At 39.6% G+C, this 66,501-nt stretch overlaps 10 protein-coding genes across 15 annotated transcripts; 6 read left to right on the top strand and 4 right to left on the bottom strand.

Annotated features, from left to right (window-relative positions):
• Window positions 1–6,355: 6,355 nt before the first annotated feature.
• LOC148692591 (uncharacterized) lies at window positions 6,356–9,436 on the bottom strand. The gene is made up of 4 exons (XM_088680981.1): window positions 9,093–9,436; window positions 7,864–8,684; window positions 7,113–7,795; window positions 6,356–6,763 (listed from the first exon to the last, which is right to left on the bottom strand). The coding sequence occupies exons 1-3, from the start codon at window positions 9,434–9,436 to the stop codon at window positions 7,404–7,406; spliced, it is 1,557 nt and encodes a 518-aa protein (XP_088537107.1). The 3' UTR covers window positions 6,356–6,763; window positions 7,113–7,403.
• Window positions 9,437–11,417: 1,981 nt separating this feature from the next.
• LOC137745753 (argininosuccinate lyase, chloroplastic) lies at window positions 11,418–15,556 on the bottom strand. Of its 4 annotated transcripts, none has more exons than XM_088681833.1 (8): window positions 15,311–15,440; window positions 14,843–15,115; window positions 14,309–14,684; window positions 13,831–14,211; window positions 13,412–13,560; window positions 12,519–12,810; window positions 12,083–12,247; window positions 11,418–11,924 (listed from the first exon to the last, which is right to left on the bottom strand). In XM_088681833.1, the coding sequence occupies exons 3-8, from the start codon at window positions 14,633–14,635 to the stop codon at window positions 11,667–11,669; spliced, it is 1,572 nt and encodes a 523-aa protein (XP_088537959.1). In that variant the 5' UTR covers window positions 14,636–14,684; window positions 14,843–15,115; window positions 15,311–15,440; the 3' UTR covers window positions 11,418–11,666. The 4 variants fall into 4 exon arrangements, with proteins under 4 accessions (XP_088537959.1, XP_088537961.1, XP_068341857.1 ...); XM_088681835.1 differs by having other exon boundaries at window positions 14,309–14,678; XM_068485756.2 differs by lacking the exon at window positions 14,843–15,115 and having other exon boundaries at window positions 15,311–15,556.
• A 2,631-nt stretch (window positions 15,557–18,187) lies between these two features.
• Window positions 18,188–25,184, top strand: LOC137745604 (protein RRP6-like 2). Of its 2 annotated transcripts, XM_088681153.1 has the most exons (15): window positions 18,235–19,048; window positions 19,211–19,366; window positions 20,065–20,223; window positions 20,299–20,382; window positions 20,581–20,660; window positions 20,783–20,833; window positions 21,271–21,379; window positions 21,914–21,996; window positions 22,608–22,653; window positions 22,989–23,076; window positions 23,182–23,348; window positions 23,616–23,657; window positions 23,718–23,900; window positions 23,995–24,096; window positions 24,431–25,184. In XM_088681153.1, exons 1-15 carry the CDS (start codon window positions 18,350–18,352, stop codon window positions 25,064–25,066), a joined length of 2,685 nt encoding a protein of 894 aa, XP_088537279.1. In that variant the 5' UTR covers window positions 18,235–18,349; the 3' UTR covers window positions 25,067–25,184. The 2 variants fall into 2 exon arrangements, with proteins under 2 accessions (XP_068341681.1, XP_088537279.1); XM_068485580.2 differs by having other exon boundaries at window positions 18,188–19,048; window positions 23,616–23,900.
• A 1,823-nt stretch (window positions 25,185–27,007) lies between these two features.
• Window positions 27,008–29,092, top strand: LOC137744151 (plant cysteine oxidase 2). Its single transcript, XM_068484019.2, has 5 exons — window positions 27,008–27,465; window positions 27,634–27,755; window positions 27,973–28,129; window positions 28,230–28,433; window positions 28,766–29,092. The coding sequence occupies exons 1-5, from the start codon at window positions 27,186–27,188 to the stop codon at window positions 28,894–28,896; spliced, it is 894 nt and encodes a 297-aa protein (XP_068340120.1). The 5' UTR covers window positions 27,008–27,185; the 3' UTR covers window positions 28,897–29,092.
• Window positions 29,093–37,507: 8,415 nt separating this feature from the next.
• LOC137745744 (putative inactive leucine-rich repeat receptor-like protein kinase At3g03770) lies at window positions 37,508–42,404 on the top strand. Of its 2 annotated transcripts, none has more exons than XM_068485747.2 (8): window positions 37,508–38,078; window positions 38,391–39,955; window positions 40,127–40,260; window positions 40,427–40,667; window positions 40,779–40,984; window positions 41,081–41,133; window positions 41,327–41,438; window positions 41,814–42,404. In XM_068485747.2, exons 2-8 carry the CDS (start codon window positions 38,623–38,625, stop codon window positions 42,090–42,092), a joined length of 2,358 nt encoding a protein of 785 aa, XP_068341848.1. In that variant the 5' UTR covers window positions 37,508–38,078; window positions 38,391–38,622; the 3' UTR covers window positions 42,093–42,404. The 2 variants fall into 2 exon arrangements, with proteins under 2 accessions (XP_068341848.1, XP_088537515.1); XM_088681389.1 differs by lacking the exon at window positions 37,508–38,078 and adding an exon at window positions 38,101–38,231.
• A 2,161-nt stretch (window positions 42,405–44,565) lies between these two features.
• Window positions 44,566–45,946, top strand: LBD20 (LOB domain-containing protein 20). Its single transcript, XM_068485748.2, has 2 exons — window positions 44,566–44,988; window positions 45,420–45,946. The coding sequence occupies exons 1-2, from the start codon at window positions 44,566–44,568 to the stop codon at window positions 45,756–45,758; spliced, it is 762 nt and encodes a 253-aa protein (XP_068341849.2). The 3' UTR covers window positions 45,759–45,946.
• Window positions 45,947–46,651: 705 nt separating this feature from the next.
• On the bottom strand, window positions 46,652–49,252 carry SDG20 (SET domain protein 20). Its single transcript, XM_068485757.2, has 2 exons — window positions 48,525–49,252; window positions 46,652–47,368 (listed from the first exon to the last, which is right to left on the bottom strand). Exons 1-2 carry the CDS (start codon window positions 49,168–49,170, stop codon window positions 46,980–46,982), a joined length of 1,035 nt encoding a protein of 344 aa, XP_068341858.2. The 5' UTR covers window positions 49,171–49,252; the 3' UTR covers window positions 46,652–46,979.
• A 1,560-nt stretch (window positions 49,253–50,812) lies between these two features.
• LOC137745670 (putative zinc metalloprotease EGY1, chloroplastic) lies at window positions 50,813–55,510 on the bottom strand. The gene is made up of 10 exons (XM_068485666.2): window positions 54,974–55,510; window positions 53,623–54,087; window positions 53,366–53,506; window positions 52,710–52,811; window positions 52,053–52,264; window positions 51,841–51,891; window positions 51,692–51,761; window positions 51,438–51,506; window positions 51,194–51,244; window positions 50,813–51,086 (listed from the first exon to the last, which is right to left on the bottom strand). Exons 1-10 carry the CDS (start codon window positions 55,334–55,336, stop codon window positions 50,928–50,930), a joined length of 1,683 nt encoding a protein of 560 aa, XP_068341767.2. The 5' UTR covers window positions 55,337–55,510; the 3' UTR covers window positions 50,813–50,927.
• A 743-nt stretch (window positions 55,511–56,253) lies between these two features.
• LOC137744841 (uncharacterized) lies at window positions 56,254–60,589 on the top strand. The gene is made up of 9 exons (XM_068484650.2): window positions 56,254–56,667; window positions 57,274–57,496; window positions 57,711–57,868; window positions 57,956–58,101; window positions 58,299–58,361; window positions 58,465–58,566; window positions 58,728–58,889; window positions 59,407–59,498; window positions 60,105–60,589. The coding sequence occupies exons 1-9, from the start codon at window positions 56,577–56,579 to the stop codon at window positions 60,163–60,165; spliced, it is 1,098 nt and encodes a 365-aa protein (XP_068340751.2). The 5' UTR covers window positions 56,254–56,576; the 3' UTR covers window positions 60,166–60,589.
• A 2,753-nt stretch (window positions 60,590–63,342) lies between these two features.
• LOC137744842 (uncharacterized) lies at window positions 63,343–65,814 on the top strand. Its single transcript, XM_068484651.2, has 3 exons — window positions 63,343–63,885; window positions 63,995–64,124; window positions 65,137–65,814. Exons 1-3 carry the CDS (start codon window positions 63,445–63,447, stop codon window positions 65,370–65,372), a joined length of 807 nt encoding a protein of 268 aa, XP_068340752.2. The 5' UTR covers window positions 63,343–63,444; the 3' UTR covers window positions 65,373–65,814.
• Window positions 65,815–66,501: the final 687 nt, after the last annotated feature.

Here is a 66,501-nt window from a genome sequence, read left to right as displayed (position 1 = left end):
GGCCGGGACATACTATCCCTAAGGCCGATGAATTAAAAGGAAAGATATACTGCAAATATCATAATTCTAATAAGCATGCAACCAATAATTGTGTTGTGTTCCGGGACACAATTCAAAGTTGGATCGAAAAAGGAAAGTTGAAATTTCCGGAAAAGATGGCGGTCGATGTTAATCCTTTCCCTTCCACAACGATTGGTATGGTGGATGCTCACCTTCCCAGAAACAAAGGGAAGGCCGAATATGTCCCGGTGCAGCATATCCGGAAAAGGAATGGTCAAACAAGACTAAAGCTTGATATATTTTCAAATACACCACCAACGGAACAATCGGTGCGACCCGCCGATGAGCCGATGACGAGGTCAAATTCCGACGAAACTTGTGGATCGAAGGTTTTATGTGACCATTGTAAAACAACAGTTGAACCTGGGAAGAAATCTTCAACCCCACCAACGGCCCCTACGGCGTCATCAAAGGGATTAGGTCCACGACGTCAAGTGTTCGACCGACTCGGCCCACAAGTAAAGCCGAAAGAACAGACCTCGGTCAGGCGGCGTCTTGACTTCGCCGCACCCTTCTACAATGAGGATTATTATTCGCGCAATGCCAACAGTTCGGGCTCGCCAGTTGATCGCAAAACTTTCAAACCACCAAGGACATCGGATCAACGCTGGTACAGTTACAATTCTCCGACAGGTTTGTATACGGCGCTGTCCAAATCCCAAAAACGTCGTCGTCAACGGATAGATTGCATGGCTCGGCGACGAGAAGCGCAGGCCAGCCCGGCCAACAAATGGCAACCAAAAAAGGCCGTGGAAGATAGTAGCGAACGGCCAACCCCGACTATCATGACCGAGTTAGCCGAAGGCAAGAAAGTAGCGGATGCTAATTTCGAAACCACCATTGAGGAGGCTGAGAAACGTATTAAGATCCTTCTCCGGCCTGGGGAAACGAGAGCTCGTCTAGAGTACTTTACACAAGAGGCCGAAAGGAAACTGTCTCCGTTACCACCGCGCGAGCCGTTTATCAAAATACGGCGCAACTTACACCCTCCATTCCTCGGTGCATCCATGGAATACATGCGAGAATTTCATAAGAAATACTCCGCAAATGATTTGTACGGACTCCCCAAGGCATGTCAGGAAGCCCTCGACTTAGCGCTGACTTGTCCCGATGCCGAGCAAATTATCCAGAAAACTTCTGATCCAGCCATTAAAGCTCGGTTTCAACATATACGGGAGGCTCGGGTCCTGGGTTTTGAGGTCGATCCTTATACAGATATCGACACCGCCGAATTACCCTTCTCGCTTGAAGACCTCCAGCATTTACGTTATCATTTCGAAGTTTTCTCGGCTGTATCGCTTTTCGGCCTCACGGCCGACGAGGAACAACGGATAGCACGGTTGGATACGTATCTAGACACGAGGAACGCCCGTATTGCCTATGAAGAACGAGCCCGTGTAACCAAGGATCAACATGAATCTTCGGCAGTCAACATTGTCGAAGGAAATCGCCCACCCACATTCGATTTGGTTCCTACTTCTCAGATACCGGCTCTTACCGAGGAACTCAAAAGTTTAATTCAGGATGTTCCGCCAACTACTACTGAGGCTAGTTCTGCAGACGACGATGACCACGAGCCAATGGGTCCCTCGGTCCTCGAACATATGGAGATCAGTATGGTCCACGTCCTACCAGCCGAATTCCAGCCAGGTACCCACCAGTCGAATTTCTTGGACGGGGACGTAGTTACCGAGGAAGCAACGCAAGTAGACTTCGTCGCAAACGACGACGATAGAGAAAACCGAAGCGGGGACAACCTTACGGCAGCTTTGGCCGAGCTATTTCCCCGCTCCCCTTCGGTTAATCTCCAACACCTGAAGCCGTTGTATGTCACGGCTCATATCGAAGGATTCCCCATTTCTAAGGTGTTCGTCGACTGCGGCGCCACAGTCAACATTATGCCAATCTCCGTCATGAAGGCTTTACGCCGTTCTGATAGTGAACTCATTCCGTCAGGGATTACTATGAGCAGCTTCGTCGGTGACAAGTCTCAGACCAAAGGCGTACTTCCGTTGGAAGTTAGCATTGCCGGTCGTCAACATATGACAGCTTTCTTTGTCATTGATTCCAAGACCGATTATAACGCATTACTTGGTCGCGACTGGATCCACCAAACCAGTTGCATTCCGTCATCACTCTACCAAGTCCTCATCTTTTGGGATGGCAAATCGGTCGTGGTCCACCCAGCCGATAACCAGCCATTTGAAACCAACATGATTCAGGCTCGCTATTACGATGATCACGTCGGCTACATCACCCTCCAAGGCCTTAACGAGGATGGGCGGCCGACGAGAATTTCGGTACAGAAAGTAATTGAGGTCGGCGCCGAGACTGTCCAACAGGATTCGGCGAGACTTGGCTCGGCAGATCTAGTCACCAACGCCGATGATTGAGCACACCACGCAAGAAAGGCGTCAGGCCGCGGTTTCATCTACAATGGAACGTCTGCTGGCCCATTGGTACGCCATTACCAAGCAACCGCACTCGGGCGTCAATTTAATCGAATTTCTGGCCGAAGCAGATAACGGCCCCGTTCTTTCTTTCGATAAAGTTCAGGCTGCGCCGGCCGAACTCGAAGACCATCGGCCTCAAGTCAAGGACCCGTTGGAGGAAGTTAACGTAGGCACGGCCGAGGATCCTCGAACATTGTTTATTAGCGCGTTACTCCCACCGTCCATGAAGGTCGAACTACGGAAGTTACTCCACGAATTTAAAGATTGCTTTGCGTGGAGCTATCATGAAATGCCCGGCCTCGACCGAAACCTTGTAGAGCATGAGCTACGCATCAAGGAGGGGTGTAAACCTTTTCGACAGCCTCCTCGACGATTTTCGAACGAAGTACAGCTCGGCATTAAGGAAGAATTAGTTCGGCTTCTGAAAGCCGGATTTATTAGGACCGCACGGTATGTCGAATGGTTGGCCAATATCGTCCCCGTGTTAAAGAAAAGCGGTGCCCTTCGCATTTGCATCGATTTCCGTAATCTAAATCTGGCTACTCCCAAGGACGAGTATACAATGCCGATTTCAGATTTATTAATTGATGCCGCAGCTAATCATGAACTGCTCTCTTTTATGGACGGTCATGCGGGTTATAACCAGATTTTCATCGCCGAAGCTGACGTCCACAAGACGGATTTCCGATGCCCGGGGGCACTTGGTACTTATGAATGGGTCTTCATGCCTTTCGGCCTCAAGAATGCCGGCGCCACATACCAACGAGCCATGAATATGATCTTCCACGACTTAATCGGTACAATCGTCGAAGTTTATATCGATGATGTGGTCGTGAAATCCAAACGTCGTCAAACACATCTGGACGACCTGAGGCAAGCGTTCCTTCGCATGCGCAAGAACAAGCTCAAGATGAACCCGGCCAAGTGTGCTTTCGGTGTTTCGGCCGGTAATTTCCTAGGATTTTTAGTGCACCACCGCGGTATCGAAGTCGACGAAAATAAAGCTCGCGCCATCATTAGCGCCCCACCACCAACGACAAAGAAGCAGCTCCAGTCGTTACTCGGGCAGATAAATTTCCTCCGTCGCTTCATCGCCAATTCGGCGGGTAAGATGAAGGCATTCTCTACGCTCTTGAAACTTAAGGATACCGACAAATTTGAATGGCGCGAAGAACATCAAATGGCATTTACACAAATCAAGGTGGCTCTTTCAACCCCACCCGTGCTCGTTCCACCATGTCGCAACAAACCCTTGAAATTATACATTTCGGCAGCTACTGAATCCATTGGTTGTCTCCTCGCTCAAGACAACAATGGAGGGCGTGAACAAGCGATCTTTTATCTTAGCCGAAATCTGAATTCACCAGAGCTCAATTACTCCCCTGTCGAAAAACTGTGCTTAGCTTTGTTTTTTGCTGCGTCCAAGCTTCGGCATTACATGTTCCCATCAGTAACGCAGGTCATCGCCCAAACAGACGTAATTCGATACATGCTCACTCGGCCTATTGTCAAAGGCCGAATCGGGAAATGGACGCTCGCGTTATCCGAGTTCAGTCTTCAGTATGTACCCCAAAAGGCCGTCAAGGGGCAAGCTCTCGCCGATTTCTTGGCCCAACACCCTTCTCCTTATGGTTCTGAGGGAGACAACGTCGATATCGGTTTCATCACCACGCGCGATAGTCATTGGACTATGCATTTTGATGGTTCCAGCACTTCGACCTCGGCGGGTGTGGGAATTGCAATTCAATCGCCTGACCACTGCCGATGGTATTTTTCCCTCAAGTTGGATTTCAGCTGCACCAATAATCAGGCCGAATATGAAGCCCTCATTATCGGCCTCCACGTTTTACACGATCTACGGGCCTCCCGCGTTCTCGTCCTCGGTGATTCCGAACTGGTGATTAACCAGATAAACGGCCTGTTTCGTTGCATGAGTTGTACTTTAGCGCCCTATCACATGGTCGCCACCTACCTGGCCGAGTCGTTCGAACGGATCACATTTGAACACATTTCACGCATCCACAACACAGACGCCGACGAACTCGCCCAGATCGCCTCCGGAGCACAACTCAAGGGGGGCAAGCTAGGCCGAATTGCAGTCACAAGTCTGCGCTCATACCCAGCCTTGATTAATCGGCAAACTCTCCAGCGCGCACACGTAATACGCACAAGGGTAATGTCTCTCCCATCCTTACTAGAACGAGGAGATCCCGTGGAAATATGTGCTGTCGAAGTAGAACCAGATGATTGGAGAAGGACGATGTTACGATACCTCGATAACCCCAATGGGAAACATGACCGAAGAACGAAGGTCCACGCCACGAATTACGTGTCGTACCAAAATGAGTTATACCGCAAGGGCGAGGACGGGTTACTACTATTGTGCCTCGGCCCACAAGAGGCCACCCAAGTAATGGCCGAGGTACATGAAGGAATTTGTGGGGCACATCAGTCCGGACGAAAGATGCGTTGGTTGCTCCGACGACACGGTTATTTCTGGCCCAATATATTAAAAGATTGTATCGAATATGCACGGAGATGCGTCCCATGCCAAATTCATGGACCTGTACAGAGAGCCCCGGCCGAATTACTACACTCGGTCACTAAACCTTGGCCGTTCAGGGGTTGGGCAATGGACGTAATTGGCAAAATCACGCCATCATCAGGGGCAGCGAAACACGCGTGGATAATGGTAGCAACTGACTATTTCACCAAGTGGGTCGAGGCAAGGTCATACGCCGAATTAACTGCTAAAGAAGTATGCAACTTCGTAGAAGAGAATATTGTGACCAGATTCGGCGTGCCAGAAACGATCATAACTGATAATGGCACTATATTTACGGCCGATAGGTTTAGGGAATACGCGGCAAGTTTGAATATCCGACTGGAGCAATCTACGCCGTATTACCCACAGGCAAACGGGCAGGCCGAGGCAAGCAATAAAGTGTTGATCGGCATCCTTGAAAAAATGGTAAAAGAGAAACCAGGGTTGTGGCATTTGAAGTTAAATGAAGCATTATGGGCATACCGAACTTCACCCCGGTCGGCTACTGGAACCACTCCCTACGCGTTGACTTATGGACACGACGCTATGTTACCAGTCGAATTGAGTATAAGCTCGATGCGAGTAATTGAGCAGAATGATTTGTGCAGTATTGAATATAGTCAAGCGATGCGACAAGAGTTAGAAGACTTGGAAGAAAGTCGAATCGACGCGGGTAACTTGTTGATAGCACAAAAGAAAATTGCCGAGCGAGCATATAATCAGCGTGTAAGACAAAAAACGTTCGGCGAGGGAGAACTGGTTTGGCAAACTGTGTTGCCTGTTGGAATAAAAGACCCCAGATTTGGCAAGTGGTCGCCAAATTGGGAAAGGCCATTCATCGTTCACAAAGTCCTCGGCAAGGGGGCATATCATCTAAGAGATCGGACGGGTTCAGTTCACAAATTACCGATTAATGGAAAGTTTTTAAAGAAGTACTATCCAATTACATGGGAAATGCAAGAGTAAGACCATTGTATTGAGAGCAAGACGACCATTGTATAGCAAAACGACCATTGTATTGATAACAGAAAATCATTACAAGTACAAATACAATGATGAACTCCTAAGGGGTCGAGGGGAGGTAAGTCTCAAGGGCAGCTTTCAGCTCCAGCCACTTCGCCTCGCTCAAAATTATCTCAGCCTGCCGCGTTTTCTTGTTGCACTGCAGTTGCTGGATACGCCGTGCGCCGGCAGCGAAGGCCGTCAGCCGAGACTTGTTAGCCTCGAAATCCTTCTCAAGCTCGGAAGCAGCAGCCGACCTTTGACGTTGAAGGTCAGAAATCTGATGCTGGAGGTCAGAGATCTGGAGATCAAACTCGGTCAGCTTTGCTTTCTTTGCTTTGAAAGCCTCCATCTCTACTCGGCCAGCCTCATGCGCAACCTTGGCCACCTTCAAATCGTCCTCGGCCTGTAGGGCACGCTCAAAGATAAGAAAGTGTTGCCGAGTCCGCTCCAGGAGGTCGGTCAGGAAAGAGATGCCCTCCGGGCTCAGGTGACCACCGCTGGCAAGGTCATTAAGACACTCCCCAACAGAGTCAAGGCCCTTGCTCCGGAGAGCTTGGGAAGCAGTCAGAGATAGGACTTCGTGCAGCTTCACGAAGACTTCGGCGGGCGTGTCTTCTGCCGATTCGGCCGGAGCTGCAGAGGAGCCGACCTCCCCGGTCGTGCTTTGAAGCAGAGCGTCAAGTTCCACTTCCCACGATGGCTGTGCGCATAAAAGGAAAATGTGAGGGAAAGTAAGGCGTGATATGGTGCATAAAGAAAAAGGGGATTGTTTTAGACCTGCTGAGAGGAGACTTCGGCCATGCCCTCTGGGTCATTGCTCGAACCCAGGGAGCTTAATGGCCGAGCCCAGTGCCTTAGACCGCTACGCAATTCACGCGGCCGATGGAGTTTATCTACATTTGATGGCCACGACGGCGGCCAGGAAATATAGACAACGCCCCTCGGCGCGTAAAATTGCCGGTGAAATGAATGTTCAGGCACCTGACATTTAATATCGTTTCAAAAACAATGTCACAAAAAACTCAAAACACAAAAGAAACAATACTTACAAAGGCCGAAGAGACTTCCTGTGGAGGAATGGGAGGGTCTTCGTCCTGCGGGTGGATCGGTGACTCAGCCGTGGCCTCAGGATCGACCATGGGTCTCTTGCCAAGTTCCGCCGCAGTAGGACGTGGTCGAGCGGTCACCTCGACTACAGGAGGAGGATGGACGGGAGGAGAGTTGACTGGTCGACGGCGGCGTTGCAGCGGGACTTCGTCACTCTCGCTCTCGACATCCTGAACAAAAAGAGAACAGTTAGCATTACGATCAGAAACCTAAGGAAGCAAGTGAAAACAGAATTATACCTCCAAAACGACCGGTGGAGACAAGGGTGCCTCAGGTGCCGCGACCGACTCCGAAGCTAGAGCGGGTGTGGCGTTTGGATCTGCCGGGGAAACGGCTGGAGGATTCGAGGTTGGGGAGGCCGCGGCTGCCGGCACAGATGGAGAGCCGGCGGGAGCAGGCGTCCCAGTAGTATCACTGGGAACGACATGAATTTCCCGGTCGCCCTTCTTCGCCAATTTCTTGACACGTTTAGAAGGGCGAGGGGTCTCCTCCGCAGGCTCGGCCTCTCGGTGGGGGCGCTTGGAAGGCACCGATCGCTCGGTGACAAGGATTGCCTTCTTGGGCACTAGCTTCTTCGCCTTTGGCACCGCAGCGACTACTTCGACCGCCTTCGACCCACGACCCCCTGGAGCAAAGTAATTAATAACAGGGACGAGAAATAAAACAAAAGGAGGAAAGAAACGGAAATACTACCTTGGGCCGACTCCTTAGGGTGAGTCGAGGATGCTGATCTGGGCCGATCGCCGAAGATTTTCTTTACCAGATCTTCGGCCGGGGCGCCGAAGAAGTCTCCGGTATATTCCTCCCACCAATCCCCGAAGGTGTCAGTTCCCAAAGACTCAGGAACCGTCGGCCGAAGCCGAAATTTCTTGCACTTCTCCTGGAACTCCTGGTCTGACGTCTTGCATTCCCTTTCAGAGGAACCAGTAAGACGTCCCCGACTTAGGAGCGACCGAGAGGCGAGCAGGGGGACTGGACAGCCTTGAAGATAGCCGAGCTGCCGGGCGAGAAAATGAGGGTGATAAACCTCCCAGCTGGCTCGGCGAGCATCGCAACCAAGAGGAAGGTCGCGAGCCAAGACAAACGACCCCCAGCGCTGGCGGATGCCCGCATCCTCAGATTCGGCCCATGCTGCCGTAGGGAGTCTAAGCGAGGATGGGTACTCCTGGCGCCGACACACCAAGAACTCATCATCCGAGAGGACGTCGAGGCTGAGGAAGTGTTTGAAAACCTCGGCTGCCCGGTGAGGTGGCACTGGTCGAGAGGCCAGTTGAAGGCCGAGGGCGGCCGTTCGCTGGAAGGCAGGAACCTCCGGTCGAAGGGTGGAGAAGTAGACCTGCAACCAGAGTTGGAACACCCAGAGGGGTCCGTTCTGGTGCGGGTCGATCTTGCCAATGGTCGCCTCGGCCAGGCAGCGGTAGAGGTTGGCAAGGATGGCTGGACTGAGCGCCAGCAAGCGACCATTAGCCAGTGCCTGGGCCACCGGCATATTCTTCACCAGACATTTATTTGACCTGGTACAACAGATGAATTTGTTGTACCAGTAGAAGAGGAAGGCCTCGTGCTCTCCCTTCCTAAGACCTTCTTCGCCTCGGCCGGCGAAGTGAAGAATGAGCGTGTTATAGTTGAAGAAATTCTTGTGCAGCTTCTGAACTTCTTCCCTTGAGGGCTCCCGGTCGTCCCGGCTTAGCGTCTCGACGGCCCTTTCGTCGAATAGTGCCTTCAGGTCGAGAGGAGAAGGGTATCCGGAAAGGGCAGCGTCAATAGGAAGGCCGGTCGGGGAAGTCCCAAGGATGGCCGAGACGTCAAGGATTGTGGGGCCGAGTGGGCCGAAAGGCAGGATCATGGTGTTGGTGGCCGAACACCATAGACTCAGGGCCGCCATAAGCAGCTCCTTATCCATGGCGACCTCCATGGTCGACAGGATGATGGCATCATAAATACCCAAAGCCTTCCATTCCTTGGAGAAGAATGTGCTCATCCGGTCGACCCAGGCAGCCCAAGCCGCAGTAGTCGACGGCCAGGCTCCCTGAGGCCGCGCCAGAGTCCATTTCGACCAGTCGAACCCCTGCAGCAGGGGTGTTAGGCACTGTTCCTTGAGCAGGTTAGTGACAGACGACGGCACTGTGTCTCTGAAAAGGGGACCCAGAATTTGGTGGGTCGTGGCCATGTCTTCTTCAAATCGTAGCGTCTTGACGGCGCTCCGGTCGACGAAATCCTTGCACTTGTTGATCTCATCAGAGAACTTTGAAATGAAGGAGGCCATTTGTGGAGAAGTGATGTTTCTGGAAAAAGAAGGTATTGCAGAAGAACTTGAAGGTTTGATTTGAACGAACAAGGATGAGGAATTTGAGATTTTAGAATTTCTGAAAGCGTAAAAGGCAAATGGCAGAAATATGGGTATTTATAGGCCTTTCAGGATGAATATCAAACGTCTGGGATTCAAAAGGCACTGGTTCAAATTGGGGGGAAATTTAACCGGGAAAGGCTCAATCATTTCGGATATTTTGGGAAACTGCGAAGAGGGGATCGAGGAGTCGAAAATCCAGGACGCACGATTGCGTGCGACGCCAGTTTTAAGGCATTAATAAGGATGAGACGTTTCAGTTAGCGCACGGTTTCGAGGCCCACGATTGAAAGTTTTAAGAGCGGCGGAGAATCGACACGTGGCCACGCTTTGGGGGCAGCAAGAAAAGTGCAATCATGCTTCATAAATGCGCAGGAATAACGGTCATTAAGTTCAAAAAAGCAATAAACGTTTTCGCTTCTTCAAGGTCGAGGCCCGACCAAGAGCTAACAGTCGGCGACCTCAGAAGCGAGGGGGCAATGTTTGGGCCCGAAATATTATTGCTGGGCCGAGCAGCAGGATGTGCTCGGCCCAAGGAGATGATAAATACTATGGGCCGAATAATAAGGCCCGGGCCAGCTGGCAGGGTCGGCCAAATCCCATCAGAGGTAATCCGGATAAATAGAAAGGTCGAGGAAATCCTGATGCAATTAGGATTCTCGACCAGCAAGGAATGAAGTCCCGAAAAGAAGGAAAATTCAGAATCCCAGTAGGAGTAGGATTGTTCGAGGAAGAGGCGAATTGGGAAAAGGACTCCCGATCCAAATCGGAGTCAGATTCAAGGAATGGGGGACTATAAATACAAGAAATCATGCAACAGAAAAGGATCTTCAGAATCAGCATACAATTGCCCTGCGCAAAACCTCTCAAACACCTTTAGTTTTTTTTTTCCTTTTCTTTTCCTGCCGACACACCTTCAGTTTGGATAAACAGCACTGTGGAAGCGCCCGGCGAGCACCTTCAGTTTGGATAAACAGCACTGCTGCCGCAGAATCAGCCGACCGAGAAGCACCTTCAGTTTGGATAAACAGCACTGCGTCGAGGTCGACCGATTATCTATCCAAGTCTCGGTCGAGAAAGGTTTTCGAACCTTTGTTGGCAGAGGTCACCTTGCTAAGCTTTCTCGGCATAGTTAGGTGTTACGAATCACATTGCTCGGCGTACAGGACGCCGAGTGGTTTTATGATTGGATACTCGCAAGTAGGTTTCAGGGTTCGGCATTCCGACGGCCGAACTACGTTTACCATCAAGACATACATCACGTTCGAGTACCTGTGCCCATACACCTTGGTCTCGATTCGACGTGCTTATACTCTCACGAATATAATCACGGTGACCGAATCGGGCTCCGACGATTATTGAACTCCACAGAATTGGCAGCCTTGTCTTCAGGCTGTAGAACTCAGAGACCGAGAGCGTTCCTTCCTCGGTCGCAATCGCAAGATACAGAAGTCAACGACGCGCTCCAAGCGACATCAACAAATTGTACTCCTCGGCCGAGCTCGGCCGACGAGTTGGCACGCCCCGCATTCAACCGAATGACGTAGTTAGCTTACTAGTTGCTCGGCATGCGCGCCACGTAGGTCTTGTAATTATTAGGGTCAACAGTATCCTTTTCCTATAATTTTTTTTCTTTTTTTTTGAAAGGAAGAGGCATGCATAATCACTTTTTAAGCGACAATGCATGATTGGCTTGAATTGACTTAGAAATGAGCTTGAACTTAAGTTTGGTTGGAGTTGATGGGATGTTACATGGCTTGTGTTCAACTCCCGGGGCAATTTGTATGGAATTATCAATAACCGTTGAACGATAAACATGCCTCCCCGTCTCTTACAATGCGGATAGCCTTGTTAGCTTGGAATGACCCCGTATCAATAACTGTTGAAATTATCAACCAAATTAAGGAAAATTGTGTGAATTGATCCAAATAGAACTTCACGAACAACAATCTGAGCCTTCAGATCTAGAAATTAAAATACTACAAAATTGTATGTACTTCCCGAAAGAAGTTCGCATCTTTCGGACTCGCTAACTCCACCTATTCAAGACTAGTCGGTCCTCGGTGAAGCACAAATTCAGAGTTTCCGGCGACGGGTTCCTAATCGATTTCAGCAATCCATGTTAAGTATCTCCAGCACCAAGAGTTTGTCAGACCCCTTTGTTGATTTCAAGTTTTGTAACCCAATGATCGAGCTGACTGGCGACGCATGCTGAACCTGTGGAACCATACGAGGAGAATTTCTTCACTGCATTCTCTACTCCGAGAAATTCGTATACATCTTTTTCAAACACTGGATCGATACTTTTGAGCTCATCGACACCCAATGCCTGCAGTTCGCAACTTTTTGAGACGCACACGGCAACTGCCCTTCCAACTATGTCATGAGAGGTTCTGAAGGGTATTCCCTTTATAAAACAAGAGAAGCAACTTCAGTAGCAATTATTGACAAATATTACGAACTACATGTGATCGTAAAACGCGTAAATAGAATGGTGATTTAAGTTCAGACGTCCTAAGCTCCGTCTATAATTGGCAAAAATGAAAGTTAGTCAAAAGAACTTGCCTTTTTCACGAGATAATCGGCAAGCGTTGTGGCATCAAGGTGACCAGCAGGTAAACTCTTTTGTATTCTCTCCCTGTTAAAGGTAATGTTTTGTGCAAACTCTGCAGACACTTCAAGCATCCCTAATATTGTCTTCACGCTGTCGAAGACAGGCTCCTTATCTTCCTGTCTCAAGGGGAAAAGAAAGAACCTTTTGTGATCATACTCGAAATATTGCAGGGTTAGTTAAAAGACCAATGAATTTTATACATGGTAAGTGCAAGCGGAATAGATCCTTTTATGTAGCATTGTGTTTCTGTATAAGTAACACGCATGCAAATCCGTCTAAGACCTTAGCTTCAGGCTCGAGAACGTAAAGAGTGAACAGACCCAACTGAACCCCTGCCTTTCCGTGCTGATTGCATGTAAATTAAAAAAAGAAAAGAGAAGATTATACCTGCAAATCACGATTGTAAGCAAGGGGAAGTCCTTTGCACAATGTGAGAAGGGTAACCAGGTCTCCTACTACTCTAGCGGACTTTCCACGGACAAGTTCCATTGGATCTGGATTTTTCTTCTGAGGCATGATACTACTTCCTGTTGAAACCTTGTCACTTGGCGTGACAAATCCAAACTCCTCTGAAGCCCACAGTACCCATTCTTCACCAAGCCGGGAGAGATGAATTGCTGTTATGGCATTAACAGAAAGAAACTCCATGACAAAATCTCGGTCTGACACTGCATCAATACTACATTAAGAAAAGAAATAAATCATTATTTGATGAAAACACATAAAAATAAGCATGAAATACACAACCAACCACAAGATTTAGACGCAACTGATGGCACCAAGATACACTGTCACTCATTTAACTGACGTCATTGGGCATAGCTAATGTACTTGTATGACTTCACAGCAAAGCGTGATGAATGTATGATAAGTTGTACGATTGCGTTTGCCAACAAGTGGATAAACATTATTAATCTTTGTTATTGTTAATGTAAGAAACAGAGAAATAATAATCAATCCTAAGTTAAAAGAAAGGATAATGTATCAGCTGCTTCTTTCACAGAGTTCCATGCAATTTTTTTATTAGAACGAAAAGCGAAACTGAACCATACAGCTATAATCATGTATGTTTCAGTCTCATGTGCATTGGAAGGGAAAACCGGAAAAGGAGATGGCATGAGAATGCCATAAAGTAACTGACTAATTTGTTAACTATTGGCCAGTTTACAACATCTTTTGCAGAGTACCAATGAAACAAAAAGGCAACATAGCTCCATGCTGCCGCTCACTGGCACAAGTCAACTTCGATCCCAACCAAAGAGTCAAACCAAGGGGCATACCTGTTCCTCATAGGAGCAGTAAATTCTAAAGCATCAGAGGTCATAAACCGATCAATTGGAAGTCCTGTGCCGGCCAATGCACAAGCGCCTAAAGGGCAGAAATTCAACCTCACTCTGCAATCCAGTAAACGGCCAGCATCACGTTCAAGCTACATAACAAGAAAAAGTGCCAAAATTAGTCTCTTCCAAAGGCCATGCATATACTGAGGCCAAGAAAACTTCATAAGCTTCAATTTTTATATAGTAATAACAACTAATTGACAAATTCATACACAAACCAACTATCAAGTCGCTAAAAACACTACAAACAATGTATGATTACAAAGCAACTACCACAATACAAGGGCCACAAACCATATAAATATATGTTAATAAGTTATGCAAAGAATTGCATTGTGCAAAGCTATACAGATACAAACCTGCTCAACAAACGCCAAGAGCAAATGCTGAAGCAGAACAGGTTGGGCCCTTTGCAAATGCGTGTAACCGGGAACAATCACACCCTCGTTCTTGATTGCCAATTTGACGAGCGAAACTTGAAGATACTTAATCTTCACACCAATTGCATCAATCGCGTCTCGGATCCACAATCGGAAATCTGTCATAACCTGATCGTTTCGGCTCCGAGCCGTGTGGAGCTTCTTAGCTGGTTCGCCGATCAAATCAGTCAGCGCTGCCTCAACGTTCATGTGCACATCTTCTCTGTCGGTCCTCCATTCAAACTCACCACTCTCAATTCGCCTTTCTATCTCACTCAGCCCCTCGTGGATGCTATCCCGGTCATTAACAGTAATCAATCCCTAAAACATAATAAAGAATAAAGCTTCCCCTCTAACCAAACAGATCCCAGAAAAACAAAACTTAAAGAAATAAAAAAAATGGGAAAAGAGAAAGTACCTGTTTGGCTAGCATGGAAGCGTGAGCCTTGCTGCCCATGATATCATGCTTGTAGAGGGCTTTGTCGAACGAGATGGACTCGGTAAATCGCTCGACAACATCAGTCACGCTCTCCTCAAAGCGACCACCCCAGAGCTTGGCCTCCTTGGACTTGGGGTCAGTGGACTGGGTCAGGGCAGCACATCGGACCTCCAGCTTGGGCATTTGTCCGTGAGATTGCAAAGACACCATACGAGAGGATCGAAGGTTTTTTGGGATGAAGTGGTCATGTGAGGGAGAGCTGAGTGAGAATGAGTTGTTGAATACAGCTAAAGACTCCATGTTCATGTACTAGCACACAAGTTTTTAAGCCGGTGGACGAAGAATGAATCTATGGCTGGTAACAAATTCAAAAAAATAAGGAGAGCAACTAGTCCAGCCGTCCATTGTAACCAAAATAAAGAAACATAAAACATAAACAAAAAAATGCTAACAGTCAGAGGTACAATCTCCAACAAATTTTTAGAAAAGGAAAACGAAAAACCGGAACCTAACCTAATGTATACAACATTGCAAAGGGGAAGAGAAGACGGTCATGGTGATCCCAAACACTGGATATGGAAGATGATGAACAATAATATATGTGAAAGAATACCAAATGGCATTCGCAATTGAGCAGGGACGGATTTAGGGTTTAAAAATTGGAGTGGACAGAATCCGCAAAGCTGCCGACCTCAATTACAAACCCAAGTCGGAAATTTGAAATTAGACATTTATGTGAAATCATCCAAAGCTCTCATCTTTACTGTCATCTGAACCTTTAAGTCCCTAAAAGGTTAGGAATTATGCGAAATGAGAAATTGGGCATTAACTGAAATCGTAAAATCCCTAAAAAAATCTATCAACTAAAACCCATCAACATTGATTACTAAGTCTAAAATCACTATATCAGAATTCAGACACAATTCATAAATTCATTTACAAAAAATAGGAAAAGAAGAAGAAGAAGAAGTGACGACTTACATTTGCCGGAGGAAGGACGGAAGGCGGGTGGAGGTGGAGCTGGGATGCTGGCAGTGTAGACTGGACGAGCCGCCAGTTGTACTGAGACAGGTGCAGCCGAGGGAAGCAATAGAATATACCAAAACTTTTTTTTTTTTTATCAAACGATTGATTTTGTTAGATTAGACGTTAAATTAGCTATCAACGAAATTCAAATTCATGTCATCATATAAGGGTTCTTGCAAATATACCAAAACTTGACACAATGGGTGTGTTTATTGCACCGGATTAACTTTATGGACTAAAATAAATTGGTTTAGACTGACTAAACTAGATTAATTTAGTGAAATTTTTTATGTTTTATCGGATTAAAAACTAAAATAATAAAAATAAAAATATTTAATTCTTTCTTTTACATTTTTTTTTTCTTTTTCTTTTTTCTTTTACTTTTGTAGAACTCGTTTTCTCTCTATTTTTTTTCTCCTTCCCGTCCATCTGCCTCTATGTCTCTCTCATTTTACTTTCTCCCTCGTCACCAAATTCTATTCTTTTTCACCACTTTCTCCCTCATCATGAAATTCCATTTTTTTTCATTCATTCTCAACAAAAGCTTCTGATTTGTCATATGGGTTTTTTTTCCTGAATTTTTCACAAGCTTTTGAATTTCATTTGGGTTTTGGCAAATTGGTATTTTTTGTCTTCTAGGTTTTGGTTGGCATCGTGGAGTTTGCCAACGATGTCCCAGCTGATAAACGTGATGGTCGAGAGCAATATTGGGAGTTGAGGAAGCCGAGCATTTGAGCAGAGGAGAAGTATTCCCTTTCGACAGTGAGCTCGGCGATAAACTCGAGATGTGCACGGAAAAAGCAGATATGAGATCTCATGATTCTGGGTTCTGGGCAAGGAGAGAGGGAGAGAGTAAGAGAGAGTGAAACAGAGAGCAGAGAGAGTCAATTCTTAGCTAGTCCCACAGTTTTCGGGTACTCCGCTAAGAACCTTTAGTGATGCCTTTTAGTCTATGCAACTTCAGACTAGTCTTATTAACACTAGTCCTGCATGCTATCAAACACAAGATTAGACTAATAGTTAGTTCAGTTTAATTTAGTGACACTTAGTAAGGGCAAACAAATGCCCCAAATATCTTTCAAACGTAACCAAATTCTTACTTAAATGGACCTAAATGCCCTCCAATTTAAAAGCCCATGGTAAGAATGGTTTGTATAACGATATGTTTACATATGCACATGTGGCTAATTTTCAAAACTTATGGTGAGCATGGCTTCATGTCACAAGTATATGATATGTTTACATATGATTGTTGATATTTCACTTTGTTTGATACATTAAAAGAGAGTATAATTTGGTCATGGCAATCATGTTACAAGTAGGCTTTCGGTTTTTTTATGTACATATTGTTTTTTTGGAAGTTAATGTATCAAAACATACCAAAATTTGACACGTTGAAAAATATGTGACCCAATCCCATTTTTTAAACTCATTTATCAACATATAAAAAATATCTTTAGCCGCGTGTAGCACACATGATTTTAAAAAAAAAAAATTTGAAAATTTTGAGTTTTAATGATAAAGACAAAATAAGGTATAAAGTGAGTAGTACCAGAATGGACTTTTTAATATAAAAATATAGTTTTTCGTTAAAGTAAATAGTACTATAAGTTTTTTTATTAAGATTCACTAAAAAAAAAAAAAAAAAAAAAATTCTTTTGCGTGCACATCTACGTGCAAAAGACTAGTTCCAATTAAAATGTCATTAGAGTTTTAAGAGGTCTTTTGTATGGAAAATGATCTTTTCCGGATTCTTTTTATGGGGATCCTAGGGATCCCACGATCGTGATCGTTCATCGTATATTATACGGTCATAAATCATTTTAAATTTTAAAATTAAATATAAATAATATCTAATGAAAACTGACTGCACAATGTATGATGAACAGTTACGATCGCGGGATCCTTAGGAAACAGATCCGGCGAGGATGTTTTTCCCATTTGCAATGGGCAACCTAATTTGGTAAGAATTCACCATCCACCAGATTCGAATCTAAGACCTCTCAATTCCAAATAAGGAGAAATTAATTTTTATTTAGGGATTCGGGTGAATGATTTAATTAACCTATAATATAGGGATTCGGGTGAAGTAAAATTAATTTTACAATTAAAAAATATTTCCTAGAGACCAAACTAATTCCGGGACATGTTCAATGTGATTAGGGTTGTAAAACACATTTGAACCATCTCACTTATACAAATACGTCTCATGATTCTTTATTATATAGGAAATTCATATGTGGTCTACAAAATATTATTCGAATTAGGAAAAACCCTTTAAACCTAGTTTGAGCATATCGATTAGTATTGTCCGAGTTCAAGCCGAATTTGAACTTAAGTAATATTATTTAAATTGAGTTAGATCACTTTGATACTTGTATAATATAAGTGAAATTAAATTGAATTACACAATAAGTCAGTTATAAGTAACAAAGTATCGAAATAATTATTGGTTGAATTTTTTAAAAAAAAACAAAAATAGCAAATAGCAAATCGCATGCATCTCATTCATTAATTCCATTTTCAAAATTGAAAATCAAACTTGCTAGAAATTTTTCAATGTGCTCGGAATACGGTCACGTTACAATTGGTTGATTTTTTTTTTTTTAAATGTTAAACAATTGCATTATTACACTTGTGCATTAGTTCGTACACATACCGCATTAAAAAATCTCTCCAAACTCATATATTCATTAGTCTTTGTCCCAATAATGTCCTTTCCATTTTTGTGACAGACAAACGTCTCATGCATTAATTATGTTGGTAAAACTGAAAAACTACTTTTGATCAAAAAAAAAAAAAAAAAAAAGAAACTGAAAAACTACTCGCACAATCTTCATCACGAATATCACGTGACATCCCGGTATATAGGTATAATCTAACAAACAACGGCCAAGGAACGAAACGTTGGTGATCACCAGGGAGGCAAAAGTAACTGTAAATGAAACCCTACCAAAACCCTAACCGATAAAATCCCCCATTTGCACAACCACCATGAGCCAAGACGCCATGACAGTGAACCAATCTCCGCCGCTGCAGTCGAGGTCCGACGCCCTAGAAAACCTAACCAAAGGCCCACTCTCCTCGTCGATTTCCAAGCTCTCCGGCTCCTCGCGATTCTTGCCTAACAGCAAGGACTTCTATTTCTACCGCAACTTCGACGAATTCAAAGCCCCGATCGAGAAAATCACCAAGGAGGCGCAGACGATGCTCGGCTCGATTGGCTCATCGGCGCCCGTTTTGGGGAAACCGATGGCTTTCCCCCAAGACTTGGACGACGGGTACGATTGGCTCGTTAATGTGAACGACGAGGTGCTGGAGAGGTTTGACTCGTCGGTGGATGAGTTCAAGAGGGTGAGGAAGGAGGCGGAGGAGGCCAAGCGGCCGACGAGTGCGGCATTGGACACAGACGATGGGTTTCAGTTGGTGTGTGGGAAGAAGAAGAAAAAGGGGTCCACTGGGCTGGCTTCGGCCAGTGGGAACGATGATTCGAGTCAGGTTTCCACCGCCGTGAAGGTGGCTGCCAAGGACAAGAAAACTGTGGCGGCGACGAAGCCCAAGGTTCCGTTTCATATACCAAGCATTCGGAGGTCTCAGGAGGAGTTTAACATTTTGGTTAACAATGCAAACCAGCCGTTTGAGCATGTTTTGTTGCAGAGAAGTGAGGATGGTCAGCGGTTCCTTCATCCCCTAGTAAGTCATTTCTTTTATCATTTTTGTATAGCTATTGAATTTCAGGGTGATTTTATGTTGGGTTTTAAAAATTATTTAACTTTTGATTATGTCTTAAATTATTTTGGGAATGTCCCGTCAAACAACGGGTCTTTTTCTAATTTTTTTTTTTAATCAATAAAGGAGGAGCTTTCTGTTCTGGATTTTGTTGACAACAACGTCGGGGATGTTGAGTCTGTAAAACCGCCTTCATTAAAGTCTACGCCATTCAAGCTTGTGGAGGAGGTCAAAGATCTGGAAGAGCTAGCAGCTAAGCTCCGTGCTGTTAATGAATTTGCGGTAAAATTTGACTGCAATGATCCCTTTTCGTTTTTCTTTTGTGAAAGTTTATCTACATTTCACGGTCAACTCCAACTACATACATTATCATCATGGTTAAAATTATTTGCTTTTGCAGAGTTTGTTGCACTTGCAGTCACTATGATTAGGTAGAATTGATGATGCTGTCATCCATTTCATTTAGTGTAGAATTCATGGTTGTATTCATAGGAACTTGTAGCATAAATAGAATATATACCTAGGCTCACAAACAATATACTTACGATAAACTTGCACAATCTGAACATGGTATTGATTGATGTCAAATTGGTGTCTATGCAAGAGTACTTCACCTTAGCTCTGTTACTAGCAATGGATTTGTATAAACCTTTTGCTCTCAAGTTCTTATATTTTTGTGTGATAGTTGTTTGTTATGGATTTTGCTCATTTATAATATACATAAATGTCAGCTTATATTTCCCTCGGCTTTTTTCCTAGTGGATCACGAAGTTGCTTCTTTTAACCTTTTTCCTTTCACCTGTAATATTGCTACCTCGGTGCACGCTATATTTGAGTTCTTGAAAAGGTTTATTCATTCATAGCCGCATGGAATTAGTTGGCATTTCAATGTTATGATTATTTCATTTTAGTATTTTACTTAAACTTCACATTTTGGCATTCATTTTCCTGTATTTATACTTCTATCTTTTTCTGTCTAGGTTGATTTGGAACACAATCAATATCGATCGTTTCAAGGATTGACTTGCTTGATGCAAATTTCAACTAGAGCCGAAGATTTTATAGTAGATACTCTGAAGCTTAGAATTCATGTTGGGCCATATCTTAGGGAAGTTTTCAAGGACCCTGCCAAGAGAAAGGTTTGTTGTGTGCTCATTTGCATTTCTCACTTGGTAGCATATGATTTTTTCTGATAATATTTTACAATTCATCAGGTGATGCATGGAGCGGATCGTGATATCAGTTGGCTCCAACGTGATTTTGGCATTTATATCTGCAATTTGTTTGATACTGGCCAGGTGCTATACTATTCCTTGAAGCAACTGAATGAATAAATTTTCTTATCTTGCGAAGGAATACTTAGTTTCTTTTCCTTAATCTGGAAAAGAGTACCATGATTTTTACTTTTTGTTTGAATTTAGCTTTTCTACGTGAAATATACTTTTTCTTCATAATGTGTTGCTAACCAAGGACAATCAATTTGTTTTAATCACCAGGCTTCAAGGGTGTTGAAATTGGAGAGAAATAGTTTGGAATATCTTCTACAGCACTTATGTGGTGTTACTGCTAACAAAGAGTAACTTTTTGCTATTACTTCGATTTCTTTAATCTTCTAAATGCTCTTAATTAATTTTCCCTCTTTATATTCGATAAATTCATGTGTTGCTTCGTTAACTTTAACTACTATTTCTCCTGCAGATACCAGAATGCAGACTGGAGATTACGCCCTCTGCCTGAGGAGATGGTCAGGTAAAATGTGGATTATGGTATTTGTTTAAGTGGGCAACTTAGCTAGTATTAGTTCTGTAGATAATATCTCATAAGTCTCAGAATAACTGTTCAATCCTAGTTTTATAATCGACACAACGTTAAATTTCTTTCTTATTTGTTGTAGAATGATTTGACACTTATTTTTTAGGTTAATCTAGTTCGGCGGTTTCTAGTAATGCCAAAATTAGTTTTAAGAGTAAGATTACCTCCAAATTGAACTTTGGAGTAAACAATGCATTAAAGGAAGTCTTCATGCATCATGTTATTTTGCTTTCCTGGTTACATGATTATTTTTGCCTTTTGGGTGTTTTTATTAATAATTATTTTAGATGTTGCATTCTCATGTCCATTCCGTTTATATAAATTATTTTTTTTATTCTCCACTGTTATCTAAAGAAGCTTTCTTTTCTTGACAGATATGCCAGAGAAGATACACACTATTTGTTGCATATGTATGATTTGATGAGAACACAGTTATGTATGATGCCCAAGGAATCAGAAAACTCTGACACTCCATTAGTAGAGGTATAGTATGAATGAGGATCACATGGTCTTCGTTGCATTGAATCTTTCTTTAATGTTATTTTATGCTCTCTCATTATCTACATTTTTAACACTTGTGTATATTGTTACATACTGAACTGCTAGTTTTGCCTTTATGAGACTGTTTTTACATTATAGAATTTGCATTTTGGGTTGGTCAATATCCATGTTTCTTGGCGTTTCTGTTCTGGGAATGAAGTTAACCGTATGGGATGTCTAAGTTTTATTTGTTTTTAAATTACCAAGACAAATTTTGTAGCACTTCTAAAAATGTGTATGTCGATATTATTTTGTTTATAGTATCTGCAGATGGATTATTGTTTGAATTGGTGTTTTATTGTGTAGGTATCCTTCTAGTATTTTGTGAACTAAGTATTCTTTCATATAAAGTGAATATGTCTTGATGGTAAATTTGTTTATACATCTTAGGAAATGGTTCTTCCAATTATCTTGTATTATATATTATTTTCCATTTACTATCATTTGGCAATTTTATTAACTCTTTTTTCCCGACAGGTTTACAAACGCAGTTATGATATATGCATGCATCTGTATGAGAAAGATCTTTTGACAGAAAATTCTTATCTCCACATATACGGGTATGCTTTTTTGTGGCCGGGCATATGTTATTTATTTATTTCTTTATCTTTTCTTTTTCTCCTTTTGGTATTTGTGCAATTCTTTCTGGTCTTGGGCATGACTCCTCTCCAATCCCCCCCCCCCCCAAAATCCCTCAATTTCCCTAGTTCATGCTTTTGTTTTCTTGACCACAGTTTCTTTCAAAGGTTGTTAAAATTATTACGCATCACTTAATTATTTTGAGGTTTTTCATACGCATTGTACATTTTTAATGTTAGACTAGTTTTTCCCTCAGAGAGCACACATCTTTTCTGAATTTCATCAAGCCCACCACTACTCTGTAACAAAGATCCAGTCACATTAAAGCTCCATTAGAAGTTTCCTATAAGTTAGTAGGGATTGTGTAAAAATCTTGGGATTGTGTAAAAATCTTGTGCCTTCAATTAAATTGGTGAGATGACCTTGTTGGATTTAACTGTTAATTGAGGAAATATGAATATATGATAATGGCGAGGGAGTCCAATTCTTTTTTTCTTTCTGTAAGTGTGTCCATGAATGGAATTCTGTATGCATTACCTTTGTTTATATATTATGATGACTTCAATTTATATTATTTTCTATTTTGATGCAGGTTGCAAGGTGCTGGTTTCAATTCTCATCAGCTTGCCATTGTTTCCGTATGATGCCTCCTTATTTTCTTTTATACATTGTTCAACTTTTAACTGTTGGCTAATCTTCATCTGAATTGTTTTATATCGTATCTACTTTTCCAATATGATTCTCATTGTTCGTTAATTCTAACTATGTCCAATGAGTGAGTTTTTACATAAGAGGACTAGTTAAATATTAAATGTTTTGGCACAATCATAAGTTGATAATCTGTTTCCTTATTGAGCAATGTAATATATACTTATGTTACACGAGGAACTCAACATTTTGTCTGTTGTTGATTATTGCGCAATATAAAAGGTTATACACTACTTATACTAGATTAATTGTTAAATGGTTTCAGGGTCTTTGTGAGTGGAGGGACGTTGTTGCCCGTGCAGAGGATGAAAGTACCGGCTATATATTACCAAATAAAACTCTTCTTGAAATTGGTAATACTTTTATAAAGTTCCTTGTTCTTCAAGCTCAATATTAGTTCCTCTCTTTTTACACAGTAGACATTTGACTTTCTTACTTTTGTTTTTCTTCGGTAAAAGCTAAACAGATGCCTGTCACCACTAGCAAGTTAAAGCGGTTGGTGAAATCAAAGCACCCGTACATTGAGCGTAATCTTGGTTCAGTTGTTAGTATCATTAGACATTCTGTGCAAAATGCTGCTTCTTTTCAGCCTGCTGTTGAACATCTGGCGGCACGCGCAAGAATGGTAAGCCCTATGTTTAATTGTTTGGTGATCATGAAGACTGGGCAGTCATGTTTGCCTTTCTGTTTTAGGCTTTCATTCATGTTACCTATGGAATGTTATGGACAAAAAAACTACTTTGCATGTATTGTGTAACATTTAACTATTCTATCATGATAAAATCAGTCCTTTTCTCCTCCTCCATTTTCAAATTTATAATTATTTTTAACTGTAATTCGATGACTATTTCTTCACATTTTTATCTATAGTTAACAGTACACCTTTTTGCAGGCATCTGAAGAGAGAATATTGGTCAATGATGGGTCTGAAGCCTTGTTACCGGATCAATCTGTCAGCAATTCGACTAATGCTGATGTATCTGTGGTTTCACCCCCGTCTCAGCAGCATAAAATGGAGTATAAGGAGATTGCATTTGGTGCCTCCGAACTAGTAAGAAATGGACAAGGAAACTCTCTTGAAACTGGCAGCCCCATTTCAGTAAATCTTAGACAAAACAGTGTTCTGGGCCAAAACAGAGAAGCAAGCAGCATTGCCTGTTTATTAGATTCAGCAAAGGTTTACATCCATTGGCATTTTTTGGATGTTTATCTTGTTTTATTTCTTGCTCGTAGAGCTCTAGTCTTAAAATAGTTGTGTATTTCTGTTGTAGGTTACTGGAGTTAGTGTTCAGGTGCAAAAGAAGCCTAGCCGTGCCTTTAGTTCGCTGTTGGGGAGTTCAGTTCCAAAAAGAAAGTTTGACGCCGATAAAAAGGTTAGTAAGAAGAATGCTGTTGTAAATTATATGCGTGAAATGGAATAGGCCATCTTTGTCTTGTATTACTTGCAATCGCGGCTAGGCATAAATCTTGCACCGTTGTATGTTACAAGTCAAGTAGAAATATTGCTACCACAAATGTTTTGTTATATAGATTGCTCACCTTCTACACAAAGCATTTAAGTGATCAATGACCGTCCTTTTTTACCCTGACTATTTGAATCATATATTGGTGGCGGTTTCTTTTTTATTTATACAACTCGTTTTTCGTGTAATCTTCTTTAGTAACTTGTACATTATTAACTCTTGTGCTACTTGATTGTCTTTCTAGGACAAGGAAGGTAATAAGTTGGAGCAAATTAGATCTTCAGTGAACTTCCCATTCCACTCATTTTCGGGCGGGAGTGAGAAAACCAAACCAATCGTGGAAGCACAAGATAAAAGTTCAGATATTCCCCATTCTGAAGGGCCGCTTACTGCATCACCCCCTAGGTCTGGTTTAGATGACATCATAACGTTGGAAAGTGACTCGGATGGAGGTGAGCCAGTAGATGGTTCCTCAGAAGCCAGAAATGAGCCCGAGGATAATGATTCAGTACCATCAGCTTTGGAAAGGGATAGGGAAGACGAACCTGTGTCTCTCTGTGGTTTGTCCTCAAGCTTCGAAAATTGCATCCAGTCGTTTAACCAAAACAGGAAGACAATAGAAGTGGAGAAGTCCCAGGAATCTGGTGGTTTGCAGGTGAAGCCCTTCGACTATGAGGCAGCAAAGAGTGAGGTCATATTTGGAGCTAAACCGGTCAGGGAAGCTGGAGCTGCGGAAGGTGTGAAGAGCTTAAATTCAGCGGGAAAGAAAAAATCTTTAGCTGGTCGAGTTTCAAACGATGATGGGTCAAAAGAACTAGGACAGGGTAGACGACGTCAAGCTTTTCCGGCAACTGGAAATAGAAGTGCGACGTTTCGTTAAGTTTCTGGCCTAGATTTGTTCTGTATCATTGTAGAAATGACATAACTTTTCAAGTTGTCAAAAGAAATGCAACGAAATTGGAAGTTAAGAAAGAGAAATTAGAAGTGTTTTCTTTAAACACGTGGGTCTTTAAAGAGCTTTAGTTTTCAGAATGGAAGCCATAAAACTAGTATCGAAGGTGAAATTGTGAGAGTTCTTTCAATAAAGAACTGCATGCCGGAGTGCATGTTTCTGCACAAACAATGTACGTACATGTTAAGATTGTTTTCCGTCACTTCGGTAATGCGTCATATAGGAACGAGTTCATAACTAAAATTGAAGTAGAAGATACTCGAAAAGTAAACGAAACAGGCTCGAAAGCTTCTTGGTCATCGGAAAAAGATGGGAAGTAAGCACAAGTCAAGTAGAGAAAGCTATTAACAAGTCTTGTACAACCGAGATACCGTACTATGGATGGAAAGGAGTTATGCCATTGTATCTCGGCGTGAGTTTGAACTCCGGCGGCCAGGTTGGGGCTGATGATTTACATAAATTAAATTTCTCTCTTGCTTGAGAATATTTTAGAAGAAACACTTTTGAAGCGCCGCTCCTTCTCTTTCTCTCTTGCAAAGAACAAAGAGGCTATCTCGCTGCCGATCCCTTCCTTCGGTTGGGATCGGCTGGCAGCCCTTTCTTTGTGCAATTTCCTTTTTTTCCTTTCCCATCTAGAATCTCAGACCATGCCCTTCGTGGAAGGCTTGTTTTTTCGGCCTTCTTCCCCATTTTCAGCGTTTTTCAGTGTTTATAACCGTATTTTATCTTCGGCAAACCTAACCCCCATCTTGTAATTTCCCTTCTTCAACCCCAACACATATCATCCTCCATTTCCTTCATAAGCTCCCGCCTCTCACACACCACTCCTCCCACAATCTTTGCTCAAAATTACGAGGGACAAAACCTGATTTGGCCGCCAGATCTCAATCCTTCCCTCACTACCCAAAGCCCCTTTTTTGCTCCCTCTATTGATAGATCAAGGGCCCTCTTTCGCCTGACTGGTGTGTCGGAATATCTGGGCAGAGCATGTGTGCTGCAATGCTTTCGTCGAATTCAGCACGAAGTTGATTTTCTTAGGGCAGGGACCCTGCTGCTGGTGAGGTGGTAGTGGTGGCGAGAGCAACAACTGTGTTATGACTTTACAGGATAAAGATTATAATTCTCTTTTAGTACGGTATAATGATATTCCATTTTAATTGTAAGTAAAAGGTTTTATGTTTGATTTTCGTTCAATGAGAATTTAAACTACATTATTGCTAGCATATTTTGAAATTAAACTCACTTCTTTTCACTTAGTATAAATAACATCGTCTGTTAAAAAAAAAAAAAAAATTGGCTCTCTCTAATTTTTACTGAACTCGTTTATGTAATGTGTATTGAATCTTTCCTCGTTCAGTGAAATTTACGTTGTTTTCGAAAAAAGAAAAAGAAAGAAGAAACACTGTTGACACTGTCTGTCAAAAGTGCTTTAACTAGAAGCACCGCGAATAAAAATAAAAATCTAAGCCACAGTAAGAATAATACCGTTGACTCCTGAAAGGGAAATCCGTGGTTGATTTTCTCGGAGCCAAATTACCAATTACAAGGTCAAAGCCAACGGTATTTGGCATTTGTGTATGGGCTATTTGGTCATTTTACATTTTGGTGTGACCAGCTAAGCCTAAAACCGCGGGTGGGGGTTGGGGTGCGACACCACCGCCAGTTTCAATTCAAATCTATGGGTACTAATGGCGGAACTGCAGAACCTTGTTCTTAATATTTCCTTAGTTTATCCCACAATTTACACACTTTTTTCCTCTTCCACACCACAATTCCATCCATGCAGCCCCTGGTTTTGGTTTCTCTCTCCTCCTCTCTCTCGATGGCTCAATCCTTATATTGATCCTTGATCTTCCCCTCTCCCCCACTGTTAAACAATATCTTCACCGTCCCACTTCTCTTTGCTTTGAGAATCAGTTGTTTCTCTTGCTTCTTTGTTTCTTAATTTGGATGTTGAGTTCTGGGTTTTGAAGGAGAAAGTCTTCTGCTGCATCTGAAGTGAATATATAGTTACACACACACACACACACACATATATATTACACCTATGACTATGGAGACTGCGAGGGTGGTGGAGCAGGGAAGACATCAGAGGGTTGTTTCGCGTGTTGGGCATGCTAGCAGTAGCAGCAAGGTTAGGTATCAAGTGAAACAGGGTATAAGGAAGAGAAAATGGAGCCGGAAGATTCAGCATCCTCTTTCGTTGGCGCCGCCGTCGACTGTTCCAACTCCGCTGCAACAGCTGTTTGATGCGTGCAGACATGTTTTCAAAGGCCATGGAACCGTTCCTTTGCCTCATCATGTGCACAAGCTGTGTCACATTCTCGGTACGTTTTTCGGATTTACCATGTTTCGTACTGTACTTTTGTCTCTTCGATTTCCTGTCGCCTTTTCGATCAATGTATGTGCGTGCATCTGAGTTGATTGCATTACTGCATGTTTAATGTGGACGCCCTCCATCTTCTTGACAAGCCAATTTTATTGTGGTACTGTAGATGATATGAGACCAGAAGACATTGGGCTGAGTAGGAATCTCCAGTTCTTCAAGCCTAAAGCTGTTGTGAAAGGGACTCCTAGGGTCACGTATACGACCATATACGAGTGCAATAAGTTTTCGGTAAGTCTAGTACTTCCTTCTACCTAGTTTGCCCAGTATTTACTTCGGTCGCTTTCTGCAGAACTGACTATTAGTTCCTTTAAGATCACCATATAGGGTTCTTTACTAGTTAAATTAATAGCATATAAACATTATGAGTGATTTGCAAAGTTTCTTTTACAAAAACCATTTATTCGGTCGATTGTTGATTAGTTCTCCTGTTTATTTCCATGTGCAGTTGTGCTGCTTTTTTATTCCGGCAAATGGCGTTATCCCACTCCATAACCATCCAGATATGACTGTTTTCAGCAAGCTTCTACTAGGCAAGATGCATATTAAATCATACGATTGGGTTGATCCCGTTAATTCAGATGGCTCCACGCCAGCCCCTCAATGTGAGTCAATATCACTCTCCTGTAAAGTTAAAACAAAACATAAAGACTATCTGGGACCGTGTCTTAACCGGTATCTAATACGAGTAGGATGATTTTGCAGTGAGACTGGCCGAGTTGAAAGCTGATAGCGTCTTCACAGCCCCTTGCAATGCATCGGTACTCTATCCAACAAAAGGTGGCAACATCCATGCCTTCACAGCCATAACACCATGTGCGGTGCTCGATGTGATTGGACCTCCGTATTCTAAAGAAGATGGCCGGGATTGCTCATATTACAAAGATCATCCCTATGCTGCATATTCAAGTAAGTGACCTCTTGCTCTGTGGCCTTCATCACTTGCTTCTTTGACAAATTGCCAAATATATGAGTTTATTGTCTTTGACCTATTGTGACAACCACCAAATTATGGTCCTCAACTTTTGCTGCTTAGGCAAGGTCCTCAGTATTCTATCTAACCACTGAAGAAATTTGAACTCCTGATTTCTCAAATTCTTTGAAACATAGTTCGCAGCCTTATGTTAAAACTTGTGAAGCAAGTGCAGAGCTTAATATACTTAAAACTTTGATTACTGGAATTTGATGCATGTTTGAGTTTATAAGCTATATCTTATTCGCTTGCCAATGTTTCGATGCAGATGGAGGAGCAGCAGTAACTGAAGAGAAACGCGATTGTTATGGATGGTTGGAAGAGATTGAAATGCCTGAGAACGCAAAAATGGATATAATTGAGTACTTGGGTCCACAAGTTAGTGAGACAAGTTCGTAGCACTCCCGATGTATGCCCTTCAAGTATATATTCTTCTCCACGCTGTGCTCTAAACGGAAATCTCTCTTTTTTCTTTTGGTACAGTGTTTGAATTAAGATAAGATGGTTGTTGAGCTTCCTTTTAGTTATTTTGTTCTTTCACATGTACCATATACTTCACATGTTTTGAGAAAAAAAGTTGGATGGATTTGGTTAACCTTTGTGCTCATGGTTTATGAATTTGGTTAACTTCTTCGAATTCAAATTTTGTCATATAACTTTTTAAAACTCAATTCGTGTCATATTTCACTTTGCCTTTATACTATTAAAGTCCGTTGAATAAATTTGTCAAAACTATTACATGGCAAAACTCCTAAAAAAATTGTTAAGAATTATTTTCTTATTTGGATAAGAAAACTTCAACTTAAATTTTTTTATTTATTAATTTTTCAATCATATGACACCCATCTCAGCAACAATGGGTTTTATTTGTGCCACATAACAATTTTGATGGATTTTTAACGACTTTTGACGATAGAGGCAAAGTGAGACGCGAGTTGAGTTTCAGTTAATGGAATAAAGTGACAAAATTTGTGTTTCAGGGAGTTAAATGAGATCCTAGTTGAATTTTCGTGGCTAATGAATTGTAGAATGTTGAGAGAGAGAATCTCGCGTATGGGCAAACATATATGGCTTCAAGGCTTCAAGACACAAATTAGGGGTGGGCTGGATATGAGAATGCAGGAGGTGAGACATATAAGGGTCCGTTTGGTGGACTATATGAGATTGGGTTTTAGGGATAAGATTGGATTGACAAAGACATGTAAGACATAATTTGTAATCCACACATAATAATAACTTGGATAACTACTTTATTGTGTAGATTCATAATTCATCATACCTAGTCATATTCATCTCATATTTTTACACAACAAATAAGAAATTGGCCTAAAGTTCATTCTGATTGTTCACAACCTATCCCAACTAGCCCACCAACTAGACTCATACGGCTTCAAGACACGAATTAGGGGTGTGTTGAACCTGAGAATGCATGAGGTGAGACAGGTGGAGTTTTATGTGTGTTGGTCGGATGGGTGTGTTCGTCCGGCCGACCGAATATAAAAACTTGTGGACTGAAATAGCACTAGAGTGGAGTCCTAGATCAAGTGAAAAGGGAACATGACCTAGGTGGATCTCCTGTTCCAGGGGGCCTATACCTTTAATAAAGCATATAATATCTAATCACCCGCCAAATCTATCTTCATCTGTCCTATGAAAGAACAATGTCCATTGAAAATTAAAAATCTTGTGGAGTCTATAATGAATTCTCAATGATTATGGGTTTGAACTTCTGAAATTCATGAGAAATTAATAAATTATTGGATAATCATAACAAGAGGTCCAGTGAAATTACGGTAGAATTTCCAGTCAGGTATGCTCTCTGATCTTGGTTTGAGGTACGAAGCTAGCAAAAATACGAGTGGTTTCCTAGCTGAAAGCTTTAGGAGGACGTGTTTCATTTGACTGTGGTCAAGAGTGAGCTGAAATGCCTTTAGCCTTTCCAGGCCTCACTAGGATTTAAGTCTACTATTCAGGGTTTGGGATACCTCATGCTATGGCAAAAAATAAACCAATTATCAGATTCAAATATAAGATATTAATTAAACATTGATGATATAACGATTAAAGATTTGACGATATTGTGATCAACTATTGAAAACTGATCAATTTAACAATTGAAATTTGAAATAATCATTTCGGCCAATTTCACAAAAGATAAAGTTGTTATAACGGTAAAAAAAATGGACGATATTGTGATCAACTAGTGAAAAATGATCAATTCAACAATTGAAATTAAAAAAAAAAAAAAAAAGAAGAAGAACATTTTGGCCAATTTACACACAAGATAAAGATGGTAAGAAACTTAAGCTAGTTAAAAACATTAATCCTTATACATAGGTATTGAGTTCGACTCTCCCTCTTTGAATATTATTTGTATAAACAAAAAATGGATAAGAATATGTGTGACTGTGATAGGTTTACAAGGAAACTCTATGTGTAGTAGTTATGTACGAGTCCTAAAATGTACAAGTACATGCTGAATATTTAACTTGACGGTCCTGACCATTTGCTGCTTAGGCAGGGTCCTCAGTCATTCTATCTGACCACTGAAGAAATTTGAACTCCTAATTTCTCAATTCGTTTAACGCAGAAAAAATGCATCAATAGATATCCCAAATTCTCAAATTCTTTGAAACGTAGTTAGCCTTGTGAAGCAAGTGCAAAGCTTGATATACTTAAAACTTTGATTATTGGAATTTGATGCATGTTTGAGTTTATAAGCTATATCTTATTCGCTTGCCAATGTTTCGATGCAGATGGAGGAGCAGCAGTAACTGAAGAGAAACGCGATTGTTGTGGATGGTTGGAAGAGATTGAAATGCATGAGAACGCAGAAATGGATATAATTGAGTACTTGAGTCCACAAGTTAGTGAGACGAGTTCGTAGCACTCCCGATGTATGCCCTTCGAGTATATATTCTTCTCCATGCTGTGCTATAAACGGAAATCTCTCTTTTTTCTTTGGTACAGTGTTTGAATTAAGATAAGATGGATGTAGAGCTTCCTTTTAGTTATTTTGTTCTTTCACATGTACCATATACTTCACATGTTTTGAGAAAAAAAGTTGGATGGATTTGGTTAACCTTTGCGCTCATGGTTTATGAATTTGAGTAACTTCTTGGAATTCAAATTTTGTCATATAACTTTTTAAAACTCAACTCGTGTCATATTTCACTTTGCCTTTATACTGTTAAAGTCTGTTGAATAAATTTGTTAAAACTATTACATGGCAAAACTCCTAAAAAAATTGTTAAGAGTTATTTTCTTATTTGGATAAGAAAACTTCAACTTAATTTTTTATTTATTTATTAATTTTTCAATCATATGACACCCATCTCAGCAACAATGGGTTTCATTTGTGCCACATAACAATTTTGATGGATTTTTAACGACTTTTGACGATAGAGGCAAAGTGAGACGCGAGTTGAGTTTCAGTTAATGGAATAAAGTGACAAAATTTATGTTTCAGGGAGTTAAATGAGATCCGAGTTGAATTTTCATGGCTAATGAATTGTAGATTGTTGAGAGAGAGAATCTCGCGTCTGGGCAAACGTATATGGCTTCAAGGCTTCAAGACACAAATTAGGGGTGGGTTGGATCTGAGATTGTAGGAGGTGAGACATATAGGGGTCTGTTTGGTGGACTATATGAGATTGGGTCTTAGGGATAAGATTGGATTGACAGAGACATGTAAGACATAATTTGTAATCCATGTATAATAATAGGTTGGATAACTACTTTATTGTGTAGATTCATAATTCATCATGCCTAGTCATGTCCATCTCATATTTTTACACAATAAATAAGGGATTGGCCTAAAGTTCATTCTGATTGTTCACAACCTATCCCAACTAACCCACCAACCAGACCCATACGGCTTCAAGACACAAATTAGGGGTGTGTTGGACCTGAGAATGCAGGAGGTGAGATAGGTGGAGTTTTAAGTGTGTTGGTCGGATGGGTGTGTTCGTCAGGCCGGCCGAATATAAAAACTTCTGGACTGAAATAGCACTAGAATGGAGTCCTAGATCAAGTGAAAAGGGAACATGACCTGGGTGGATCTCCTGTTCCAGGGGGCCTATACTTTTAATAAAGCATATCATATCTAATCACCCACCAATTCCACTTCATTTGTCCTATGAAAGAACAATGTCCATTGAAAATTAAAAATCTTGGAGTGTATAATGAATTCTCAATGATTATGGGTTTGAACTTCTGAAATTCCTGAGAAATTAATAAATTATTGGATAACCACAACAAGAAGTCCAGTGAAATTACGGTAGAATTTCCAGTTAGGTGTGCTCTCTGGTCTTGATTTGAGGTACGAAGTTAGCAAAAATACAAGTGGTTTCCTAGCTGAAAGCTTTAGGAGGACGTATTTTTGACTATGGTCAGGAGTGAGCTGAAATGCCTTTAGCCTTTCCAGGCCTCACTAGGATTTAAGTCTACTATTTAGGGTATGGGATACAACATGCTACGACAAAAAATAAACCAATTATCAGATTCAAATATAAGATATTAATTAAACATTGATGATATAACAATTAAAGATTTGACGATATTGTGATCAACTATTGAAAATTGATCAATTTAACAATTGAAATTTGAAAAATAATCATTTTGGCCAATTTTCACAAAAGATAAAGTTGTTATAACGATAAAATAAAAAATTGACAATATTGTGATCGACTAGTGAAAAATGATCAATTCAACAATTGAAATTAAAAAATAAAAATAAAATGATCATTTTGTCCAATTTACACACAAGATAAAGATGGTAAGAAACTTAAATTAGTTAAAAACACTAATCCTTTTACATAGGTATTGAGTTCGACTCTCCCTTGTTGAATATTATTTGTATAAACAAAAAATGGATAAGAATATGTGTGACTGTGATAGGTTTACAAGGAAACTCTATGTGTAGTAGTTATGTACGAGTCCTAAAATGTACAAGTACATGCTGAATATTTAACCTGACGGTCCTGACCATTTGCTGCTTAGGCATGGTCCTCAGTCATTCTATCTAACCACTGAAGAAATTTGAACTCCTAATTTCTCAATTCGTTTAACGCAGAAAAAATGCATCAATAGATATCCCAAATTCTCACATTCTTTCAAACGTAGTTCGCAGCCATATGTTAAACTTGTGAAGCAAGTGCAGAGCTTGATATACTTAAAAACTTTTATTACTGGAATTTGATGCATGTTTAAGTTTATAAGCTATATCTTATTCGCTTGCCAACGTTTCGGTGCAGATGGAGGAGCAGCAGTAACTGAAGAGAAACGCAATTGTTATGGATGGTTGGAAAAGATTGAAATGCCTAAGAACACAGAAATGGATATAATTGAGTACTTGGGTCCGCAAGTTAGGGTTGGTTTGGTATTGCTGTGCTTTGAAAAAAATACTGTTTCTGCTGTGCTGTGAGAATAAGCTCATTTTTGCTGCTTCACGTTTTCAGTTTTCACCCAAAATTGTGAAAATAAGCTGTTTTTAAGTATTTACCGAACACCTTTTTGAGTTTAACTTTTTTTTATACCCACTTTTTATAAAAACATCTCAGTACCAAACCAGTACTTAGTGAGACGAGTTCGTAGCACTCCCGATGTATGCCCTTCGAGTATATATTCTTCTCCACGCTCTGCACTAAACGGAAATCTCTCCTGTTTTTTTTCTTTGGTATAGTGTTTGAATTAAGATAAGATGGTTGTAGAGCTTCCTTTTAGTTATTTTGTTCTTTCATATGTACCATACTTTACATGTTTTGAGAAAAAAAGTTGGATGGATTTGGTTAACCTTTGCGCTCATGGTTTATGAATCTGACTAACTTCTTGGTATTCAAATTTTATCATATAACTTTTTGAAACTCAACTTGTGTCATGTTTCACTTTGCCTTTATACTGTTAAAGTCCGCTGAATAAATTTGTTAAAACTATTACTTGGCAAAACTCCTAAAACATTTGTTAAGAGTTATTTCCTTATTTGGATAGGAAAACTTCGACTTAAATTTGTTTTTGTTTATTAAATTTTCAATCTTATGACACCCATCTCAACAATAATGGGTTTTATTTGTGCCACATAACAATTTTGATAGATTTGTTAACGAATTTTGACGGTAAAGGCAAAGTGAGACACAAGTTGGGTTTCAGTTCAGGGAATAAAGTGACAAAATTTGTGTTTCAAGGACTTAAATGAGATCCGAGTTGAGTTTTTAGCTGGCTAATGAATTGCAGAATGTTGAGAGAGAGAATCTCGCTTATGGGCAGACATATATGGCTTCAAGGCTTCAAGACACAAATTAGGGGTGGATTGGATATGAGAATGCAGGAGGTGAGACATATAGGGTCTGTTTGGTGGACTGTATGAGATTGGGCCGTAGGGATAAGATTGGATTGATAGAGACATGTAAGACATGATTTGTAATCCATGCATAAGAATAGGTTGGATAACTACTCTATTGTGGATTCATAATTCATCATGCCTGATCTTGTCCATCTCATATTTTGACACAACAAATAAGGAATTAGATTCAAGCTTATTCTAATTGTTCACAACCTATTCCAACCAGCCCACCAACCAGGCCCATACGGCTTCAAGACACAAATTAGGGGTAGGTTGGACCTAAGAATGCAGGAGGTGAGATAGGTGGAGTTTTATGTGTGTTGGTCGGATGGGTGTGTTCGTCCGGCCGGCCGAATATAAAAATTTCTCGACTGAAATAGCACTAGAGGAGTCCTAAGTCAAGTGAAAAGGGAATATGACCTAGGTGGATCTCCTGTTCCAGGGGGGCTATACCTTTAATAAAGCATATCATATCTAATCACCCGCAAAATCCATCTTCATTTGTCCTATGAAATAACGATGTCCATTGAAAATTAAAAATCTTGGAGTGTATAATGAATTCTCAATGATTATGGGTTTGAACTTCTGAAATTCATGAGAAATTAATAAATTATTGAATAACCACAACAAGTGGTCCAGTGAAATTACGGTAGAATTCTCAATCAAGTATGCTCTCTGATCTTGGTTTGAGGTATGGAGCTAGCAAAAATACTAGTGGTTTCCTAGCTGAAAGCTTTAAGAGGACGTGTGTTATTTGATTGTAGTCAAGAGTGAGCTGAAATTCCTTTAGCCTTTCCAGGCCTCACTAGGATTTAAGTCTACTATTCAGGGTATGGGATACCTCATGCTATGGCAAAAAATAAACCAATTATCAGATTCAAATATACGATATTAATTAAACATTGATGATATGACAATATTGTGATCAACTATTGAAAACCGATCAATTCAACAATTGAAATTTGAAAAATAATCATTTCGGCCAATTTTCACAAAAGATAAAGTTGTTATAACGATAAAAAAATTAACGATATTGTGATCAACTAGTGAAAAATGATCAATTCAACAATTGAAATTTAAAAAAAAAATTGATCATTTTGGCCAATTTACACACAAGATAAAGATGGTAAGATACTTAAGTTAGATAAAAACATTAATCCTTATACATAGGTCTTGAGTTCGACTCTTCCTCATTCAATATCATTTGTATTTTGTACATAGAAAAAATGGATAAGAATACGTGTGACTGTGATAGGTTTACAAGGAAACTCTCAACTTTTATGTGAAGTTAAAAGGCTCTCAATTCCATGTTGATTGATTCTTCCACTTTAAGTAAGTGGGTCTTTCAAACCCTAAGGGCTCCAGTTGTGTCCCAACAAACACAATATTGGAAAATGCATTTCCTTATTGACCTCCATTGGCCTCCTGATGTGATGTCGCACACTTTCTTGAGCTAGGGACAATAATTTCTAAATTATTTTAAGGAAATCTTGGTGCATTTCATGTTGTTCTAATAAACTATGAGAGAGACGTTGCAACAAATGGAAGAAAATCGTGACAAGATAATCAAATTTGACATAAAATGAAGGTTTGTAAAATCTTAAAAAAAAATAAACAAATTTTTCTAGATAAAATCTGAAAAGGAGCAAGTGCATATATAATAAAATAAGATAGCACTTTACCTTAAGTGGTGGAAAGTAATAATGTACTTGGGACAGGTTCGATTCCTACCGATCTCTTTTTTTCTTAATATTTAATAATTTAATCCAATAACGCTAGTGTTTGTAATAAAAAAGAGAGAGATAACTATGTGTATTAGAGGGATCCATAATAGATTTTCAAAGCCATAACTTTCTTAAGAGTATTCTGAAAGAATTTTAACAAGGTTACGTTTTGTGAGTATTTTTGTAGAGATTCACAAAATCAAAATTAAACATTGTAAGTAGCTCATGTATTTTTAGAATAATGTTTTTGTAGATATTCACAAAATCAATCAAACCTTCTGAGAAGCTCATATTTTATATTGTCGTTACACAATTTTTTTTATTTTTTTTAAAACACAATGTACCCAGAATAAAATTCCGTAGATCAAAATATTTCTGCAATGTTCGATATAAATTTTAAGAAACTTATGTTACACGAAAAACTCCACAAAAAGTAGTAGGTTTTGTGACTACTGTTGTAGAATTTCTCACCACTAATTATAAAACGTGTGTAACAATTTTTGTTTGGGGCAAAATACAAATGAAGGACACTCAAGAGAGTTGACGGTTAGCAGAAGAGATAGAAGAACGACTGATAAAGCCGCGAAAAGCAACAGATTATGTGGAGAGAGTGGGCCACGGCTACACCATACAAAGACGAGTGGATGAAAAGCCAAAGCTTACCAGTACCACATCACCACATCACCACACCACCACACCACCACACTCAGAAAGCAAAAGCATGGCTACCTTTTTTTTTTTTTTTTTTTTTTTTTTTACTATTTCCAATTTAAATAAATTTTAATTTTTCGAAATCAATCTGGAATTCAGAGAATATAATTAGCAAGTTGATTTATGTCAGAGACGGGTTTACAGTCTACTACTTGTCACTTCAATACTGTCGTCTAACATGCTTAACAGTGCAGATGGCTCTATAATAGGAGAAAAGAATAACATCTTTTGTAACGACAGAAGTTCAAATTCTGTCAGTTGCAAATTAATTACAACTTAACGATAATATTCAAAAAAAAAAAAAAAAACATGCTTCGCATTACCAAGCTCAAAGCTGGGTAAAACTGCACAATACAAGTTATATTTAATTTTGTTTACTTTTCGACGAGGTTCTTATATTATATTCTTCGACAATTTCTTCCACTCACAGACAGTCACAGTGAAATAGAGCTTCCTGACCCTTCTCTTCTGTTTTTTGCTTTTGCTTTCAGTTGCAGTCCAAGCATGGCTGCCCTTTTTGAGTTTACTTTTCCAAAAAGCACTAGAGAAATATTCCAGAATAACAAAAATAAAACACAGAAAAATAAGTAAAATAAATATAAATATAAAATGTCAGTTTCAAGTTGTCACTTGTCACTAGATTGTCTTGTTGTGGTATGCAAACTACAAACCAGAAAGCAAACTACAAACCTTCTTGTGGAGAAGAAGGAAGAAAAGAAGAAATATCCATCTCTTTTCTGTGTCAGTCACTAAGATTTTCAATGGGTGGTTCACAAAACTTTGGGATTTGCTGAAGCAATAGGCAGGTCAGTGTTTGTTTGTTTATTTATTTATTTATTTATTTGTTGGTTTTGTTTAAATTTGTTGCAGTTTGATCAGATACTTTATGTTTATGTAGTTTAAAAGTTTGGAAATTCTTTTGTTTGAGGGGATTCCCGTGTTTTTTGGAGCAGTTTTTGGTGAATATTTACTTCATTTGAAGTTGAAGTCACAATTATTTGATTAGTTAATTATAACCAATGAAATCCTCAATCGGTGTGGTTAGTAGTAGCCAGTAGATCAATGACCCGTCTCTCTAAGATGTTTGACATATCTCTCTTGTTAATTTGCTTTCACAGGGATTTGGCAAAGCAAAAGCTTGTGGATTTGTAACCATCATTATTTTCGTGGATTTGTTTGGATCTCAAGTCACATTGAGCTATTTGTTCAATCTTCAATCCACTGAGCTAAGGTAACCTTCTTGATTCCTGAATAAACTTGTGTTCCGACCCTGCAAAGCGGGGAGCCTTGTTGGCTTATAGGGCTTCCGTATATGGTTTTGGGAAGCTGAATGTATTAACTGGAACTGCTATGGCAAAACTCTCTCTCTCTTTTCTGCCTTTGGTTCTTGCTATCATTCTATCTTCAGTTCGTCATTCCCAACAACTTCAATCCTCCGAAGCTCAGACCCTTTTGAGAATTACGCGACTCATAAACTTTCCCGTTCTGAAAAGCTTGAATAACAACACAGATTTTTGCAACTTTGAAGTGAAAACTGCTTTTACGGTCTCATGCTACGAAGGAAACATAACCCAGCTGCATATAATCGGCCAAAAACCTGCTCCTTTGTTGCCTCAAAACTTTTCGATCGATTCCTTTGTAACAACTCTGGCTAAGCTTCCGAGGTTGAAAGTCCTCACATTGGTTTCTGTTGGTCTATGGGGAACCTTGCCGGGTAAAATCGCACGTTTATCATCACTCGAAATACTTAATGTGACTTCAAATTTCTTGTATGGCACCATCCCTCCAGAGCTTTCCTCTCTAACAAGCCTCCAGACGCTTGTACTCGATGACAACATGTTTTCTGGACCGCTTCCAGAAGGGCTGAGTTCACTTCCAGTTTTGTCTGTTTTGAGTTTGAAGAAGAACTCGTTCAATTCGTCCTTGCCGAGTTCATTGAGTGATTTGAAAAATCTTAGAGTTCTCGGGCTTTCTCAAAACCATTTCCATGGGGAACTGCCCGATTTTAGTCGTTTGACAAACCTTCAAGTTCTTGAAGTGGGAGATAATGCTTTTGGACCTCAGTTTCCGAAACTTGGGAAGAAGTTGGTCACCCTTGTACTGAGAAAGAACAAATTTAGGTCCTCCATCCCTGCTGAATTGAGCTCCTATTATCAGCTACAATGTCTAGACGTTTCTTCCAACGTGTTCATGGGGCCATTTCCTCCGTTGCTGCTATCTCTACCTTCGATTACTTATCTTAATTTTTCGGGAAACAAGTTTACAGGACTGCTTTTTGAAAATTTGCCTTGCAATGCTGAACTTAAAGCTGTGGATTTGTCCTCGAATCTTTTGACCGGAAGCTTACCTAAGTGTCTTGAGTCGGATTCTAAGGACAGGGATGTCCTGTATGCAAGTAATTGTTTAGCTACTAGTAATCAAAATCAACATCCGGTTCCATTTTGCCGCAATGAGGCGTTAGCTGTTGGAATCGTACCTGACCAAAGCAACCGAAAGAAAGCCTCCAAAGCAGCCCTTGCCGTAGGTATAATTGGAGGGATTTTCGGAGGTGTTCTACTTGTCGGTCTAATTTTCCTTGTATATAGAAGAATTAATACCAACAAGACATTGAAGAAATCTCCACCAAGATCAATAACAGAGAATGGATCAAGTGGATATACCTCAAAGTTACTATCAGATGCAAGTAAGTTCTCATATCTCTCTCAGTCTCTCGCTCTCACACATGCTCACACACACACATACATGCAAAAATAAACGATGAGACAGGAAAAACATAAATACTGGATGCTGATTGGCCAATTTGTCCGGTGTACTCAAAATGTCTGATAATATGATCTTCTGCTTATACCAAAAGGATATATATCTCAAACAATGAAGATAGGAGCGCTTGGCCTTCCAAGTTATCGAACCTTTTCACTCGAGGAAGTTGTGGACGCTACACATAACTTTGATACGTCTACTTTCATGGGTGAAGGCTCACATGGACAGGTACATAACATAAACCTCTTACTTTCATGTGGTATTTATTGATGAGCTTTTGTGGATGCTTTTGAATGCAGTTTTGTGTGATTAACTATGCATTGCATCATAGAATTTCTTGCGAGCTTAAATAAATGGTCGTTACCTGGTGTTTTCGTCCCTTTTGTGATCTCAGATGTACAGAGGCCAGTTGAAGGATGGTTCTTTTGTTGCCATCAGATGCTTGAAAATGAAAGGAAGTCACAGCACTCAAAGTTTCATGCACCACATAGAGCTAATTATGAAACTACGGCATCGCCATTTGGTCAGCGCACTTGGACACTGCTTTGAGTGTTACTGGGATGATTCGAGCGTCAGCAGAATATTTCTTGTTTTCGAATATGTACCATATGGCACACTCCGGAGCTGGATATCTGGTAATTCATCGTGAAATAGTTTATTGAATTTCCCAACCATGACCATGTTTTTTTCTTTTGATTTCACACATTTATCTGGAATTTTTCGTTCTGTTTTTTCTTTTCCGGAAGAGGGACATCCCAGACGATTGCTCGCGTGGACACAACGCATAGCAGCTGCAATTGGCATAGCGAAGGGCATTCAGTTTTTGCACACAGGGATCATGCCTGGTGTATATTCAAGTAATCTTAAAATAACAGACATTTTACTGGATCAGAATTTTGGTGCGAAAATTAGCAGTTACAACCTTCCTCTGTTAGAAGAAAATATGGAACAGGTAAAGATTATGTTGTAATTAACTTACTGGGGTTGTCAATTCAATTCTCGAGGCAAATCATTATGCACCGGTTTTTAGCTACGCTTCTCCTTGCAGGGTGGTCATGGAGTCTCTTCGAGTGGATCCATAACTTCTAGTACCAGTGCAAGGTCCGCAGTGAAAAATTTCAATCACTTTAAGTTGCATGTATACTAAAACACTTTAGTGCACCATTCATAGGAACTTCTTAATTCTATTACTTATGATGTTAATCTTAGCACGCCTTTGCTCTTGTCGACACCTTTTCACTGCTCGCTACCTTCACAGTATTGCTTGTAACCATTGTGCTATGTTGGTTGACAGGAAGAAACATGACGGTAGGACTGATGTTCGTGACTTTGGAGTAATATTGCTGGAACTGATCAAGGGGAGACCGGTTAAGTCTGAGGCTCAAATCGAGGATTTAGAAGATCAGGTAAAAGAAACTTTCTTTTCTTATATTTTCTTCGAAAGCTTCATTTTAATTTTTGAGGAAACAAAATCTGTCAATATCTCCCATGCCACCTGCAAGGCTCTTGGAGACCTTCTGATTTTCGACCTTTCATGGAAGAAGTGTTGGCTAACTTCACAACAAGAGAAAACACAAACAATTGTTTTATTGGCCTTCGTTCGAGGATCAAGAGTGGAAAATTTACTAAACCAAGATGATAGATTACAAACAAAATTTCTTACACGTTACACTCAAACTTACAGCTATTTCTGAAAATAATTCTTCTTTTTGTCTTTGCCAGGGTAATATACTAATATGGAAAATAAGTGGTTAATTTATATACATTCGTTGATGATGCAGCTACAAGTGGCCCTTACAGCTGATGATGCAGCTCGAAGAAGCGTAGTTGATTCACGGATTAAGCAGACGTGCTTGGATCTGTCGGTGAAGACAATGATGGAAGTTTGTGTTCGGTGTCTGCGCGAGGATCCAGCAGATAGGCCTTCTATTGAGGATGTTCTGTGGAACTTGCAGTATGCTGAACAAGTTCAGGATGCATGGCAAGGAGGAGAATCCCAGAGCAGTGAGGGCTCTCCGGTTTCATCTCCAAAACCTCCACGCCTTGCCTTTAAGTTGTGAGTTACCGGAGTTTTTTTAATGCTTGAGAATTCATACCACGGCTAGCTACACAGAGATGATGACTTCCGCCATGAAAGATGTTACATTGCTCATCGTAGGTTACTGAAAACCTTAAAAAAGGATCAATTGATGGCGAAACTGCCTTGCCGGCCAGTGATCTATGTTCTGAAGCAGTTCAGAGATTTCTTGGTTTTCAAGTCACTACTGTAAATTAAGGAGTGTAAATAATCACTTTTGACTGTCTATATGTACATACATCTTATTACATTTGTACTGGACGTTTTGACATACAGCCAATCTTTCACCCAGCCAGCTTCGATTCTTTTCCAGTCGTCGCTGACCGAGGGATGCGACAAGATTCATGCAACATTTTCTTTGAAGCTTCAACCGTAAAACAGATAGTTTTCTTTTTGACAAAAGAAAATTTTTAATGAGTTGAGATTTGAACTAAATCTCAAGTGCAAGAGTGAATGTTCTTAACTAATTGAGTTACAAGCTACTTGCTCTATAAAAAAAGTTAAAACTATTATTATTTCGGTAGTGCTATACATACGTCAAATTCGTGCACTAAATTTATGCACCAGATAATATCACATATTCTATACCCTATAAATTTTTATTATAACTATTAATCCAATTCCAACTTAAATAAAGTATAAATTTAATTGGTACCACATTATTTGGTGTGCCTAATATTATTCTTATTATTTAATTATACCATATTGTAACATCCCACATCGTCTAGGGAAGTGAGCGTTATATGTATATTCTCATTTTTACCTAGCACAAGACCTTTTGGGAGCTCACTGGCTTCGGGTTATATGGGAACTCCGAAGTTAAGCGAGTAGCGCGCGAGCTCATTCCCAGGATGGGTAACCTATTGGGAAGTTCTCATGTGAGTTCCCAGAAACAAAACCGTGAGGGTGTGGTCGGAGCCCAAAGCAAACAATATCGTGCTACGGTGGTGAAATGGGCCCGAAAAGTGATCCACCCCGGACCGGGATATGACAATATGGAGCAATAACCTGTAGCACAGTTAGTTGTTAAGAGCATTCATCCTACTATAATGAGCAAACGTTCACAACCTTTTCCCATGTATCCTTCTCTCATTCTCCCTTCTAAGTTTGTACTTTTTTTTCTCTTTATATTAAATCTATTTTAGTGTAAATATAAATTCTATTAAGCAAAAAAAATGCATCTATGAGAAATAAAATTGTAATTTTTTTCATTTAAAAAAAAAGTGTCAAAAGTGGTCATATTTTAACTTTTCGTTTTTGATCACCAAATACTTAAAGAGGGCAGTGTTACATATTTTATGTATATATTTTCAACATATTTCTACGTTTTTTCTTATTTTATGAAAAACGATAATGTTAATGAATTAGATAATTAGTCGTTTGAAAATAGACAATCTGCCACCACGGTAAAATGTGTGCATGTTTTCTTTATTAAAACATAAATATTCTGTTCTCTGTTAACTAAGGTAAAAGATTATGCTTGACATGTGCACCCATGCACTTTGAGGTTTTCCCCATTCCACACGCCACGGGCAATACAAATCTTATGCCAGCTGCCTGCCATGATCGATCCAAGACAACCTTCTACAAGTTCCATTCAAGTATCATTTGCTTTTTTATGTAGTACTATACTTAAAACTAACACCAATAATAGTATAAATTAATAAAACTACTTCTCATAAAATTATTTTAATTAAAACGTTAATTAATTATAAAACCCCGACCCCTCTTTAATAAGAAATTTTTATCAGTGCATAAACACATACTACATATAGTGTGTGTGTGTGTATATATATATATATATATATATTTTTTTTTTTAAATAGATCGACAACTTTAATTAGTTAAATAATTAGTTGTTAAGGAAAAGAAAAAATAGTGGATCTCGAGCCCACACCAAGATGCATAGACATAATTATTTTCTGTCACTACAATAAAGCATCATCCGCATATGGTATATCATTTTACGTGTTATAATAAAAGTGACAAAATAGATATATATGTTCCACTCAAACTATATTAATAAAAAAAAAACAAAATAAAGCAAATTCACGTGTTATACATTGAGTTAAATATATAACAATGTCACAAGACCATATTCTGAGTATACCATAAAATTACTCCCTTGGCCTTTGCACGTGCGCCTCACACACACCATGCAGCTACCATACTCACATTTCACTCACTCGCTCAATATTCATCACCAACCATAACGTTTCTCTCTCTCTCTCTCTCTAAGAAAGAAATTAAAAGAAAGGCTTAGCACATTCAGCTTGCCAACTATTTCACGAGACAAACGTGCACTGCTAGCTCCGGCAGTTTCCTTATAAGCACCAAACTCGCCACCCTTCTCTTTTGCTCCCTCTCTAATTAATTAAATTATCCTTAATTTTTACCTTCCTATATAGCCCATCTTGTTAACTAGCAAGTCCTTCCAATATAATTCCCATTGCTTGATGGCTGATCAGCCAGTACAAGGAGACCATGATACGTCTGAAGGCCGAAGGAAGGGCACATCCAGTGGAGGGGGAGGCAAGCGTGCTTCCATGGAGGCGGCAATGGGAACGACAGCAATAAATAGTAATGCAGTAGGTTCTGGTGGTGGTGGTGGTGCAGCTCCATGTGGGGCGTGCAAGTTTTTGAGGAGGAAGTGCATAAGCGGGTGCATATTCGCACCACATTTCGGTTCAGACCAAGGAGCTGCACGCTTTGCGGCGGTGCACAAGGTGTTTGGGGCGAGTAATGTCTCGAAGCTTTTGTTGCACATTCCCTTGAACCGCCGGCATGACGCTGTCGTTACCATTTCCTACGAGGCTCAAGCTAGGCTCTCCGACCCCGTTTATGGTTGCGTCTCCACCATACTTGCTTTGCAACAACAGGTTTCATTAAATCATATACTAACAATGTTCATTCATCCATTATCTCTACACGCACTATCAGAAATTTTAGCCTTGGCCTATGAAATTTTGCCTGACGAAATCCGACGAATTTCGTAGGTTCGTAGGGCAAAGATGATCAACATTTAAAGTTTACCTCCTTTTGTACATCTTTTTATTGACATCAAAATATTGTATATATAGTCGATAAATTGCATTTACTCTTGCACCCGAGATTTATCATACAATGATCAAGTATCGATGCAAAACAAATATACTTTAACGTTCATGAAGATGATGTCATATCCGAAAGGCTTCAGTTAAGATGCAAATTACCAGTAAAATAGTAAAAAATATACATATATATTCATTGAAACGTACGTATGACTAACTGATGTGATATAGTTAACTATTCTGGCATGAATATCGTGCAGGTTGCATCTTTGCAAGCCGAGCTAGCAATGGTGCAAACTCAGCTGATAAACAGCAGGTTTGCATTTGCAAGCGCTCTCCAAATCACCTCGCAGCAGCAACAGCACGAGCAGCAGCAGCAGAACATGGCACTAATGTTGCAGCCTGCTTACTCCAACAACTCCTCAGCCACCACTAACCTCATCAACAGGAACAGCTTCACCTCAAATTTCGACATCGAGGCGGCCCCGTCTTCCCAGAGCTTCATGGAGCCTCTTCAGCTTTCGAGGCCATCCCGAGATGATGAAGATGATGAGGAAGAGAGTCGAGTTCCACTCTTGTTCGCCAATGATCGCTATTGATTTAGAATTTTCTGCTGCTTCTCCTTATTTCTCCATCTACACAACTTTCTATAACTATCCATACAATACTCTTCAAATTTTGCTTGCTATCATCTATATATATCGTTTGTTATCATTAAACTACTCTTTTTTTTTTTCACCAATCGCTAATACGTGTGCATGGGTAAAATTTTGGGATAGTTACATTTCACACTCTCCCACTTATTTTAAACGATCACGGTATTTTATTTTTTCACATTGCACTATGAGATTTTGAAGTCATATGAATTTATGCTTGTCCATATTTGACCATCTGAATCTCCATTAGATTGATGACATAGTAAATGTTGAACCCCTTTCTGGTTTCCAATTTGGGAGAAGTCCAAGCTTCATGATAACTAGTTTAGGTTCATGTGGTGCAAATATTGCTTCCGCATCAACCCATAAACAAGTTTCATGGCTGCCAAGTCATCAATTTGACGAAGGATTAGAAGGTCAACTTGTGGGCCCGTATAGAATCGAAAGTTATATGACATGTAGCACCAGAATCAATTATCCATGTATTATTTGAAACAAGTGCAAAATTCGGAGATGTCTTACCAACATTACATGTTATGGCTTCCAAAACAGAGGCTTAATCGACATTATTCGGAGGTTCCTCAACAGCACCAGCGGCTTCAGTTTGGTTGAGGACTTGAACTTCATTTTCTGGGATCCTTGCTATGATCCCACCATCCTGGATAACCCACAATCTCATAGCAACGAGATTTGATTGGAAAGGCCAGGTTGTCCACAATGATCAGAGGAGGTCGATTAGGTTTCTTGGCCTTCAGGAGCATCAGTGGCACGAAAGGCGGGCCAAAAATTCTTATCACTATTGGAACTACAAACTAAGCTCTGATACCAAATTAGAATTCGTGAACGCTTCAATATTATTGCTCTCACTAGGAGAAAGTGTATATAGCTATACAACCCTAATCACAATTAATCTAGAAAACATATTAAGGAAAGAAATCCTAAATACAATCAATTACAATATTCACATTCCTATTCTAATATATTCTAACTTAACAAACCAACTCCAGATGCACAATAGTTAAAGGCCAATTGAGAAAATCAATGAATTCCAATACATCCATTATATATTACAGTAGCACAACTGAACAATTCGTAACATTCCTCCGTTTTGAACCAAAATTTGTTGCTTTGCCAGATTACTTACTATAGAGCCAAAAACTGCGACTAAGTCTGCTCTGCCGGCAACATTCCAAGACAACAAGAGCTTTCGCAAGAGCACTTTAAACCCTTAGACCTTAGCGTAACTTCACCATAGCTAAAAGTAAGCTCCTCGTCTTCTCGTATGTCTTTTGAAGCAAAAAAGCAAAGGCGTGGGAGCAAAGCACCTGAACTTCTGATCAGTGTTGTGGATAAGTTACCACCGTCACACGAATGGTTGATGAACCTTGCTACATTTCCAACTCTTGTTGCATCGATATTGTATCTTAAACACGCCTTTCTGGATGGAAGATGCTCCCTCACAACCAAAAGAGCAGGAGAAAAATTACCACCTGATGCAAACTCATCATATACTTGTTGCCGCAACCTTGCTTCTTTTGTTGTCAAGAGTTCACCTTTCTCACCAGAAAATAAAAAGATATCAATATCTAAAGTGTTGGAACATATCTAGTCCTTCCTGCAGGATACACACATATAAAAATTCAAGAAATTATTTGCAGAAATATGTTAATCAACCAAGCATGGGAAACTGAGAATGCCCTTAACAAGTATCATTATGATGCAAGTAGATATTCTAATATAGGAGTTTTGGCAAGAACTATAATATTAGGGGAGAAGATTGAGCAGCAGCAGCTGAAAGCCATTCATGAACAACAATTACCACAATATGGTCAAAGTTTCAAACGTTGTAGCAGTCCATGGTCCCCAACACCTCAGCTGAAGGAGCAGGCAAGAAATAAAAAGGAAGGCCTCCTTAATTCACTCTTGCACTTCACTTTTTCCTATCCCCACATCCCCAAAAGTACCCTACGTCACTCCTCAATCTTGTTTTTATAAACTTTAATTTCGCTCCCATCACGTTCACTCTTCCTTAAAGCTTTACCTAAATGTATGATGATCCAACTACATGATCAAATCTAAAGTGTCCTGGTCCCCACTCTAACGCAAGCTCCAAATATCAGACATATCATCATCTGTTCTCTTATCTACCTCTAAAGAAGTTTTGATACCGTAAACCATATATTTCAATCCAACCTACCCAAAACAATGCCATTTCAGCAATGAAACTATAGTTGTCCCTCTATAAAGAACATCTTTCTGTATCTTCAATCTTCTCTACCTCATTCACATTTCCACCCAAAAAAAGAACATCAGAACGATTACTCTTACTTCTCATGCAGATTGGAGGATTCATTCATAACGTCTCTGATTTTTATTCATTTGATGTTATGACAATGCATAACTATATATCCAAGAAAATACTAAGAGCGCCAAATTCAAAACTTCCCAACCCAATTCAAGCAGTCTTCCTAATCATGAGCTTCATGTCACATAATTCAAGACATTAACATTATTTCTTCTTCTACTAGCCACAATCAATTCAAAATCAACGGAAACACCAATCATATACCATCAGCACACATACTAAACATAACACAAATTGCCATTGAGATATTCAAATCCCGCTCCACGCAGTTTAAATTAGTTTAAAGTAGAATATCGCTGGTATCAAACGAAAAAAGAATTCTAAAATGTGGGTTATAAAAATACCTGCATATTCACAGACAAACCGACCCTTTGGAATGAACTGATCAGCATACAAGCTCCACCCTTTTCTCCTATCCTTCACAATCTTCAACCTCACCTCAATCCCTCTCTGACTCAACCGATTCCCACAATCCAACCCACACCCACAACCCAATCCACACTCCGAAACGACGCCGTCAAACCCACCAAACTCCGAACACGGACACCCACCTTCCTCCTCCCCACACGTCTCGCAATCACACCCAGCCGCGCCCTCTCCCGACTCATCCACCAAACGCAACGTTTCGACGCCAATTTCACCCACCGAGTTCGGTCCCTGCGCGGAGCAACCGGAACCCCAGGATTGGCGGAGTGGAAATCGGGAAGAGGAAGGAGGGATTTGAGATGGGGTGTAGGTGAAGAAGGCGTACGGGTGTCGATCGACGGAGTTATGGAACGGGATCGGATGGGGTTCCAGGGATCGGGAGGCGTCGGAGGCGCGGCGGAGAGTGATGGAGGTGGAGATTGCGCGGAGGGCGGTGCAGGTGAGAGAGACGGTGGCGAGTTCTTGTGGGGTCAGCCATGGGAGGATTAGGTCTGAGCACTGGAAGAGGAGGGAAGGGGAGTGGTTGCGTTTGGATGGCGGGGTTGGGGGCTGATTTTGCTGCATCCCGCTTTCTGTGAGCTGCAGCAAAAACACATTTGAGAAAGAGTTGTACCAAGGTACGAGATTACGAGATGATGCTCAAAAAAGTGGTTAAAAAAAATACTGTTTTTTTTTTATGTTTGAAAAACATTCGGCTTCACAGGTTTGGTGAAAAAAAATAAAAAACACAAAGCTATAAAACTTAGTTTTGAAAAATTAGCTTTTTTTTCACATCTTTTTTACATAAAAGTTTATTAAACACTATAATACTTTTTTTTTTTTTCAAAAGCACTTTTACAAAAAAGTTTACCACAACTGCTTATTCTCACAGCACAATAGAAACAGTTTTTTTTTTTTTTCAAAGCACAACAATACCAAACTAGCCTTAAGTCCACCTCATTGTCTTATTTTCTCATCTACATTATATTCACACCCATTATAAAAAGGTAAATAATAACATCACTCTTTTCCCACCCATCATTATTCCAATTATAACCTTTTAAATATCTTTAAATTCTTTAAATTTTATTTTCTGTAATATGTATATATAAATATATATACATGTAAAATATATTTATCTCAAGAAAAAAAAAAAAAACCAACCATGGGACATATTCAACAGTAATTCAAACAATAAACAAGAATCCATCAAGGCAGACATGGAAGGTCCATTGTCACCTTTTTTTCTGGGTCGAGCTCGAAGAAGGACAGAGATTACCTTCTTCGAAGAAGGACAGAGATGGCATCGACGCCACCGGTAGGGAGGCGTGCGGGTGTGGACTAGTTAGGCTTGTATAGTAGGGTGGGTTTTTAAATTTTATTTCTTTTCTTTTTTTTCTGCTATTTCAACTAATGATGATGTGGCAAAATGGTAGTAGTTATTGTTTAAGTCCTTAAATGTCATTTTATAAGAGGAGATATTTGTCATTGACATTTATATTTTAATAATAAGACAATGGGGGTAGGATTAACGCCACTCTTGAGAAATTTTATTAGGGATATAGCAAATTTGGGACATTTTGAATATGAGAATGACAATTTTGGACACGACACGACACGAATTATGGTTAATTGCATATATTTAAAGAGGCTGATTCTAATCGTTTTCGTGTTGTGAATAATAATTGTCGCCTTAAGATAACAGAACAATTTGATTCAATTTTGGAGCACAATAGTGATGGGAATAAATTGATTTTTAATTCAATATCGACAAGTCCGTAACACTAAGATCTTTCACTTACAAATGAAGAGAAATATCACTAAATCGTAGTACTAAGAGGCAACCGTCAAAAGTTTGAATGTGAAAACCTTTTGGATATATTGTTTTAGGACAATTATTAGCATTCCTGGTAGAGTTACATGTAGTGCATGCTCATTGCTGGTTGTGTGAACCATTATTCCGATCATCAAGTCAGGTAGCCGTTTAATTCAAAAAATGTGTTAATTAGGGTGGTTAGTGCACATTGTGACTAGGCCTAGACTTGATGCTAATGGTTCTTGCATCGTATTTGCCCCGTGTCTTACGCCAGCCTGGCAAGGGTGCTTACCTCTACGGGCTTGTAATACAACACGCTTGTCCGATTGGGCTTGCAATACGACATACCTGCCCAATCGGGCGGGAGTGCATGCTCCCACAATCTTCATTATTTCAAGATACATGAAAATAGAGTACGAAAAATGGAATTTTATTAGATTGAATGCGTATTGAATTCACAAACTTATAGCTAATGGATTACTATCGAAATTACTCGAACAAAAAACAGGCTCTCGCGTATGATACATCAAAATGTGGTTACAAGACCAATACCAAGCTCCTCGGCAAGCTCATCCCATACCGGAAGAAGTGTGAGTACAACAAGGAAAACGGCCACTGTAACAACTGTTTTCCTCCACGTTCCAACCTCGGTTACATCATTCAGGCACGGTTTCTCCGGAGTCCTCTGAACATATAAACAATGTCAATGAGATGGAGCGTTTTTTCTTTCTCGGTAGCAGATGAGGATTGTTGAAGCATGAAACCGCAGTACATAAATTTTTATTTGCAAACCTGGCATATGAGCACGTAGAGTCCCCATGGAAGTGAGAGAGGTCCGCCAAGCTGAAAGGGAGGAAAAGAAGACTAAAACTTCACAAGCCTCGGAAGTTGGAAAAACTGCTATTAATGCTTTTACCAAACATAAGCATGTTTTGTTTTAAGTTGTAAAAGTTAGCATACTCTGCTCAATCCAAGAATTTAAAGTTTGAAGCAAACATTAGCACGTTATGTTTAGGCCGTAAAAGTTAAGACATACCACTCCCAAGCCAAGCATCGCGTATGTCGTCAAGCCAAAAGCATTTATAGCATTTTTTCCAAAAGCGCCCTGCAGTAAGAGAGATACACCATAAGCCGCATTAGAATACGGCGATCATCACTGCAGACTGTCTACCTTAGGCTACTTCAAAGAGTTAAAAAAAACAACTAAAACAAATTAAATAAAGATTTCATGAAATCATCATAATAAAGAAAACGGAAAGAGAAATTCAGTGCACGGATTTGTAAATTAACCTGCACAGCTCTTCCACCATCAAGACAGCCCACTGGAAGCATATTAAAAGCTGTTGTTGTCAACCCACACCTGCAATGTTAAACTTGAGTCACGAGCATGTTACGCATTGCAATGAAATTATTAAGGTTGTCGAGAAATAGTACATTACCAGCCAGCAATCATAAGAGGATGAATTGGAACTGTCGCAGCATGCATTGATCTGCATGTTCAGGATGGTATCATGTCAACTAAGAATATATGAAGTGGAATGAACTGAAACTTCTGCTACATTAATTGAAAAAGGATTGCATAGATGTCTCGTAGCTCACATACGTAGAAGAATCAGTTAAATAGTGGTACAGAGGCAAGGGAAGGACATACGCATAACCAAGAGTGGCTCTACTGATGAGTCCAAGAAGCAAAGAACCTTGAAACAGCATGCTAGGAACCTGCACCAACTCTCCTGTAGCGTTGGGATTAGACGAGAGCAGCAGACCTACAGCAAACATTGACAATGACAGTGCAGCACCAGCAAAAGGGCCAGCTAGTGATATGTCAACTTTTGTGCTCCGATCAGGAAGAATGGATTTAAACTACAAAACCAGTGAACGATGAGAAGAAATTATCTGAATCACCTTTAAGTACAAACAAGGGAGATAAGGGGGTCTAGGCGCACAGATGACCTAGTTCGAGCAAAGGTAGTCACAAATCTAGGTCAAACTACTGCATCAAATACAACATACCTAAAGCTACAACCATAAAAGTCCTAAACTATTCAAACTTACAATACGGGAGAAATGGAAAAGTAAGAAACTCATGACTCAGAAGTCGGAACAGAATAAGCCAACTGTCTTAAATAAAATGTGTAACTCGTGTCTGGGATGGGGGGTGGCAGGGGGAAGAAGTACATTACAAAGATCAAATTTACATTATTCTTCGGGAAAGACCTGCTCCTACTCAGACTGTATACTAAACAACAGAGACAAGTCTCTTAAACGGACATGTTTCGGATTGCTATACTTGGATTATTAGAGGTACCTGAGTGATTGCACCGAAGCTGCCGAGAGTAATATTAGGAATAAGGAAAGGAATGCTAAGTTTTACTTTCTTTGGGAAAGCAGCCACAGAATGCCCAACTTCCTGCATACAATTAACTCCATCATAATCATATTCAAATAAGAACAAAAGTAAAATTCAAATAGCAAATCACAATTTACAAAGTATTGACTAATTCATCAAAACTCAAAAAATCATTTGGAGAAGGTCTAAATTGACAGAAATTTTTGAAAAGAAAACGACATAATTTTCATATTTCACACAAAGCATATGCAAGTCATCAGATTTTTTCACTTAAAACTGACACAATTGAGTATTTACTTATCGTTCATTTTATTCACTAGCATGCCCTCTCTTGAAACTGACAGAATCGAGTATCTACTTATTCTTCAACGTACATCGTCAGGGTAAGTGAACTTGAACAATAAGCATGCTCATTTTATTCACAATCAAATCTAGTATTATACATAACAATGTAAAGAAACGTCACAATAAATCAGCTCTCTCTTTCATAGGCATAGGCTTAAAGATTCTACTTGGTCAACAAGAAAGAGCACAGTGTGATAGCCAATATATAGAAAGAAATATACATTTTAAATTTGAACCAAACCCAACAAACAGCAAGACATCTCACTTACATGAAACAGTAAAACACCCAAAACACCATATGCTACAGGCAAAGCCGAATCTACATATGGGAATAGCAACTCCATATCTGGTGGGTCAATGGCATTTGGATCTGTGAAGTATTTCACCACCTCTGGTGGAAGTCTATTTATCTGTTTAAAATAATGCATGAATATAAGTAGAGACTCTAAAAATGAGAAAGAAATCAATTGCTAATGGACCATTTATAGCCTCACAAAACACATTAAAAAAATGCAAGTTGGCGTACCTGAGATGCAATTCCTAATTCCACAGATGATCCAATTGTTAGAAGGAATAATAAGAAAGCAATTACATATTGCCAAAGCATCGTTGGCCCTGGTTCTGAGACCTCTTTCCGCAGCAAACCAAAGCTAACACGTGGCCCACCACGTGGATCTAGGTCTTCTGCATTGGGTTCCTCCACCATAAAAAGGTTGTACTTGTTACCCGTGACCTCAGCCAGTAGACTCTGGAATTTGGCAAATACCTCTTCTCTCTTTCCCCTCAAATTCCCAAGGAAGAGAATGCCCTCACCAAGGTCTCCGAAAGGCTCCTCTTTGGTCACCCAAAAGGTAGAATAACCAAAAAGTGCTTCCTTAATCAGCTTTACATCAGCAGGATCAACCTTCTCAGGTCCAAGGAGTTCCATCAGTTTAAAAGAGTCAACTTGGAAATTATTGTACGCGGGCCCAAGTGGTGATATAGTTGGCGGCTGAAGGACATATTGACACATAACGCTATTAGAGAGAGTGTTACATTACTATATTAGATGTATGTGAGTAGAAAACTCTGATGTCCTCTTTCTCGCACGAAGAATAACTATAGGTACATAACTACATATGCATACTGGCAGTGATAATCAGTTCCCTCACAAGAACTAGGAACAGAGAGTACATAGGAAATTAGCCATAACGGTTATCTGTAACCTATCTTCTTACATGAGCCATTCAAGGTAAATATACATATATGTATATATATTGTGTCAGCATGTCTGCGTGTAGTTCATGGACCATTCATTTTCATTGCGTCAATTACCAATTCATGCACTGCAGTCAGTCACAATTGTTTTCCTCTGAAACTGAGCTCCCAACCGTTGAAGACATTCAATGGCTGAAGCTAACAAGATTCTGTCTATCTCAACCGTTGGAAGTCCAGATGAGACTCCACCTCCACGTATAATGTAGAAAACAAGATGGAAATTTCTCCAACACCAATTCTTAAAACAATTCAACAAAGACACTAACACTAACACAGAAAATGAACTCAAACGCACTCTTGAGTGCTGCAACTAAAACCCACAATTGGATAGCAACCATTTTTCGCTACGACTACTATACATGTCATACCGTCATCAACTGCAGATTCCGGAAAAAAAAAAACCCACTGACCAAACCAGAAAATTCTACAAATATAGAACCTTTTACTCCTATTTGCAGAACCCAATACCGAATTTAAATTCCTATACCAATTTCTTCATTAAAAATTCAAACTTGATAAATAAAACGCTGTAAGATAACACAATTAAAAGAAGAACACACTAATGCAAAAACCCAAATGGATATAAGTAAGAACACATATAACAAAGTTAAGCAATGTACTTTGGAAGAAACCGACGGACGCTCGGAATCATATTTGTTCGAGCGTCTATTATCTTCATCTACTTCCGTTGTCGTCGCCGCCGTCGTGGGGTCTGTTGACTCATTACTACTACTACCGCTGCCGCTGCTACTCTCTCCGTCACCGTCACCATTATCGCTAGAACTATAACATTTAAGCCTACCAAAATTCCTACGCGGAACCCAACAAACTCTCTGAGTATTTACACTCGCTCTGCTGCACAAGAAGCATGAATTCTTCTTGCTGCTGGGTTTCTTGGGAAATGGCAGTCTCGGAATTTCGCGGGTTTTGAGGATGAAGTTGAAATCGAGGGTGCTGAAAGTGCAGCTGGTGAGCGTCCCCATTCAGCTGAATTCACAGAGCTTGAATTATATGAGACTGTGAAATTACAATTACAACAACATTTGGAATTTGGAAGCGGAGGAGGCAAGGAGGGAGGAGGGGCTGCACTCTTTCAGCCAGTTTTTTTTGCTGTGACTGAATATGTGAATATCCGATAACTTTTGCTAATATCCCTTTTTTTTTTCTTTTTTCTTTTTCTTTTTAAATTTTTTCATTTTGTATATTTCTCAAGTCTATTTTCTGATCCAAACCATTTTACAATGCTTCTCACGCACTTCAAGTAGCCTCTAAAACACGATTCCAATTTTGATATATTTTTCAGTTTTGATTGCATGAAACTTTCATCATGATGCATAAGCCCAATTTTATACGTTTCAAATTATAATATTCTGCTTAAATTATGTTCCCAATTCTTATATATATATTGTGGTAAGTGATAATTGTGCGAGAAAAAGAAAAATAACAGAATTAGGATTTCTGCATCTTGATTTGCGCAAAGCCACAACTTGAAGTTGTTTAAGTTACGTCGTTGAGCCACGGTTGCGAGCCGCTAAAGCCAAGCCACCCATGTTCCAAAACCGTAGGACCAAACAACTCTGTTTTTGAGTTGTCCCTGTCCTCCATACTTGGGTCATCAGGTAGATCGCTTGAAGTTTGAACCTCGGCCGTATTTTATCATTTTGTCAAATTTAGGAAAACTATCCTAAAGTATACTCATTTGATATTAATGTACTATTTTTCCTAAGATCAAGATCATTTTGTCCGACTGGGATTTTTTTGCCTAACGAGATTTTGATGAGCACCTATTCTAAGATGGTCATACCCTTGTGTGCGTCCTAATTGCATCATGAAGATGTTAAGTTTTGACTGATTACATTTACTCATATTTTTCCTTAGAATATGAGTCTTGTTCCATATTGAGTTTCAATTTTGTGAAGTCATATTGAGTTTCAATTTTGTGAAGTTTACTCCTATATGCAATTTCTTAAGTGAAACTAGCGTTTTTTCTATCGGTGCCTATGAGACAAAGTGTAAGAAAAGCCCACTGGTCACCGTGCCTTTGGGGCAGCCAAAATCCAAGCCCTTTTCTTCAAGGCCCAAAACATGATGCTTTTCCTCCCTCGATAAGAAATCTTTCTTCAAAATTTGGAATCAGAATTCAGAAACAGAAAAAATGGACACTTTTTTAGAGCCAAAGCTATCTCGGAACGCAGAGAGAGAGAGTAGCGAGTGTGCGATGCAATGGGCTCTTCTCTCTCCTCTGCCATTCTCCTTCTTCTCTTTGCTTTCTGTCTCTCTCTTCCGACCCTCTCACCTGCCACCGAACTCAAAGGTATCTATCTCTATATTGTCAATTTTTGTTCAGTGGTGCTCGTCGCCGCCTGTTTGTTTCCCGAGAAAATTTTAGGAAAATCAGTGAATTTTTTGTTTTTATGTTTTGAGTATGTGGGTTGTTTACTTATTTCCATTTTAAGAGAGAAAAACTTGTACTTTGACTTGCTCTGCATTTATTTGCTGTGAAAATTATTACGTTTTAGTCTCACTTTTGTTGTTTCTTTACTTGCAAGGCAGATAGAGGGTTAGGGTTTCGTTATGCCTCTTGAGGGTTTATTTCGGTTGCTGTATTGCTTGAGGGAAATGTCAAGTTGTTAGCCGGTTAGGGTTTCGAAAAATGTCGACTTTTTGGCCTTTAAAGTGGAATGTTAGTTTCAGTATTGTAGTTTAGCGTGATACCATTTTGGGTTTGGTCTGATAACATATGTTGCACCTTACCGCTCAATGTCGCTTTGATTTTGAGTTTTTAATCTGCTATAGCTAGACAGTATGTCCATTATAATTTTAGGGATTTTAACTTTGAAGAGTTTGAATATCTCTTGTGTACTTTGTTGGTTTGTTTGCATATTTTTGAAACTAACCTTTACCAATATTGAAATCACAGGTGTTGATATTGAAAACCCAGTATTAGAAGTCATCCCGGCACCTCTTTCTGAGCACTCAGCTGTGCCTGGTTCTAAAGATGTTTTATTTTGTGAACGGGCACGAGTTTCTGGTATATCCAGGTTAAAACTTGGGAGTTATGCAAGTTCACTTAAGATCACGTTGTCTGCATCTCTAGGAATCCTGGAGAGGTTGCTTAGCAAAATTCAAGTCTGTTTTCATAGGTGAGCGAAATGTCTCATCTTTACTGTTACAATCATTCTGTATTTTTTTAGGATAATTGTGTTTTATTGATTGAGTTATGAGTGCACCATATGCTACCTCTCCCTCATTCTCTCTGTTTCTCTTTCCCTTACTCATTTTCTCTAGTCGCACTCTCACACACACGCACACCTTTTTTCTGTGGATTGTTTTGTCTCACTCATGAATTTTTTACAGGAATAATACGCTTGGATTATGTCAGTGCGAAGAGGATGATTGGAAAAATATTCAGAAAGGGTTATGGAGCTCTGTCATATCGCCTTATGGTGAAAGATATGTCGATGTCAAGTTCATTGGCAAAATACCTGGCCCTGTCACCATAACTGTTGAAGAAGGTCTGATAAAAATAAAAGTGTGGCTGATTATAATTGCTTATGCTACAATTTGCAGGCTCTGATAGTTATCTATTTTTGTCTGTACAGATTTTCAGAGATGGCGCCTTTTGTGTCTGGCACTGGGATTTACTTTACTGTTGTTGGCACCAATTGTCAGCAATTGGGTACCTTTTTATTATAGCAGTTCAATGGTTATAGGAGTTTTTCTGGTCATTATAATCATTCTCTTCCAGGTAATTTTTTTTGTGATTCTGATGTATTTTCGTTTGACTTGCATGCTCTTGGTTTTTCATTGGGTAGTATGAATTTCAGATCTCCTCTAAAACAAATTGTAATTACAGGGTTTTGTGATCATTATCCTTCACCTGCAGTTTTAGCTTGCAAATTTATAGGTAATGTTTTGCATCATTGTTTGTCTTTAATCTTTCAGGGAATGAAGCTGTTGCCAACTGAGGGGAAAAATGTCCTCTATCTTACCATATGTGGATCAGTGGTAACACTTGGTGTCTTGAAGTTTACTGTTGCTTCATGGTAACTTATTAACCTCATGTAATTGACCGTACAAGTAATTCTTTCAATTTATATGCCTTTGACAGCTTGGAGCAGGATCTTTCCTTGTTCATCAGTTTTCACTGATGGTAAATTCAATTCTTTTGAGTTTTGGCCCTTTTGGACTAAGTGAGGAGATTCATAACCCAGTAAGTGTTGGTTCCCTAAATCTTATATTCGCAAAATTCTCATAAACATCTAGACAAATTATCTGCTTCTGATACTTTCTCTTTGGATCACTTTTTTTTTTTTTTTGGAAACTTCTCTTTGGATCACTTTATTGTCTTGGCTTCTCGTGTTTTTCTGCCAGGTCTCTATATTTTTACTAGTGGGAATTATCCTCCCGGGAGCTGCATTAGGGTACTGGATTGTGAGGAAGTTTGTTGTCTCAAAAGATGGGACAGTAGATGTTGGTATAGCACAATTTGTCAAGTGGGCTATGCGTATCATTGGAACAACCTCCATCTTGCAGGTGTTCTCTCACATTCCTTTTGGCTGTATTCTTGATATTCAAGTCCAAATGTTTGCCTGCTTAATTAAACCATGTGGGGTAGAAATTTGTAATGGTATATTATGTACCTTGCTAAAAATATTTGAGGGACTTTTTATAGCCGATATGTGTCAAAGGAGAATCATTGAAATTGTTGGATAATAGGGCCATGTCTTTGTGTCCTAAGATTTAGCTAGTAGATTACTGGACACTTAATACTCAGTAGACATATACATAGCCAAGTGCAGTACACCTAGATTGTGTTTCTTGTCTATTACTTGTCCCTTTGAGGATCAAGTTTTAGATCATAGAAACACCATTTATTGCCTGGCACCATTAGGACAATGTTACTTCAAACCTGTTTTTATTTAAATTTGTCGTATGGACCCACAGGCACTTACGACTGAATTGGTTATTCAGTAATCTTATGTTAAAGTTAGTTTTATAATTCGATGTAATTGCCAAAATATTTGGTTATTGATTCTTTTCATTTTCTCAGAGCACGCTCGATACTCCTTTAGCAATGGGCGCTTTGGTTTCTTACTGGATCATCAGCAAGTTGATTACTTGTCTGAAATGGCATCTCAAATCGTAAGTCATACATTCTTTACCTGCCTACTTCTTGGTATTACAGAAGTGAAAGCGTTTTTAGCTGAAATAATTTTTAACTTATTGTATGGAGCTATATTTTTCTCGAAATAAGTTTAGATTTCTGGCTGGGTTTTGTATTTGGAAGGTAAACATTAGCAGTCCAAGAAAGTTCAGTTAGATGAATGGATGCGTCCCTGGCCGTTAATAAAGGGTTTTGTCACATTAAAACATATTACTATTATTCCATGCAGTCATCAGTCGAATGCTGGGAGTGGGAGTTGATGATTGCATATTTTACTATTTATTTACTCCAAAAGTTACATTTTCTTGTGATAAGTTGGACGAAAATGAAAGGAATTTCAGAGATTTGTGCTTTTATGACTAGATTAATAAGAAGGCAACATTCCTAAGATTTTTGTGTAATTTCTATACAAATTGGAAGCTGCTACAAAATCAGAAAAATGAGAGATCATGTTGATTGGTGGTTAAATTATAGTGGGCCACCCAATAGCCTATTAAGTTGGTTTTTTTATTTGGCTCATGTGAAAGCACCAGTGGCTTTTAGAGGTTAATTGGCAGCAATTGCTGCTGCCTTTTTTATTGCAGCAAATTGCAGCAGAAAAGCTGGAAGACAAGCAACAGACAAGCTTCAGAAATGAAGCACTAAAGCAGGAGAAAAAGGAGCAGAAAATGAGGAAGGGTGCCGCAGCCCATGGGAGAGAGGGAAAAGATAGCAGGAAAATAAGGAGAGGGACAGACGGGAAAAAAAAAAAAAAAAAAAAAAAAAAAAAAAAAAAAAGGAGAGAGGAGAGTAAAGAAAGCAGAGAAGCCGAAGTGGAGAGCAGAGAAGAGCGCAGGGAGAAAGCAGAGAGCAGACGGGAGAAGGGCGCGGCAGAGCAAAGGAGTTTTAGAGAGATTTCTAAACTTAATTTTCAGTTTTCTTATTATGAATTCAGTGACAATTTCAACTATGTTTCGGAACTAATTTTCTTTAGCTAGAGGTTCAATGTAGCCATGACTATGAATGCTTAAATTCTGAATTGTATTATTTTCAAGTTTTCAATTTTCATTGAGTATCATTTGTTGTGCTTATATGCTTGGTTTTAGTCTTGGTGATTGGCTACCATCTTGACGCTTAGTAAATTTGATGCAAGTTGTGCAGGTGCCATGTTTTCAACTTGAGTGACAGCTTCTTTCAAATAGATACCACCAATTACCTAGTAGTAGATGCCATAGTCAAGGGTTTGTGTAGTCTTTATATAAATTTCCACTGATCGTAATGAGTTGCATTATGTTCAACTAGTTCAGATGCCATGGAAGGTTGCATGGTGGAATATACGTAATAATCTAGATGCCATAGATATTACATGAATTAGGGAAATTTGACTATCAGTGAGATTGGGTGTTTGTTAATAATTCGTTGCATGAAATAAGTATGATTGGTTATGGTGAGTCGGACGTTTTAGTGTTTTACTCAATTGAATTATAAATTGCTTTCTTTGTTGGCACATCTAGTTTTATTGATCATACTTTCTTGTTTTCGTTATTTGTTTTTACATTAGTTTCAATTTTCAAACTAATCTTCATTCATCAATCTTTGTCAAATTAAAATAACGTTGTAATTGGAATTTAGTTAGTTGATAAGAATTAAATCATTTTCCGAGAGATGATATTAAGTGCTTGCTTTCTATACTATCGAACAATTTGTATGCTTGCGAGCATAAAATTTGGAACTATGTTGGATTGATTTCGAGTAGTTTAAATTTCGCAACAGCAATCCAAGAAAGTTTTAGTTAGATGAATGGATGTGACCCTGGTCATTAATAAAGGGTTTTGTCACATTAAAACATATAGAGTAGAATTCTCTCCTCTTATTCTCATCCCCTTCTTTCCTCTCCTCTTACGCATTGCCTTTTGTCTTATTGTCTCTATAAAAAAATTAATATAAAATATTTACACGATTTAACCGTGATCGTTCAAATATGAGGCGAGAGAAGGAGAGAGAATCTTCCTCCAAAGCATATTACTATTATTCCATGCGGTCATCAGTCGAATGGTGGGAGTGGGAGTCCTTGGCTGCAGAAGGGAAAACAGGTCAAGGGTAGACAAAGTCGTCTAGAATTTCTTAGCAGGTCTAGCGACTCTAGCCCAAGAGATATTTTTTAGTGTGACCGGTACACGAGAAGGTACATGCTAAAAAGTTAATAACTTAAAAAATAAAAATTTTCACCACTTCTATTAAAACATATGATGTACCACTTGTATTCCCGTCATAATTAAAAATTTCTTCTAGCCCACAAGAAAAGAATTGGAACAGCCGAAGGAGACCATCTATTGTTGCGTTTATACATATTTTGACTGACTTCTTGTTCCAGCTACTCCGTAGTTGTTTTGTTATTTACTTTAACACTATATTAGGATGAAGAAAATAAACTTGAAATTAAAATTAAAATTTATAAAATTGACATGCACCAATTTCTTTTGGATTCATAAGCATAGAAATTTATAATTTCCTTTTGGAAAAATACTTAGAATTTGAGACCTCCAATTCATAAGTTTAAATTTTATGTAAATAGGTGTCATTTCTCAATTTATGTGATTGAAAGTTTAAAAATAACAAATTTCCTATTTAATTCCATTGTTCTTTTAAGTTAACCAAACAAGAAAATTCACAAATTCTAGAAAATAAAATTTCGTCATTTTAAAATTTCTTAATAATCTTAAATTTTTTCATCCAAATATAGAGTTTGTGTTGGCTATTTGTTCTGCCCATTTATAAAAAAACTGAGTCAACATGCAAAATGCAGAACATCCATTCCCATTTCAGCTTTATAAATCACGCAAGAGTGTAGGCGTGTATGGTCAGCGTACCATTGTACTCTTTAAATTAAGAACTTTAACGAAAAACTTTTTATACTGTTCATTTTAACGAAAAATCATATTTTTATACTAAAAAGTCAATTATAGTACCATTTATTTTATCATTTATTTTTTTCTTATAGTTAAAATTCAAAATTTTCAAATTTTTTTCATTGGTTTTCTTTTTAGATTATGCTATTTGTTTTTGTTTGTTGCAGGTGTCATGTCCCCATCTTCCAGGGCACCTAATCAACAGGAGTAATACTCAACCTTCCACAAGGTGCAGAACCGAAGGAAGTTCACAAAGAAAGAGTGGGATGATTTCACACAAGAGAATGTCGTGGGGAGCACAGATCGAGTAGATTTTCTTAAGTGGTAATGACTCATGTAGAGTACTGGTTTGGTATTGAGATGCTTTTATAAAAAATGAGTATACAAAAAGTTGAGCTAAAAAAGGTATTTGGTAAATACTTAAAAACAACTTATTTTCATAATTTTGGGTGAAAAAAAAACTGAAAACGTAAAACAACACAAATGAGTTTTTTCTCACAGCACAGCAAAAACAATTTTTTTTCAAAGCACAGCAATAGCAAAAATAAGCTTCTTCCCCTACCTTCTCATACAAAGGATTCATGATGCTATCTGTATTTTTTTCTCCAACGGAGCGTGCTTTTATCTTCGTTGGAATCATTATTTTGTTCATATTATAAATCACTTTATAAAGATCGTCAATGTAAAAATAGGTCGTTTAGTCATAAAAAAACAAATAAATGAAATTAATAAAATTATTACAAACCGTTATATCTATGTATTTGCTATAATAAATTAACTAAATAGTTTTAGCCTTTGTTCATTTTTTGATGATCTTTAAAGAATGATTTTTTATATGAACATGTATGATGATAAGTACAAAAGAACTCGAATGTTTCTGTTTTAATTTCCTGATTTTTATTTATTTTTACGTCTCCAGCCACAGAAAATAAATCCCCCACTTCGCTTGTGGGGTCGACGGAAAAACCCTCCTAAACCCCAAACATTTTATTTCCTCTCCAACTCTCCTCAGTCCTCAGTGGGCCACCACTCCAAAATGTTCCTCCAGAGGCAGCGCGCCGCCGTCCTCACCCAAGCACTCCAATTCCAACTCCGCCGCTACACCCAATCATCCGCCGCCGCCCTCCTCCACCCGGACCCCGAACTCGACCGCGACCTCGAATCCACTACATCCTTCCCGATACCCGACCCGAAGTACGCCGAGACCATCTTCGCAGTCCCACGCACCACCTCCGGCAAGAGCATCGCCGCCAAAGAGCGCAAGGCCGGCCGCGTCCCCAGCATCATTTTCGAGCAGGAGGACGGCCAGCACGGCGGCAACAAGCGCCTCGTTTCTGTGCGGACCAACCAGATTCGCAAGCTCGTTGGTCATCTCGGCCGCTCTTTCTTCCTCTCCAGGCTCTTCGACCTCGAGGTTCGGTCCGACTTCGACTCTGAAAACGACGTCGTTGAACGGGTCCGCGTTTTGCCTCGCTCGGTATGTAGTCTTACACTCTGCAGTCTCTAATAACTTAAGCAAATTTAATCCAATTGAATTTAATTTAATTTGCTGTTAGGGTTTATCAAATGTTGTGTTTTTTTGTTAGATTCATCTGCACTCTGCGACGGACGCACCGCTGAATGTGACCTTCATAAGGGCTCCTTCTCATGCTTTGTTGAAAGTCGAGATTCCCCTTGTGTTTCGAGGAGACGATGTCTCTCCTGGATTGAAGAAAAGTAAAAGAAACCACCTTTTTTCTATCTGTTGTATGGGATTTCATTTGTTTCATTCTGTTGTTGCGAATTTCCGCTTGCACTGTCTGTTTCTATCGTCTTGTTGTGTATGCCATGCTTTGATTCAACATTGCCACCATTCTGTTGTGCATATAACAAACTGTTGTAGTTAGCAAAATATGATACTTGGTCTCATTCGGATTATATCCCACTGTTCCTTTCTCATAATTCCGTTGTGTTCCTCGATTTTTTATGTTTAAACGTATATAGAAAAGAAGAATGTAGGTGCCTGTTTTGAACACAACATAGCATTCAGATATTATCAGATTTTAGATTGTAGTTCCGGATTATTACAAGCCTTTGTGGATATGGAACATTCTGAAATCTTAAATGCTTTGAGAATTTATGTGGGAAGTCATTGTTTCTTGCAAGAGATTATGAAATGATTGGAAGTTTTGGTCTCAAGGCTGTAATTCCTAATATCGTTGTTCGAGCATACGAAGCTTTTGTTGTGGAGCATGTTATTGGTTCAAATCCGTAACTAAAATTAGGTTGAAAAGTCCCGGAAGTTGTCAGGGATTATACAAGGATTTTGTCAAAAGAAAAAAGTTTCGCTTTTATGGAAACAATTTTCACCATCCATTTCCAAGAGTCGAGTGCGTCTAAATTTTTGGAGGTGGTTCTTCGTATTGATTTTGGTAGATTGCTTTCTGTGTTATGTATAATCATTTTCAAAATCATGGACATGAAGGTTAGTTGCAAATTAGTTTGCGGGTGAGGTAAATTAGAGGTTCAATTATAGAGGGAGACGAAAATTTGATAATGGCTTCCTTTTCGTATTCTAAGATAACTATTATGTACTGTAAATTTAGTACGTGAAGGGTCGTACTTTATGGTTTTTGTTGTACTTAGAATCAAGTTTGCTGTTTTGGTTACTTTCAATCAGTTTGCATTGTTATTCATATTGATGATCTTATCAAGTTAAGTTAAACCGTGACATTTGACAATTTGGCAGATGGTTGTCTAAATACGATCAAGAGGACCGTAAAGTTCCTTTGTCCTGCTGATGTGATTCCTCCATATATTGATGTGGATCTGAGCGAGTTGGATGTTAACCAAAAGATAGTGATGGGAGATCTCAAAGTTCATCCAGATCTCAAGCTTCTCCAGTCGAAGGATGAGCCTGTTTGTAAGATCACGGGAGCAAGGGTTTCTGAACAAAAGAAGTCTAAAGACAAAGACTCTAAATAATTGCGGTCGTTGGATTCTGGTTGCTCCTTATTAAGAAAAATCGCTTTCGGCATTATATCCCTTCTCAGCTAACATGTTTACATGTTGTTCGACCCATATCTTTTGATCTTGTAATTGTCGTGGAAGACAAGCTGATGGAATGCAACTGTGAGTTTTCATCTTCTTTTTGGCAATTGTGTGGGTATATTTCACTTCTGTGGGGGGGAATGTGGTTTGGCGGCGAAGGATGCCGTTAGAGAGAGGAAGAAACTGGTTCTGCTTCGTGATTCTTCTGAATCTGTGCCAGAATTCTACGATAATAAGAATGGTAGTTTCTGAATGTGTTGTCAATGTATATGCCAGTGTTCTGAATAGGCAGCTAGACAGATCAAATATGTTATTCGATTGCTCAATTTTGATGTTTCTTTTGCAATTTCTCTCATTCGAAGGTTTTGTAGTTCAACTGTTCTGAGCAAAATTGTGATAGCCCGTTCCGAAATAATTTACCGATGGCGTGGGAATGACGTTTTTGCCCTTACTTTAGTGATTGCGTGTGTGTGTGTGATTGGGCTACGTTTTGGATCAATTAGGTTTCTTCCCACATATTTGGATCCAATGAGAGTTTGGCTTTGGCTTTGGTGATTGGTTAAAACATACACACACACATCCACACATGCACACGTGCACTCTTCTTCTTCCTTTTGTGGTTCTGTCTCTCTCATTCTTCTCGACACTTCTTCCATTTTCACCATATTTGTACGAACAGCATCACACCTCACAATTTTGGCACGGATCGAGGTTTCAAATACCCTCTTCGTGTTCCTTGTGACCTAAATAACACGCTCATACCCTTGGTTTGGCTTGGAACCCTCAAAAACCCTATGAATCTATGGACTCTGTTGATGGTATTGTTCACATGCTCGTGATCGTGGAGGTTTTATCGAGTTTTAAGATCATAGGGAGTCTCAAAACTTTCTCACGAAGCTCAGAGAGCAAGTTTGAGGGATTTCGGACGTCGGGATAGCAAGTTCTAAAGTTGGCCGGATTTTATGAGATTTCTCTGGCGAGATTTTGGCATTTTTGGTGCTCCAAAGTGTTGTTTCGCATATAGGTGAGAACTATCCTGAGGACGAGTGCAGCCAAGCGAGAC

Source organism: Pyrus communis, chromosome 12 (genome assembly GCF_041283825.1).
Source record: "Pyrus communis isolate YQ-2024b chromosome 12, ASM4128382v1, whole genome shotgun sequence".
NCBI lineage: Eukaryota > Viridiplantae > Streptophyta > Magnoliopsida > Rosales > Rosaceae > Pyrus > Pyrus communis.
The sequence above is the reverse complement of the archived record's forward strand: the minus strand, read 5'-3'. Positions and strand labels throughout refer to the sequence as shown.

Coding starts and splice junctions, on each gene's coding strand:
- LOC137745753 (XM_068485756.2), bottom strand. CDS start 14,635: ATGAACATGGAGTCTTTAGCTGTATTCAACAACTCATTCTCACTCAGC. Junction 12,811..13,411: donor ACTGCTCCTATGAGGAACAG/GTATGCCCCTTG, acceptor TTCTTAATGTAG/TATTGATGCAGTGTCAGACC. Junction 11,925..12,082: donor CCGATTATCTCGTGAAAAAG/GCAAGTTCTTTT, acceptor TGTTTTATAAAG/GGAATACCCTTCAGAACCTC.
- SDG20 (XM_068485757.2), bottom strand. CDS start 49,170: ATGCAGCAAAATCAGCCCCCAACCCCGCCATCCAAACGCAACCACTCC. Junction 47,369..48,524: donor GTTTGTCTGTGAATATGCAG/GTATTTTTATAA, acceptor CTGGTGAGAAAG/GTGAACTCTTGACAACAAAA.
- LOC148692591 (XM_088680981.1), bottom strand. CDS start 9,436: ATGGCCTCCTTCATTTCAAAGTTCTCTGATGAGATCAACAAGTGCAAG. Junction 8,685..9,092: donor ATTTATGATGCCATCATCCT/GTCGACCATGGA, acceptor CTGTTGTACCAG/GTCAAATAAATGTCTGGTGA. Junction 7,796..7,863: donor CCCTAAGGAGTCGGCCCAAG/GTAGTATTTCCG, acceptor ACTTTGCTCCAG/GGGGTCGTGGGTCGAAGGCG.
- LOC137745670 (XM_068485666.2), bottom strand. CDS start 55,336: ATGGGGACGCTCACCAGCTGCACTTTCAGCACCCTCGATTTCAACTTC. Junction 51,892..52,052: donor AGAGCCACTCTTGGTTATGC/GTATGTCCTTCC, acceptor CTGAACATGCAG/ATCAATGCATGCTGCGACAG. Junction 51,762..51,840: donor CCTCTTATGATTGCTGGCTG/GTAATGTACTAT, acceptor TTAACATTGCAG/GTGTGGGTTGACAACAACAG.
- LOC137745604 (XM_068485580.2), top strand. CDS start 18,350: ATGAGCCAAGACGCCATGACAGTGAACCAATCTCCGCCGCTGCAGTCG. Junction 21,997..22,607: donor TCTTATCTCCACATATACGG/GTATGCTTTTTT, acceptor ATTTTGATGCAG/GTTGCAAGGTGCTGGTTTCA. Junction 24,097..24,430: donor AGTTTGACGCCGATAAAAAG/GTTAGTAAGAAG, acceptor TTGTCTTTCTAG/GACAAGGAAGGTAATAAGTT.
- LOC137744841 (XM_068484650.2), top strand. CDS start 56,577: ATGGGCTCTTCTCTCTCCTCTGCCATTCTCCTTCTTCTCTTTGCTTTC. Junction 58,362..58,464: donor TTACCATATGTGGATCAGTG/GTAACACTTGGT, acceptor TGCCTTTGACAG/CTTGGAGCAGGATCTTTCCT. Junction 58,567..58,727: donor GTGAGGAGATTCATAACCCA/GTAAGTGTTGGT, acceptor TTTTTCTGCCAG/GTCTCTATATTTTTACTAGT.
- LOC137744151 (XM_068484019.2), top strand. CDS start 27,186: ATGACTATGGAGACTGCGAGGGTGGTGGAGCAGGGAAGACATCAGAGG. Junction 27,466..27,633: donor CAAGCTGTGTCACATTCTCG/GTACGTTTTTCG, acceptor GTGGTACTGTAG/ATGATATGAGACCAGAAGAC. Junction 27,756..27,972: donor ACGAGTGCAATAAGTTTTCG/GTAAGTCTAGTA, acceptor TTCCATGTGCAG/TTGTGCTGCTTTTTTATTCC.
- LBD20 (XM_068485748.2), top strand. CDS start 44,566: ATGGCTGATCAGCCAGTACAAGGAGACCATGATACGTCTGAAGGCCGA. Junction 44,989..45,419: donor TACTTGCTTTGCAACAACAG/GTTTCATTAAAT, acceptor AATATCGTGCAG/GTTGCATCTTTGCAAGCCGA.
- LOC137744842 (XM_068484651.2), top strand. CDS start 63,445: ATGTTCCTCCAGAGGCAGCGCGCCGCCGTCCTCACCCAAGCACTCCAA. Junction 63,886..63,994: donor TCCGCGTTTTGCCTCGCTCG/GTATGTAGTCTT, acceptor TTTTTTTGTTAG/ATTCATCTGCACTCTGCGAC. Junction 64,125..65,136: donor CTCTCCTGGATTGAAGAAAA/GTAAAAGAAACC, acceptor ACAATTTGGCAG/ATGGTTGTCTAAATACGATC.
- LOC137745744 (XM_068485747.2), top strand. CDS start 38,623: ATGGCAAAACTCTCTCTCTCTTTTCTGCCTTTGGTTCTTGCTATCATT. Junction 40,985..41,080: donor TAGAAGAAAATATGGAACAG/GTAAAGATTATG, acceptor TTCTCCTTGCAG/GGTGGTCATGGAGTCTCTTC. Junction 41,134..41,326: donor ACTTCTAGTACCAGTGCAAG/GTCCGCAGTGAA, acceptor GTTGGTTGACAG/GAAGAAACATGACGGTAGGA.